The following is a 72,089-nucleotide window of genomic DNA, read 5'->3' as shown; positions in this document are numbered from 1 at the left end:
ACAGTGTCGTAGAGACATTTAATGTGATGTGCATTTATTTCTGTGCAATTTTTATTTATGTATTTATTATTAGAGTGGGAAGCGACCTTACAGGTCATCTAGTCCAATCCCCTGCTCAATCAGGAGACCCTATATCACCCCAGAACCTATAACACCCCAGTGTTGGGGCGTTCACAACCTACACTGGCAAGCCATTCCACTGGTTGATGGCTCTCACTGTCAGAATGTTCTTCCCTATTTCCAGGTTGAATCTCTCCTTGGTCAGCTTCCATCCATTGCTCCTAGCCTGGCCCTCTGGTGTCCTGGAAAATAGTGTGATTCCCTCCTCTATGTGGCAGCCCCTCAAGTATCTGAAGACTGCTATAATGTCCCCTCTTCACTTCCTCTTCACTAGACTATCCATGCCCAATTCCTGTAACCTTTCGTCGTATGTCTTGGTTTCCAGTCCCTTTATCATACTTGGATTATTAATAATAATTAATAATAATAATTTATTAGATTCGTATGCTGCCCCTCTCCAAGGACTCAGAGCGGCTCACAACAGCAATAGTAATACAATACAATACAAATTCAATATTAAGAAAACTAAATTAAAAACCCATTATTACTTTAAAAAAAACCCAATCAATTCTACACAATCACACCACTCTCAAATGTTAAAGTCAGAAGGATGGGGTAGGGGATTAGGTTAGTTCCATCCTTCTTGATGTGTTGGAAGTCCCTCAAGACTATGATTATGGCTATGTCACCAAGCCTGGGCATCCCAGAGTACCAGTGGTATGTGTAGATGACTCTATTACTTAGATGGATAGAATCATTTTCTCTCTGGTGGGAGTTAGTGTGTTTTATTCTTAACAATATTTAAATTTCAATACTGATTTTTTTTTCATTTTCATAATGAAATGTTTATACTGTATATCCATTTTATGTGATAGCTCTAAGTCATCCAGGGTTAGTTTTCAAGAGTTGGGCAAGCATATATATTTGATTAATTTAGAAAAACAAACATTTTAGCAGCCTGTTGCCTGGGTAACTCAAGATTCACTCCACTCTATGATTCAGGTCTGGAATGTTGCATGGCCCTTCTTTTATTTGTTTCTATTTCTTTTTACCTATCTTTATATTTGTTCCTGTGTTCTTGTTTTAGTATTGGAAGAGGCACATTTCCTGTAATTATAAATGTCTCATAAATAAAACTATCACTACTCCTACTCCAAACTAGAAGAAACATTCCTTGAAATCAATGTTCCTTACTTCTCTGAAAATATGTGTAGACTTGTTCAGTAAATTTTCAGATCAATGATAATTTCCCCCCTCAAAGCTGAAAGGTTAATATCTGAGGACTATCAGATGAATTTTCACAGTGATCCAATTTATCCATATTGTTCTGCTGGGCTCTCTGATAGGAGCCTCCCGAAAATTCAAGGATACAAATTTCAGACATACACACGTTTGAAAATTCAAAACAATGTTCTTTATCACAAAATGAAAATAAAAACAAAGCACTCTTTTTGTATGGCAAAGAGCACTCGTCCCAAAACAACCGGGTAGTTTGTAGAATTACCCTTAAGCAGTCATTAAGTACTTAGCTAGCAGCTGTGAAGAAACTTCACACACCTTCTTCTTCCAACGAAGTGAGACACACACACACGTTGCTCTGCTTTGTTTTCCAAGGCGTGAAAAAGCAACAAACTCCAGAAGACACAGGATTAGCAGCCCTAATTACTGGAGCCCCATCCAAACACAGGTGGTCTCACTTATTTCCTGTAATATGTTTTTACTTGGTATCTTCTATGCATAATTCTGCACTTGCGTGGGTCCAAAATGAATCAAGGGAAGATAAGGGAGATTGACTGCCTGGGCTGTGTGCCAAGCCCTCCTCTGCCGAGTCACTCCCGCCTTCTTCTTCGTCCGAGGAAACTAAACTCTGAACTGATTCTGTCGGAAATAACACAGGCCTGTGGCATGTTGAATTTTCCCCTGCATTCACCTCCCCATTCCCTGGGGCAGGAGCTGGGCCAGAGCCAACCACAACACCATATTATCATGGATAATATAATCCATTTATGTACAGTAACAGCACTATTAAAACCTATGTTTTCTATTTATTTGAACACAGATGATATTACCAGTAAGACCGAATTCTTGGTGTTTAAATTCGTGACTTAGAAGAGTTTAAATTCGTGACTTAGAAGAGAAATGCATGGGCTTTCAACTATCTTCTATATTGATGGATTATTAAAAATTGTACACATTGGAGTAGTGTCTATTTCCTGAATTAGCATTAATGGATCCATTTTAATAGTACTAACTTAGTAATAATACAATTTACATTTACAGTTTTTAATATGTTGACCAAATTTTCCATCTTAAATATTGTGCTGCGTTGTCCATTTTGGAGAAAACAAGTCCATTTTATATCTGAGTTTTAATACATTAAGAATACGAATGCACTCATGAAGACTAATAGAACCTAGTTTGACTTCTCTGAAACTTCTACCCATACTCAGAAGCTAATGAGTATACTAAAAGTTGGCAACAAAATTATATGATGTTTAGATATAGCTTCCAATAAACTCAGGACAGCAAGGTAATTTCTTTTGTATTTTATAGGAACACATTTTTAAAAATTGTATTGCTTAGAGCAAGATATACAGATACAAGTAGAATTTTTTTTCTTTAAAAAAATCAATTATGTTGAGATTAAAAATGGGCAAAGTTAATCAAAGAGAAGGAAGGAGGGAGGGAGGGAGAGAAAGAAGGAAGGAAAGAAGAAAGGAAGGAAGGAAATTACATTAATCACCCATGAGCCATGAAATCAAAATGCAAACTACTGGCAGGGCAAAAAAGAGAGATAATGTTAATGTTTTAAAGAGATTTAAATTTTCCAGAGCATTTAGTTTCAGGATACGGTAATCTCTATTTTTAAATTCTCTTCCAAGATTTAACAGGGGACACAGGGAAATCTAGTCATCTAACAGAATTAAATATTTACCCTATATCCCTGCACAAACACCAACATTCACTTCATCTAATGGGGTTCATTTCATATTAAATTAATATACCTAATTCCTGCACAAAGTGATATCAAAATAAACTTGACATAGAAAAAAGCTAATGTAAATAGAGGTAAGTATCAATTTCATCAATTTATCCTGATTTTAATATAAAGGGAAAGCAATTGGATCAATAGTACTTCTATTTTGCATGGATAATACAGAAAAAAAATCCTTCATGGATATGTCTACACAGAGTCTTGTCGATAGGTAATGTTCTTCTTCCAAGTATTTGAGATCAGACTTGGTCAATTTCTGGTATAGATTTAAATCAGTATAAATTTGAGTAAATTTCCTTTAAATACTGTAAGTGTATTTAATTAAAATAAAGTTGCTTAATAGAAGATAAGCTGATTTTATTATTTTATTGTCCATTGAAATGATGATGGCTTAAACTTCCAGAAGTACTGTAATAGTTGAAGGAAACTAACTTTTTTGTCCCAGTAATTCACTACACCTTAATAATTTGAGTTTAAAAAACCTTATAATTCTCCTAAATAGTATATAAAATCTAGATGATTCTTCCCTCCCCACTCAATTATGAAAGATCATTTTTATAATCTTTATAATTCAGAGATTGTTTGAATCAGTTAGTGGTAGAACCATGTCTCATTGTCTGACATTTTTATCAGAACAAGTAAGCCACCATACAAAGCTAATTCTGTTAAGCATTAGCTAAGTCCATATAATAAGAATATAGAAAATCACCTTAAAAATATTTTATTGCATATAGTCTGGGAAAAAAGTTGGCAAGTTGTAATCATAGCAATCTCTACAGATTTTAGCATTTTTAAAAAACATATAATGTAAATATTATTAAGTAGATTTACATTGTTTCTAGCGCTGAAGACACTACAACATTGTACCAAGCACCTTAGATGATTTTACAGAAATAAACAAAAGGAGTTGGAAACAAATACCACCAACAAAAGTAAGTTTGCAGAAGGAAGGAAATTAATTTCAAAAGTAATACGATGCCATTCCAGGCCTGGCACTTATAATAAACCATCAACTTAATTGAATTCCATAAACTCCATTGCTACAACTAAATGTTGTTTAAATCAATTCATTCTTTCATTACTCTGCTTAGGAGCACCATGGGGTGATGAGAAATTACAGAGATGACTTCCATGTATCAAAATCCTTTCAGTTTCACTTCATTTTCCATCCTGACATAGGATTAATGAACTGCATTTACATGCAAAAACACTATATTTAATTGTAAAAGTGATGTTGTTAAATTACCTTCCAATGGGTTTATTGTAAATGGTTCATTAAAATTTTTGAAATCGCACAGTGCACAATTGCCTCTCTGCACTGTCTTACATGAACCATGGTTAGCTTTGAGAGAGCAGCTTTTTGAAAGGCTACTTTATTTATTCGACAGGTTTTTAAGGAGCCACCAGTTTCCTTTTACTCAGAGATAATTAGAATAGGTTTGCACACATTTCCTTGAAATATGAACTGAAGCAAGTAAAACAAAATAGAGACTGCAGAGTTAAACAGGTTAGCAGTAATGGCAAAAACACTCAACAGCAAAATTATGTTAAGATTCAAACCACAGCATTAATCTAACTAAATAAAATGCATTATTGTCTGAAGGTGTTTTATGCAAAGATCCATAGTTGTTTACATTAACCAAAAATCAGGAGGATGGTAGTAATTTTTCTGAGGGTTCCCCCCCCAACCTTTTAGCCACCCCCCAAACCCCCAAACAAACACAACCACCCCCTAAAATGTTGTGATTCAGCCTGCGGCTCCTCAGGGACCGGCTGCGTCTCTGCTGGATCCATGCCCAGAGGAGGAGGACAATGAACAGGAGGGGGAGGACCAGGCAGACGGGGGAGAGGAAAGTCAGGAAGAGGAGGAGGTAGAGCAGCCTGAGAGCCCCGGGGGGGGGGCTCTCCCCAGCTAGTAGCCTGGACTCATTGGATGAAGACGCACAGGCTATAATTGACATGAGACAGTGACGTGCAGCTCAGAGACGGACCAATTAGAAAGGTATTTGCATCACTGAATTGGCCACAGCTGGGTTTGGGTGTGGTTCTCCTCAGCAGGGTTTAAAAGGCAGGCCCGCCCTTGCAGCCTTGTGGAGCGTTATCAACTGGAAGTTCTGTGACCCTGCTTTGCTTCTCGGCATCTCTGATCTTGGCTTGTGGCCTAGAAGTCTGGAAGACTTGGGGGAGGCATGGGTTTTGTTATCTCCAGCGTTGTTTTAACAGCAAGAATCCTGTTTTTTTTCATGGCCTTCGTGAAACCTCTGTGAAGTTCCAGCGTGTTCCTGTCTGTAAGAACAGTTTCTGTTACCTGTGTTTGCTTTGAATTATATAAACTGCCTTTGCTTTTTACCAGTGTGTCTGGATTCTCTTTTTGGTTGGTGTTGACTTCTGAAGGGACCCAGACAGAACATAAAATAAGGTACTATAGGGCTTTTGATTTTTGGCTGTAAAGAATATTACTTGTTTCCAGCATAGTGCAACATTTATCCATACAGGTGTGAGTAAATAATTTGAGATTTTATCTTATTTTCATTGATGCACTTTGGAATTATGCCTAGTAGAAATATGTTTCATTTCAGGTTTGAAAGATGGCATTATTTAAATAATGGGACCCAGAGCAATCTAACTCTGTTGGATCTTATCAGACAGGTAGAACTGAATGGTGACAGGAACTCTTACAAATAAACCAGTTCTGATTATCCATAGGGAATCTAATCTTCTGGGATAAAATTCAGTGCAACTGCAAAGAAAGGAGAGAATATCAGCCTTGCTTTAATCTTTTGCTAACTTAGATCCGGCCTGTTTGAGAACAATTAAATGTACTGGGATACCCATTCTTCTGAACAAATCCCACAGTTAATTTCACATGATTGAGACAATCAAAGGCCTTTAAATTGATTAAGCACATAGTGACTCCTTTAGATATTATTTGTCTTTCTCAATTATGCAGTACACATCAGGAATAATGTTTCATGTCCTGGCCTTTAATTAAGCTATCTGAAATATCTGGTATCATTTTCCCCCATGTAGAGTTCAAGCCTGCATTGGTTTTGATAAAAAAAAAGATTTAGATGCTAAATCTTGGCAGGCTGAACTTTTTAATCAGCAATGTATTCTATGTTAAATTGGGACATTTATTCTCTGTACAGATATGTTCTTAGGAACACTCATTTGTACATAAGGTTATCAAAAGCAATAAAAGTTGTTTATGTAGCTTTGCCATGTTTGCCTGTAAGTGTTAGCTTGGTATTCAATCTCACATTGTCAAGCATCCTTAACCAGCTAAATCAGAGTTTAAAAGTAAGGTTAGACCGTAGTCAATGGACCAATAATCTATGGGCTGGACTAGTAAACCTTGTGCCAATATTCAGAGGCCCGAATGGTCAGCTGACGCTTGAGCTATATGGGAAAAACCATTACATAAGTATTATCCCATTATCACAAGAGAAAACGATGTTAAAGCTTGTTTTTGTTCAAGACGCTGAGAGCTGAAAAGGTATATGAAGGCTGAAAAGTAGTGTTAGCCTTAGAACTCTAAAAGGAGCTCTTTAAGATAGAACATAATGAAGTGATAAGACTGATTGGCCAGTTACTACTGTTGGTGTCACTACTCAATCCATTTCAAGGTTCTTTATACATGAAAGTGAAGTTATTATTTTATTTATTTATTTATTTATTTATTTATTTATTTATTTATTTATTTATTTATTTATTTATTTATTTTGTCCAATACACAATGAGGGTTTTAGTGGGTATATATCAATATACACATAGTAAAATACATGATGAAGGTTATAGAGGAGATACTCATAGTAAAATATATCTAAGAAATAATAGAAAAAAGATATAGGAATAGAATATATCAATGAAAGAATAGAAGAATAGAGGAAAGGTATAGGAGATATAGGAGAGCAATAGGACAGGGGACGGAAGGCACTCTAGTGCACTTGTACTCGCCCCTTACTGACCTCTTAGGAATCTGGATAGGTCAACCGTACATAATCTAAGGGTAAAGTGTTGGGGGTTTGGGGATGACACTATGGAGTCCGGTAATGAGTTCCATGCTTTGACAACTCGGTTACTGAAGTCATATTTTTACAGTCAAGTTTGGAGCGGTTAATATTAAGTTTAAATCTGTTGTGTGCTCTTGTGTTGTTGTGGTTGAAGCTGAAGTAGTCGCCGACAGGCAGGACGTTGCAGCATATGATCTTGTGTGCAATACTTAGATCTTGTTTAAGGCGTCTTAGTTCTAAACTTTCTAGGCCCAGGATTGAAAGTCTAGTCTCATAGGGTATTCTATTTCGAGTGGAGGAGTGAAGGTCTCTTCTGGTGAAGTATCTTTGGACATTTTCAAGGGTGTTAATGTCTGAGATGCGATATGGGTTCCAAACAGATGAGCTGTGTTCGAGGATGGGTCTGACATGGAATTTTGCTTCTAATAACCCCATGAGCAGAAGCAAGGCAACAAATCAGCAAAATGCTCTAAATCCATCCCAATCTGATTAATAAGTGCATAGCTTTGACATAAACCAAACAGCTTCAAACAGCTAATTTACTTCGATGAGGTGATTTGATTGAAGCCTTTTTAAATAGAAGTCTTTCTTCAACGTTCTGCACAGCCCTGTTTTTCCCCTGTTGTTTCAGAATATGGTAGAACCTAATGCAGGGGTGGGTTCCGACTGGTTCGGTTGAACTGGTAGTGACCTTCTGGTGATATCAGGATGATGTCACCAAACCGATTGGTTGGTGGCAGTCTGTGGGCGCCACCATCTTTCTTTATTTTGATTTTTGATTTTTTTTCTGTACATGTGCAGAAGCCAAGATTCTGGCGCTGCGTATACAGTCACATTTTCAATGTTTTCAGCATTTTTATTTATTTATTTATTTTTCACTGCGTATGTGTGCAAATTTTGGCATGGCCACGTGGGAGGAAGTGAACTGGCAGCAAGGCAAGTTGGAATTCACTCCTGACCAATGAATCTTGGCTGATCTAAAAAAAAAACCTAAGCAGGGATAATATTTATCTATCTATCTATCTATCCATCCATCCATCCATCCATCCATCCATCCATCCATCCATCCATCTATCTATCTATCTATGTATGTATGTATTGGATTTGTATGCCGCTCCTCTCCGCAGACTCGGGGTGGCTAACAACAGTAACTTGGAGAGGAGAGACTACTGGGAAATCCCAGGTCTGTGGGCTAGACTAAGAATAATTTAAAAAGAACAACGTCCGCGAATAAGGTATGTATGGCTTCTGTAGTATTTTCAAGTTCATTCAGTTTTCAGTTTTCAAGCTAACCACAAGGGAGATTTTACCTTAAGTTAATTTGGGTTCATTTTTGAAATGAAAATATCGGTAAAAAATTGAGCGTACAATATCAATTTGCAGTACAGGGACCTCCAATTAGAATTCATCCACTCTTCAATATATTTGATTTCAATCTCCGTCCCAAAGTTTGCAGGGAAATAATTTTCAGTCAGTTTCACTGTCATATTAACCTAGTTGTGGAGATAAGAAGGGAAAAAACAACTAGGTTTCTATGATAGTGAAACTGACTGAAAAATCCCTGCAAACTTTTGATTCTAAGGGTTGGGGTTTTTTGCTTTTGCAAATCTTGTTATTTTACTTGCCTTATGGGGTTTTGTGCTGGTTTGGCATGACAAAGCTCTTCTCTGATCATTGGAAATTGAGGGAATGAGAAAAAATATTGCAATTTCATACTTTGTTGGAACTAAAGTTATTTGTTGGCATTTCTTACATCTTCATTTTCAATTTACTAGAATGAATGTCTACAATTATTTGTGAAAGGAAATCATATTGAAAGGATTTTTGTGTGTGAGAGACTATATCAACAAAGGATAACCACATTAGTTAATGAAGTGTGCATTGGTGTATATTAATCCCAGCATATACAGCCAAAAAAAGATAAAACAATTTGTTCCAGAAAACATGTATTCTGTTTATTCAATGAACACTATAAGAATAGGAAAACTATGATGTCAAAACACAATAAGAGATAAAGAATATGATTTTTGCTACAAAAGAGGGTTTTCCTATAACACATAGTTTCCATATGAACTGAAATAATAGCATTTGAAAAACAATTAAAAGTGAGAAAAGTGTAGAATGAGACTGACCAAACTTTAATGGTTAAAGCTTGTTAGAAATCTAGCAAACAAAAGGAACTAAAGTTCTTTTGAGCCATTACATAGAATATGATATGGTGCACATTGGATGTTCCATCTTAGTTCTTTTGGAACTCAACCTCTCTGGATACTTAAATGTTGACTTGGCATGGCACACACAAATGTATGAATGCATCAAAAGAAGAAGATGTCAAACTCCATGCCTGAATTTAATACTGGAGATTCTTCTGAATAGAATGTAACGGAATGGAACAGAACAGAACAGAGCAGAATAGATTTTTTAATTGGCCAAATGTGATTGGACATACAAAGAATTTGTCTTCGCGCATATGCTTTCAGTGTAGAACAAAATATATTAATAGAGTTGTAAGGGACCTTGGAGATCTTCTAGTCCAATCCCCTGCTTAGGCAGGAAACCTTATACTGCTTCCGACAAATGGTTATCCAACATCTTCTTGAAAACTTCCAGTGTAGGATTATTTACAACTTCTGGAGGCAAGCTGTTCCATGGATTAATTGTAAATATCTGCTTAATTCTAAGTTGTTTCTCTCTTTGATTAGTTTCCACCCATTGATTCTTGTTCTGCCCTCGCGTGCTTTGGATAATAGTTTGACTCCCTCTTTGTGGCAGTTCCTGAGATATTGGAACACTGTTCTCATGTCTCCCCTAGTCCTTTTTTTCATTAAACTAGACATACCCAGTTCCTCCAACTGTTCTTCATATGTTTTAGCTTCCAGTCTCCTAACATCTTTGTTACTCTTCTCTGCACTCTTTCTAGAGTCTCAACATCCTTTCTACATTGTGGTGACCAAAACTGAATGCAGTATTCCAGATGTGGCCTTACCAAAGCATTATAAAGTGGTACTAACATTTCATTGTGTGAGCTTGATTCTGTCCCTCTGTTATTGCAGCCTAGAACTGTGCTGGCTTTTTTGGCAGCTGCTGCACACTGCTTGCTCATATTTAAATGGTTGTCCACTAGGACTTTTAGATCCCTCTCAAGTTACTACTGTTGAGCAAGGTACCACATATACTGTACCTGTGCATTTTGTTTTTAATTCTTAAATGTAGAACCTTACTTTTTTCACCATTGAATTTCATTTTGTTAGAAAGCCTCCAATGTTCAAGTCTGTCAAGATTCTTCTGTATCTTGAGCCTATATTCTGGAGTGTTGGATATTCCTGCCAGTTTGGTGTAATTTGCAAATTTGATGAGTTCCCCCTCTATTGCATTATCCAACTCATTGATGAAGATGTTGAAGAGTATTGGGCCTAAATAAGAGCCTTGGGGTACATAAAAGAAAAGATACATTCGTCAAGAATCATAAGCTTACAACACTTAATGAAAGTCTGGATACTTGATCTTCAATGTGATACTTGTTCTGTTCACCTGGTATTCACACACATCCTTTCAATAAATGAAAATATAAGTATGAGCTTAGCTTGATTTCTGAAGACTGCATAGACACAGCCAAGCAATTTTCTTGACAGAGGTACTTTGCCATGACCTCAGTATTTATTTTCCTGGTAGTCTACAGATCTGGATTTTCCCAGTGGTTTCCAATCTAAGAGCTAAGTCCTGCTCTGCTTAACTTTCAAATTCGGGCCAAAGCTGCCATTTTCTGAACTGATACTTATTAGGGCTATGCAAAGCTTTGAAGGGCTGCTTTGCTTCAGGGATGCTTCGAGAGAAGCATCTCTTCAAAGCTAATTCCAAACCACTGCAGTCTCCTGCTGTTAAGCAGCAACAGGAATTGCTTTGCTGTTATACTTCATAGTACTCTGGCACTCATATCTGGCATATTGAATGATGAGAGGAAACTTCTATGCATATTGAATGTGACATAGAAGGCAGAGTGATGTGAAATGCCTCAGTGATACAAAAGATTGTCACCTTTGTGCCTCACTGAAGTGAACAACATGACAGCAAGAAGCACCTTATTAAGGCTTAATATTTATCCATTTATTGAATATTGAAAGTTTTTTCTCTCTTTAAAATGCATTATATATGCTAAAGTTTCAGATTCCATGTTCAATTTGAATGAAAGACAGAAAATATGTATTTGTCTTCGGAGAGGGGCGGCATACAAATCCAAATAATAAATAAATAAATAAATAATTTTGTGCATGTTTTTGTGTATGCGTGTTTGTATATATTGAGAAAGATATCAGCAAATTTTCTTGGCTGATTCATATACTATGGGGAAATATGGAAAGAGTGTTGTTTAATGACTTCAGCATCTTCTATTCTCCTGCCTGTTGTAATCTGTAAAGTGAGGATGAAACCCAGAAGGTCCATTTCAACTTTTATCGATGATGTGACCTAAGGAAGTGTGATTTATCTATGCATCTTTCCCAAGCAAATCCACCTGAATAATATTATCACTTTATACAGTCAGAGAGATGAATGAAACCAAATCTCTGTTCAGTGTAGGAATTCAAGCATTAAAGTAGCCCTAGAAAATGGCTCTTTGAATACTCTCATCCAAGTTGAGCTCAGTATTCTAGAGGAGAGGGCCTGGATCTTCTTTAGTTATCTTTACTCAGAATTATATATATCCAGTTTGCTTAAACTCTTGTAAGACTTTCTTGTAAAATTTAATTTATCCTCGTTGTCCTTATTTGTATCTGTTATATTTTTTCTCCTTGAATCTTTCTGAAGTTAAGATGTCTAGAACTGGCCATGGTACTCAAAGTGGGTTTACTATTACTTAGAAGTGAAATAATTTTATATAACCTAGTTGCTTTTATGGAAATGATATCACATTCTTGATGCATACTTATGATTACCTACAGTTCCATGCTCTTTTTCATGACTATAATTACCAAGCCAATGTTTCATATTTTATAGCTTTTTCTTATTTGTCTCTATTTTTTATTCTGCCTTTATTTCTAACAGCTGAACATCATCCTTATTTTATATCTGTCTGTGGGAATTTAATGCAATCTGCAAATCTGAACATTTCTGAACACAATGAAATGAAAAATGAAATGAAAAAATTAATTCTTATTTGTTTATTTTTCTCAGAAAAGCCCCCCCCCCCGCTGTGTGCATTTTTTTCAATTTATAGATAGATTAGCCTGGAAGGGGGGGGGAGGCCATTTTCTGAACAAAATAAACAAATAAGCATTTTTGATTATGCTTAGTCACCTTTCCCTATGTGGCTATTATTTATCTTTTTCAGTGGCACTCCTTGGCTCTTTAGCTTACAAATCAACTTTTGATTTTGTTAATAGGCGAACAGCTCATCCCATGCATTTCATATTGTCTCAAGCACTTTGGCAGGCACTGAATGTACTCAACTCATGCAGCACACATAGATGCAGTAAGACTATTGCATAATTGATTGAATGGAAACAGTAGCAAGAAAGCAACAGTGGAGGAGTATTGAAAATGGAGCTGTATGCACTGTGAAAACTCTCTATCGCTCATCTACCTATAAAAGATGGTCCTAGTTAATAGTTTTGAAATAAAAATGAAACTGATTAGCTTCTGAACATGAAATAGGAAAGGGTATCCCCCCCCTCAGGCAGTAAAATATATTGGATTGAAATCCTGCAATGAAATATAGGATCCATTCCAATCCATTCTAATTTATTTAATACATTTCTATGATACCTCAATCCCAAAGGAAATTCTAGGGAGTTTATATATTAAGATTAAAACACACACATACATAATGTGATAATAACATCTAAAGTCTGTATGGTCTAAACCAGAGGTCCCCAACCGCTGGTCCGCGGACCAGGACCGGGCCGTTGGGGGTTTTCAGCCGGTCCGCGGCGGCGCTGCCCTCCCGGCAGAGAACATTATGCAGGACGGGGTGGGGCGTCGGGCGGTGACGCAGCCCTCCACACTTCTCCACAGGGCGGGGAGAATCAGGAGGCTCCTTTGGCGGCTGGGGGCTGCCTGGCTTTGTGATTTTGGCTGGGGGGGGAGTTAGGAAGGTCCTACTTCTCCCCCCCCAGCCAAAAATTCAAAGCCTATCTGCTGGATACGGGCGATGAGTGGGACAGAGCGGCGCGGAAGCCTCTTGCAGCAGCTGCCACAGCCACCGGCTTCGGCGCCGTTCGTCCCGCCCATCGCCCGTATCCAGCAGAAGCTGCTGCCCGAGTGCTCTTGGCCGGCGGGATTCAAAGTGCTGGGGTGGGGGTGTCCTGACAGCCCCCCCACCCCAGTGCTTCGCCTCCCGCTGGGACACCCCCCACCCCAGCACTTTAAATCCCACCGGCCAAGAGCACTCGGGCAGCAGCTTCTGCTGGATACAGGCGATGGGCGGGACGAACGGCGCCGAAGCCGGTGGCTGTGGCAGCTGCTGCAAGAGGCTTCCGCGCCGCTCTGTCCCACTCATCGCCCGTATCCAGCAGATAGGCTTTGAATTTTTGGCTGGGGGGGGGAGAAGTAGGACCTTCCTAACTCCCCCCCCCAGCCAAAATCACAAAGCCAGGCAGCCCCCAGCCGCCAAAGGAGCCTCCTGATTCTCCCCGCCCTGTGGAGAAGTGTGGAGGGCTGCGTCACTAAGCTCCACCCCTCCATAACCCCACCCCCATATGACCAAAGCCCCCCCCCCCACCGGGCCGTGGAAAACTCGTCTAACTTAAAGCCGGTCCCTGGTGCTAAAAAGGTTGGGGACCTCTGGTCTAAACCATGCTGAACTTTCATAAATCCTTAAAGATGTGACTGTTCCCATAGGTCCCGGAACAAGGAGTTGTAATGATTTCCTTGATACTGGGTAGATATTAGACTGATACTCTGCCAGTCCTCTGTAGAGGATCTTTATAAATTTTTGTCTTATCATTTGGCTGTTTTTAGACTTGCAAGTTTGTTTCCTTGAAATAAGAAAGAGTTTGAATAAGATATTTGTAGGCAAAAAACAGTCCCTGTATTACTTTAAAAAATACAAATGCATTCAGTATTTGGTTTTTTTTTCAAATTTCAGTTATTTTTTATTTTACTAAAAATGTACTCAGTCTCCCTTCTCCCCGAAAAAACATCTCCAACCCTAAAGCAAGTAGGAAAAATAGAGATAGTGAAACTGTGCAACCAAAATAATTATCTAGAGCTGAAATAATATTTATGAAACATCAATTTAGATCATTTTAACCTTTTGAGTCAATGGACTTAACAAGATTCTAATTTCTAGTTTATGACCCCTGAAAACAAAATTAGCAGAAATTATTGAGAATGAAAAATATTACAATGTTTATCTCAAAGAAAGCTCCAGTGATGTACACGAGGAAAATATCAAACAATTCTTGCTTCAACAAAGGCACTCCCAGAGGAATATTATGAATGATCCTGAACACAGCTCCGGGTCACTATGTTTCCATGAAGTGAACTGTGTAGAAGATTGGAGCTGATTTATTTCCAGTGTGTATGCTGTAGCGGAAACATGCAAGAGGCAATAATTTTGTTTTGCTTTCTTTTAGCTCCTCTAGGAAAGCTTTGTTTTTAAAAAGCAAATTCAAGTAATTTACTACATAACTAAGTAGATTTTGTGTTTCTTTTAAATTTCCACTGGAAATACGGAGAGGTTTATGTCCGCCACAGGGGTCAGCCAGTAAGTACTGTGCACATTAGTCTTTAGATGTAAATTAAAAGATTTTAGAGGGAGTTCATAACTGAACTAATTGTATATTATTCCATTTTTTATTCGACCCCTGCAAAATCAGTTCTTCACAAAAACTAATCATTGAAATTATGTCCTTCAGCATTCTTCAACCTATTGGTCAGATGATGACTTCAATAAGATTGTGGAATTGACATCCAACATCTGGCAGTCACCAAGAAGGAGCAAGCTGGCTAAAATGCACTCTTAATTCATTGTCTATAGTTTGGGGCAAGAAAGATAGAACCCTAACACAGGGCAATATTTGTCTGCTGCCTGTGTTGTTTATTAAGTGGATTCTTTTACTCCAAATATAAAACAAGGTTCACTTTTCATATCACTTTTAATATTGACAAGTGTATGCAATCAGGATTGTCAGTAGTTGATGGCAATGTGGAACAGAACTACTGTTAGTATGGATTATTTGATTTGATGAGTACTTGCATTAATGTAGCCAGATGTCACCCTTGGAATGCAAACTGAATGGAAATACACAGTGGCATGATTTCATATGCAGTCTTTGCTCTTTTGTGAAGATCTCAACAGCAAAAGAATAGCTGTTCCTTCCATGTCCATGTAATGTTCTTGTTACCCTTTATGCTAAATCAGTTTTGGTTTAGCATGAATAAATGGATTATAAAATTACACAGTTAGTTGCTGGATTATAGGTGTAGACACCTTCTCAGTTCTTACGCACCTTTTTTGCCAGTTGATGATACTTAATGGATTCTAAAATTCTGTAAGTGAATAATGGAGCTAATTATCTCAGCTGGGATTAAGGCGGACAGTTAACTTTAAAAGGGCCATTGCACAAGGATCCTGCCAAGAAATTCAGAAATCTCTTGTGAAAATTAAGTTTACACATGGTAAAGTCTGTGTGCTTTGTTTCAAATTAAGTGAAACAAAGGACACGGACATTATCATATGTATTATGCTGACCAAAGTGTGTTAGGAGATTTTCTGGAATAAGTGATGTTGGCATGGGAAGATATGGCAAAACATGTACAAATGTAAGTTTTTGTCTATGAACAATTGTGTCACAAAAGTCACAATGCAAGCAGATGGTCTCATTGTTTAATTTTGTGCCTGCCGTGGTTGACTGTATCCTATAAAGTACCACCACAAAGTGGAGAGATTAGGATTTCACATGATGCAACACCAATATGCATTATAGATGGTGAGGTCATTGGTGGTGATGCTGTACTTCTCCTAGGGATGTTGAATTCCCAGAAAAGGAGAGATACAGTATACCTGAAGATTATCATCATTTTATAAATGATGACAATGTTCTTATAAATCTTATAACTCATCCTTCTAGTTAGTTTCCTGGAAGAAACAAGATGTCAAATAACATGGCATCCACCATTTTGATATCCATGGGACAGAAGGTTGAAGTCCACAAGATAATTCCGAGAGATAGTTTCAGAGTACCATTTTCTGACAACACTGGGTAAAGTAGGAATCAATAGTACTATAAACCCACAAAATAGAACTTCAACCACTAATTCCTCAAGCACAAGCACTAGAACACTATTCCAAAATGGCGAAACCATCACAAGAAGCAAGCAAGCAAACAAACAAACAAACAAAAATCCCCCTTGAAAAATATTGGAAGAAAAATACCTTTTTCAAAAGAGGCAGAGCCTGAAAGTGAGGCAAAATGCTTGCATTGAAAATCTGAAGCAGATGAAACTCAGATTCATTTTTCAAAGGAAAGAGGAAACTCCCCAGCCTACACTGAAGGAAGACAGATGAGATCTATTCTGTGATGAAAATATAATTGTTCACTTCTCCAAAAAATCTTTAATGTCCCAAATGTCAACTTTTATGCCTGTTCTTGCCTTTTGTTTAACTAAAAGTAATTACATTTGTATCAGATTAAGCATTGAATTTTATTCTTCTGCAGTATGGTAAAACTTTCCCCATCTCTTCTTTAAGTACCATTTGTATCACTTAGATTATGTAATGTGCTCAGACGGATTTCTTTTAAACATAGAGTTTAAATTAGTGAAAGTTAAAAATTCCAGTAAGATAGCTCCAATAATGACACACATTTTTACCCCTAATTAAAAGATGTGGCAAATAAATGCTAGCCATTAACTAGACACTTGACTTCTTTGAAAATGCTCTCGTACCTCTCCTTTCATTTTTGTCACTATTTTCTTTAATCCAATTATAAAGGCTTTTTCCCTAGGTAGCCTACAAAGTAAAACCCTTTTAAAAATCTTATTAAATGTATGCAATTTCAAATAAAAGCTATTGTATCCAATATTATAACATTAAGTTAAAAGCCAAGAATATCATATTAAAAAAGTTACTTATGGGATACTTGTAGGCCTTGTGGGAAAGAATGCACAAATTAGCAGTTATCGCAAGGAAGTCCTTCTGTCTAGGATCATGGTGGTTATTGATCGTGGTGGCAGGTTAATATGTTGGCCCTCTGACATTTATTTGTAGTCAAGAACATATCTATATAGACAATCTATATAGACATATATATATAGACAATCTGAAGTTAGTTGGGGGAAAGATCAAAGGCAACATGAGAAAGTATTATTTTACTGAAAGAGTAGTAGATCCTTGGAACAAACTTCCAGCAGACGTGGTTGGTAAATCCACAGTAACCGAATTTAAACATGCCTGGGATAAACATATATCCATTGTAAGATAAAATACAGGAAATAGTAAAAGGGCAGACTAGGTGGACCATGGGGTCTTTTTCTGCCGTCAGTCTTCTATGTTTCTATGTTTCTATATAGATATGTTCTATATAGATATATAGATATATAGTCCTTGGAGAGGGCGGCATACAAACCTAATAAATAATAATAATAATAATAATAATAATAATAATAATAATAATAATAAATTATTATTTATTTTATTTATTTTTTATTATTATTATTATTATTATTATTATTATTATTATTATTATTATTATTATGCTTCAGCTAATTCAAATCCCCAATCATTTAGGATTTTAATAAGCACTTTGAACCATGTTCCCAGAAATGCACTAAATAGTGTACAGCTTTTGTACAATACAATCTTTTAAAACAATTTCTATAAGATCCAGATTGACATGTTAGATCTGTCTTCAAGACACTCTTAACTCTAACTTTTGAAACTCACACAGAATGAACTAGAATAGCATGGCTGGATTTAACCAGTGCATAACTGAGAGCTATTCCACTTTGCTAAAATCGAGTAAAGTTGATGAATTATTTATTATTTTAGTTTTTAGTTTTTCATTCAAATATTTAAATGACCATGGCTATTAATGAAAATATTTCAAAAGCCATCCATATTATTCTGCAACTGTACTTCACTTGATACCATTGAAATCAGGAGGACTTTGCTCTTGGTTATTTAGGTGGGAAGTGGAATCTTGTCCATGTATGTGTGTATGTATTGGATTTATATGCCACCTCTCTCTGAGGACTCAGGGCGGTTTACAACATATAAAACAACAGATTCAAATCCAATTAATTAAAAACAAACAAACAATCTAAAATCCCCAGTTATGCTAAACAACCAATCATATCCATTCAAACAAGAGCCATACAAACATTCATCAGCCACGGGGCTAGGATCTAATCACCCCAAGCCTGGTGGCATAAATGAGTCTTAAGACTCTTATGGAAAGGGAAGAGGATGTAAATCTTTGGGGGGAGCTGATTCCAGAAAGCCGGGGCCCCCACAGAGAAGGCTCTTCCCCTAGGCTCCACCAAGTGGAGTTGACAGGACCTGGACAAGGCCAACTCTGTGGGACATAACCAGTCGCTGGGATTCATACAGCAGAAGGTGGTCCCATAAGTAATCTGGTCCGATGCCATGTAGGACTTTATAGGTCATTACCAACAATTTGAATTGTGTCCAGAAACCAATTGACAGCCAATGCAGTCCGCAGAGTGCTGGAGAAACATGAGCATACCTAGGGAGGCCCATGACCTCTTGCACAGCTGCATTTTGCACAATTTGTAGTTTCTGAATGCTCTTCAAAGGTAGCCCCATGTAGAGAGCATTGCAGTAGTCAAACCTCGAGGTGATAAGGGCATGAATGACTGTGAGTAGAGACTCTCTCTATCCAAATAGGGCTATAACTGGTGCACCAGGCGAACCTTGGCAAACACCTCCCTTGCCACAGCTTGTGCATTTTTGCCAAAAATGTGCCTGTTTTTGGCTTGCAGAGTTCTTGTAGGAGCCAGGAAGGGTGAAAACATGACACAGAGGATTCAGGAGCCCAATAACGGCCCATTTTTGGCAAAAGTAGGACATGCAGAGCACTGCAGAGTGATTCTGGGGTCCAGGGATGGTGAAAACACAATGCGTGCAGGGTTCAGGGGACCAAAAACTGGCCTGTATTTGGTCTATAAGACACACAAAAATTTTCACCCACTTTTTTGGGGGGGGAGGGAGTGCATCTTACACCTTTAAAAAATATGGTATTCTTTGCATAATATCATGCAAACTAGACTTCCAGAGGACACAGTTCAGAGAAGTGAACTGTTTTCAAAACAAATGAATGAGTCACAATTGGACAATGTGACCAAGCTGGAGTGGGGAGAAGGAGAAGCCTTATTTTAACTATAGAAGCATTGTGCGGGGGAAAAAACAGAGTTGATTTTGATTCGTCAGTGCCAAAATGATGTATCCAGTAAATATTTGCTTTTTGTTTTTAAAAGTTCCTGAGAGTGTCTACTTTGCATATTGGACTATTCACATATTGTTTATCCTTGAGTGCCAAGAATAATGTATATATTGTGGAGTCTTAATGATGGGTTTTTATCATGCAAACAAACAAGCAAAAACAATGAGTAATACCTCTGTTCAATATCAAAAGGCTGTTATTAATCCTTACAATAACAATAAGAGCACACTGATTATTATAACAGTTACATATAGTAACGTAATTACTGCAATAGCAACAATAAGGCAGTATAAATTATAATTTATTGAAATCCAGATCCTCAGCCCAAGGGGATAAAGGACTACATGGCATACTTTGACATCAAAGAATAAGATTCAGAGGTTCAAGTTCCACAAGCCAAAACATACAGTAACTGTAACAATAGGAGGAGATGCCAATTATAGCCTTTTCTGATTCCATTACAAATGTATCATATACTTACAGAAGTGGTAATTTTAATCATTATGCACTACAAATTGATCACAGCAAGATGACAGAGTGTTCTTTCTTCAAATTTACATTTAGTAGGTCCTTCATTATTCAGAATTACTCTGCTGGTTGACATTATGCTGATATAATAATAGTGGATAAGCTACTTCTCCACATACTTCCTATTGTGTTCAGTCATATTAACTATTAAAACATTTGCATGCCACACTTAACAAGGTTGTGAGCAGAGTATCATAAAAACATCTAAACTCAACCAATTTGTGGTTTGTTCATGCGTGTTTGTGAATACCACAACCTGGTCAAGTAGGGCAACTGCCCATCCTGCTTGTCAGCATCCCCAAACTGAACCACTAAATAGAAATAGAACAAACAACAACAAAAAAAATATCTCAATTTTCTACTTTAAAATGAACTATCAGAGTCCTGGCAGCCACTGAACATGACTTCCTGACTGACTTCAGGGACCAGACTCGCTATTGACATCCTGTGGGTTATTCCTATTTAGCAATTACAACCAGACATGTCCCAAATGGAAAGAAACATCCAGAAGACTAGTGATATAATGAAATTTACTAGTAATGCCCTCTGGCTATTAGTACTTCCTAGAAGAAAGTTGTTAAGAGAATCTGCATCCATAAAAAAGAGTTTCTTGCTATAATTAGCAAAACTGTGTGGTGCCAAAACCTTTTCTATAGAGATCTGATTAAGTTTGGAAATAACTAAGTAAATGAGTTGTTTGGACATGGTCTGTGAATTCTCCACCACTCACATTCTCATTCCAGAGCTAGTTCTTCAGAATGACAAAAGAAAAAAAGAAAGAAAAGGATCCATCTCTGCAATTTAATCATGGTTCATACCAATAGTCCCAGTTATCAAATAATTCTGAGCAATGGAAAGTGCTTGGATAGACTGTTAACTTAAAGTACAGGGACACTCCCTTGCAAATCAGTAAACATTTGTTTTCATCATTCTCTAAGAGCAAGCCATACAAACTTGTCCTTCATTTTACAATAGTTACAGGTAACTTCCTGTTACAAGCTGGTAACTGTCTGTTCATGACTGATTAAAGACCCTATTCTAATTATGTCCCCTATTCTATTGCAGAATTCTGAGCTCAAATTAGTCTGTATGTTGAGATCATATATATGTTATATGTTGTGTGTGTGTTTTATATTATAAAAATCAATACAATTTTTTTTTAAAAAAAAGAGATCAACATAATTTTAATAAACCTATGGCTTTCAAGAAGCCATATGAAAAGCTACAGAATGAAACACGGAATGAGCCAACTAGGCAACTACAGTATTGTGAATATTTTCATCTTCCATGATGACCAGCCTTAAATCCTCTAACTCTTCCAGTAATTTGGAAGATGGTGCAATTTTTTATGCCGCCCTTCTCCTTAGACTCAGGGTGGCTATAGCAATAGCACTTTTTAACAGAGCCAGCATATTGCCACCACAATCCGGGTCCTCATTTTACCCACCTGGGAAGGAGGGAATGCTGAGTCAACCTTCACCGGTGATGAGATTTGAACCGCTGACCTGCAGATCTACAGTCAGCTTTAGTGGCCTGCAGTACTGCACTCTACCTGCTGCACCACCTCAACTCTTTTACTATATTGTCTCCAATAAATGGAATAGACGCAGACGTTTGAAACTGGTATTTGGCAAAGGGCACGATATAGATCAAAACTATCTGCTATCTGCATTCTTGCCCCTTAAATCAGACATATTGCATCCAATTACTTCAAAGACATGATGCAATACTTTTACTTCAATAAAAAAGGACATCATTCATATTTACAGAAACTTGGTGTGAGATAGTAGCCAAATCACACGGAATACAATAATGACTATCTTTAGTCATTTTCAGGCTTTTTCTTTGCTCATAAACCTCCTGTTATTGCTGCCAATGTTGACTGATTTCCTGTTTTGACATTGATCACTTAGTTCTTTGAAAGTCCTTACTTATTATGCATTCTTATTATATACTTTGGCCACTAGTGTTAAATAAACTAGCTCTAGATTCTGGCTGGATTAGTAAAAGTAATTTCAAGGCTACATACTCCATATCCTGTTACCCTTTTGCAACCAGTCCCTCAGCTGTTAGTCTTTTAAAGAAAAGACATTTGGGAACCCAAAATGGGAATTTGTTATCTTAATAGATGTTATGGTTAGCTCTGGCCCAACTCCTGCCCCAAGGAATGTGGAGACCGAGGTGGGGGAAACATCCACACGTCACAGGCTTGTTTTGCTCCTGCCAGCGTCTGCCAGCAAAGTATCCTCTGATGAAGGAAATGTGGGTGACATGGAAGAGGGGGGTTTGGCAGACAACTCAGGAGGAGATCAATCATCTTTATCTTCGCTGGATTCAGATCAGGAATGTATGACAGACCCACGCATGCATAGAGTTATACATAGGAGAGAACAACTTAAGAAATATTACAGGAGATAAGAGAGTCCACCTGTGTTTGGGTGGGGCTCCAGTAATTAGAGCTGCTGATAAAAATAGCAGCGTGCTGGCTTGGCCGTTGTGGAAGATTATCTGATTGTAGTTTGTCAAGGTGAATTGTTGTTTCCTGATTGTATTCAAAACTGTGTTTGGATTCCTGGATTCCTGGACTTTGGATTATACTTCATTGTGAGTGTTTATCACTGTTTGGACAACAGTAGCTATGACCCAATTTCACAGTTACTGAGTTTATAATTGGACTTCGTTCTTGTATTGTATTCCAACTGTGCCTTGTTGCTACAAGAAATCCCTTTGAAGTTTAAAAGGGAGTTTTTTCTTCTCTTCTGTTGATAAAGAACATTTATTTGCCTTATATTGTGTGTGTGTGTGTGTGTGTGTGTGTGTGTGTGTGATTGGACTAATTAACCTGAAATTAAGGGCGGTTGGCACACACCGGCAGAACAAATAGATATGTATCCTTGATAGATAGAGCATTGCAGTTAATATGTGGAACTGTTTCTGTTAAAGGTAGCCTGGAATAATCCTGACAATAATTTTATGCCATAGAAGTGGATGCAATTATTTTCATTGATGTAAAGCAGGGTATGTGTGTGTCAAACCGGCAGCTCGCTGGCCAGATGCATCATGTGCTGGCCACCCCACACCCATTTTAGCAAAGGCATTAGGGCTAGGGTTAGGATCACAATACATCATGTCATGAAAATGTGATATCATGAATTTGACACCCCTGATGTGAAGCAAATTTGCCATGACAAAATGTTTTGTATCACGTCAACCAGCACTCACAACTTTTGGAAGAGACTTTGCATATGAGCTGCATGCTCACAAAAGTCCCAATTAGTTGTGGAGCTAATTGTAATAAGAAAAAAAAAACATTTGTGCACAGTGCAAGCAAAACATGTGGGAAGCCAACAATCTTTAGTTGGTGAACATTGCATTTCCATAACCTACCTTTGATCGAGCTTGATCCATAGGGAGAGCATTTTCAGTATCAATGAGCCATGAATAACTTTGCCTACTGAATAAAATAATGTGTCTGGCTTTTGCATAAACATGATGGTTACAACAGGTCATGGTTGATAAACATTTTGCTAAATTCAAAGGCAAAACAGAGCAATGCTCACTTTCTTCATTGTTTTAAAGGCTGCAAAAATGCCTTGAAACTCAGAGACTTCATTTGTATATTAAATATCCTTCTTTTGAAGATGGAATCCAAGCTGGATTACTAGCTCCATAAAGAGTTAATATTCATACATTCAAGCTGAAAAGTCCATTTTTGTTTTTTGTTTTTTTAAAGCAGAACACCATTTTTTGTTCAATGAAAGTCACCTTCTTGAATTCCCCAAAGCAAAGAATTCTGAAAGACATTTACCTCATGGAAAAATGTATACTGTTTGCTAAGGCCTAACATTCAACTCTTTTCATTAAACTTTTTAAAAAATATATAACTCTGGTTTATTTATCATTTAGAAGATTCAGTTTTTAAATTAAATTCAGTTGTGGTGAGACTTAGCTGACTTTCTTCCATATATTTATGTGTCAATGCTATAGTATTGTGTGCTCAGAAACCCATTCATGTTTATTTTGAAATATATTGTGGACTTATATTTCTGAATAGGACTAGTTTTAGAGTTAAAAGAATATGATTCCTATATAACAAGCTTAATCCATTCATGGATCCTTACTTGCGGATCGGGTAACACAAACTAATGACTTCAAGAGGCATCTTTTGCTGTGTTATCAAATTGTAATCCATTTTCTCCAGTTTTTGCAATGAGTTCTCATACTAGGAGTAAGATTGTTTTTAAGGTATAATTGGATTGTTATTATTGTTTCCTGTTTTTTTCTGTACACGCTATGAGCCGCCCCAAGTCCTCGGAGAGGGGCGGCATACAAATCCAATTAAAATTAAAAAAATCAAATTTCATGACATCATTTATTTATTTATTTATTCATTCATTCATTCATTCATTCATTCATTCATTCATTCATTCATTCATTCATTTATTTATTTATTTATTTATTTATTTATTTTGTATGCCGCCCCTCTCCGCAGACTTTACCATGGTTCAGGTCAGAAATATGGGATTTGGATTGCATATTGCACACATTCTGCATTTGAGAAGCACAGTCCACACTACCAGGCCCTAAATATTCATTTTGGAATGGAACATGTGGTCAGCAAAGAACTGAATAGGATGCTGAAGGACACACAATTGACTTACCTTTGGATTTTAAACAAAACCTCAGGAGAAGGGTTAAACAGTCATATAGCATGTTGGACCCTTTATTAACCGCCACATTGGAGGTTCTTATTTTGATAAAGAGATAGCTTTGAAGGCTGCTGGATAAGTGGGAGAAGAAATCTGACACTATAATTTCTTCTCTGAGATGAAGCACCTGCTACTATCCTTGACCTGAGCCAGAGAAATATGACTAATTCTAAAGTCTCTGGAATGCTGCCTTAGGTGTATAGGAATACTTATTATTTTCAAATCCATAAAAATCTTCCTTTTCAAAATGGCAATATCTGCACTTTGCTCTCAGTGCTGGAAGCAGTGATTAAATTCATACTCTGAGGTAAGTCACTGGATAATGACAGACAATTCTAAATCTATACAATTATAAGAAAAATAGAAGTGTGCTTTGGATAGGCCTGTCTCCCTAAGACTTCTGTAAATCTTCTGGGATTGCATTGGAGATGGCTTCTTGCAGGTGGTGATTGTAATATGATATATTGTTTTGATGGTGTTTTTGAAATTGTATTATTATTGTTGTGTATTGTTTAAATCTTTCTTACAAAAATAGAGTGTTTGCCTCTTAGAACTGGCTGGGATGTCCTGAAGGCTAAATAATGAATAAACTGCAATTATGTATCTGATTGGTTGAGTGTTTATAAAGCAACATTGTAGTTTCACTTTGCATTACTTTACATACTTTGCACTATGAATTTTCCAAACATTTTTTGTTCACATAAAAATAATACAGAGTAATTTCAGCCCTATGAAATTTTAGAAATACAAAATAAAATGGGAAGGACTAAACACTGAACGACAATGTTGCTATTTAATACACCTGTAGGTGAAATTGTGAAAAAGCAGAAGCTGAATAGAACTATTCAACTATAGAGAAATCAAATTGCAATACAGTTGGGGAAAAATTTGATTCATATCTAGTAACATATTTAATCAGTTATGCCAAATGCCAAATGTTTAATTATAACTGTACTTTGCTACTTGGATGTTTTATTGGTAATGAGCATATTGGGTTTTCGGGGAATTTGACATCCAAAAAGAATATCTCGCCCTGCCCCCCAAAAAGCATAGAGGTCTCAAGTTATCCATGACTATGTACAGAACAAAGAGGGGCAATCATTATGCAAAGACCTATTTTGAGACATTTATAATGCTGATAAATATTGAAGGAAAGTGAAGAAGGTGAATGGGGTCAATTACAGTCAATTATTGATGTGGATAATAGATTGCAATCAGATCATCTGGAAAGGGTCAATTTATGTGGTTTCTGATACCTAATTGATAGCAAATCATCATCATCTTCTTCTTCTTCTTCTTCTTCTTCTTCTTCTTCTTCTTCTCCTTCTCCTTCTCCTTCTCCTTCTTCTTCTTCTTCTTCTTCTTCTTCTTCTTCCCCCACCTCTTCCTCCCTCTTCCTCCTCTTCCTTCCCAACTTTAAGAAGATAATATAAAGTATAAATGGAAGCTAGCCTATTTGCTCAGAAGTAGAAAAGGCAGCTTTGGAAACAGAAAGTTACAGTACAGACAAATAAATAATATTATTATGCAGTCTGTCTAGCTATTAAATAAAAGGAAAAAATAAAAAGCAAGTAAGGGAAGAAAAAGTGGTGCCACTGTACAAACCTTCCCAATGTAATTGCTGACATTACTGAACAGCTCTTGAACCTCAGACTATTAGCAAGTTTTGAGTAACTTGTATTTCATCATTCTGTCCTCCCTTAATTTGTATTTAATTAATGTACTTATCTATACTTAATAATTACATAATGAACCTGCAAACTGTAGTTCACTATATCTTTGTTGCACAAACATCCTTTTGACAAGTGAGTCTGTTGTTCAATAAATTATGGCGTGTCCTTTAACATGCATTGGGCATGCCAAAACACGGTGTGTGTGAGCTAAATCAGAGTAATGGAGTAAACAAAGATAATTTCACTTTCCTGACATGTTCCTATTACCCACTCGTACAGATTGTAATTTCTTCAGTGTATAATTGCAGACTTTGGAAATAGGGATAATTGCAAGACAGATAACTGGGATCAAGATCCACATTTTGAAAAGTCATATCTGATTGATGCACTTGACTTGCTGGTGATAAAATTGAGTTCTTGCAAAATTTGGGATAATTAACTTCCTACTGACTCTAACCATAATATAAGCTTATTCAATGTTGTCGCATTTTACACTAGGAGGAAAAAAAATGTGAATTTAAGTTCCGTTAGGAAAAGAGTACATTTTTGGGAGAAGTTGAAACATAATTTATTCTACTAACTTTATAAATGGTATATTTTACTATTCTGGATCACATTTCACTTCATGCAATTATAATTAACACACTGTTACAATACTCACTGTAGCAATATCAATAGCATTTTGATGTATATATTAGTTCACAGTACTTTACTGCCTTCTCTAAGCAGTTTAACAATCTGGGTCCTTATTTTACTATCTCAGAAGGATGGAAGACTGAGCCAGTGAGAATTTAATTGAACTGCAAATTGCAGTCAGCTGGCAGTCAGCAGAATAGCCTACTATGCTACCTTCTAACCACTGCACCACCATGGCCCTTTTAGGGTAGTTGTAGGTTAAGTTAGATTAGGATAGGTTAGGTTAGGTTGAAGATGTAGTAGATCCAACTTCTTTTCCATATCAGCAAGAATGCAGAAGAACACTCTCCACACACAATTTCCCTCCATATATGCATTAACATATCAGGTTGACTTTAGAGAAATGCATGGATATACAAAATAGCTGAGAAATCTATGAAGAATGTGATGTGTATGAAAGCTACCACTAACAAAGAGCTGACAGCTTTGATTTCACCATATGTGTATAATACTGAAAGACAAAAAAAAAATCCTGATAGTAGATATTGTAGAAAATAACAAAAATGCATAGATTTATGACTAGAACTAAGTGAATTGGAGTAAAAAGCAGTGAAGCAGCTGTAATAATAGATGGATTCACTTCCAAGACAGCTGGAGCATCACTTGAACACCATTGTCATTTATAAAATCACAGTCAGTTCCAAAAGCCAGCTTTACTTGGAATAGTTTATATCCTGTAATGATACCTTAAACATCATCAAACAACATCTGACCTATCCCAGATCCTTGGGAAAGACTTAAGTGGTTAAAAATGCCAAATCCAGATTGAACATTTGGCTTGATGTGCAATCAGCCATAAAGCAGAAATTAGCAAGCTTTTGCACTGTTTTTAATTGTATAGCCAAGTAAAGCAGTTATCAGAAACATTGGTATATAGCCATGGTGGAGAATCTATTGCACGCATACCACAGGTGGCACGCAGAGCCATGTCTCGGGTACACAAGCCATTTATTTATTCATTCATTCATTCATTCATTCAATTTTTATGCAGCCCTTCTCCTTAGACTCAGGGTGCAAAAATCCACTAGACAGGAATAAAGATTTAGATGTCTGAGTTACTTCCCCATCATCTGTATTTATTTATAGCTGGAGCTGTAGATCACATAATGAAGGATTCCATTGCTGCATTATATATAAAAGTCACTTAGGAGATGGACCTAATTAGTATGTCTGCTTTGACAGTATAAAGTCATTTCCCCCAACCATTTGGGTCTCAGGGATGGGTTCTGTAAAGAATATTTTTTCCATGGAGACGGGGTGTGATTTCGTCTACTGCCCGAATTCTGTTCATGCATGGATGGGGCTTTGCTCATTGCGTGGCTTGGTTCCTGGCAACCCTGGGCTGGTACTGGTCCAAAGCTGGAAGTTGGGAACCTCTACTGTACAGCAACCAGGTGATGCTAGAAAGTCCTTCCTGGGCTTCATCTATAAATTGCTCACAACTGGTCCCCTTTGTCTAGTCTTTCATACAGTTTTATTTGAAAGTAATTTCTATTGGTTTGAATTAATTTAGACTTTTACTATCAACCGTAATAATTCCTGAACTATGGTTAAGAAGAGTCACTGGTTGTCTATGAAGTCACCAGAAGTAGTTGTTACATTGCAAATAAAGTTTGGAGGGGGGGGGTGTTTTTTTTTTGTAAAGATGAAATTTTGCAAGATTCCCAAACTTAAATATTTTTGTGGTTTTCTTGTCTAAAATCTCACAACATTTAAGATGGGAATACTACAAGCTCCTGAGATTTGACAATCCTTCCTGATTTCTACCACTTTCAATATTTCTTATTAATTTTAAAAATCTGATAAAAATCTGATATTTATGAAAAGCAAAAGTAACCTTGGGCATTTGCAATTTGGACAGTTCTTCCCTCTTGGTTGACGGAAGAACTGTCCAAATTGCAAATGCCCAGGGTTACTTTTGCTTTTCATAAATACTTCAAGATAATAATTTAATAATTTATTAAATTTATATGCCACTGAACTCTTAGCAACATTGGGCACTTTAAAATCTTTTAAAACAACAACAACAAATGAATAAAGATGGCAGAAACATCAACATTGGATGGGAACAAAAAGGAAAAGCAAAGCAAAAGAGCTTTAGTTTCCTTTGCCCCTGTAAAGTGTTTGGACCTATGTCAAATGAATTTTGAACAAAAAATATGATAATTCTGGGTAATTAGTCATAGTTAGGTATTTAATATCCATCATGCAGTATAGCCAAGGCTTCAGAAAACCTTGAAATCCCACCCCTTTTGTACATGCATTGAAATACAAAGGTTGTTGCTTTTGTTTTGTAGTTTTGAAACTCAAAGGATGCTACCACAGGTAGTCTTTGACTTATGATCACTATTGAGCCCCAAATTTACACTGCTAAGAAAGACAATTGTTACATGGGTTTTGCCCCATTTTACAACCTTTCTTGACATAGCTAACTGCAGTTATGTTAGTAACACAGACTTCTCCATTGACTTCACTTATCAAAAGGTTGCAAAAGATGATCATGTGTGACCCCAGGGACACTGCAGCAATCATAAATTTTATTTTATTTTATTTTATTCATTTGTCCAATACACAAATACATAGGAAGAAAAATAGACATGTGATAATATAAAAGAGGTGAAAGTGAACTTAGAGGAGAGGATATATGAAAGGAAGAGAATATATAAGATAGGTGAAAGAAAGGAAAGACAATTGGACAGGGGACGAAAGGCACACCAGTGCACTTATGTACGCCCCTTACTGGCCTCTTAGGAAGCTGGAGAGGTCAATCGTGGAGAGTCTAAGGGAGAAGTGTTGGGGGTTAGGGGTTGACACAATTGAGTCCGGTAATGAGTTCCACGCTTCTATAACTCGATTGTTGAAATCATATTTTTTACAGTCAAGTTTGGAGCGTTTTGTATTAAGTTTGAATCTGTTGCGTGCTCATGTGTTATTGCGGTTGAAGCTGAAGTAGTCATTGACCGGTAGGACATTGCAGCATATGATGTTGTGGGCAATACTCAAATACATGCCAAAGACGTGTCCAAATTTTGATCACATGACTATAGGGATGCTACAATGGTTAAAGTGTTACAAATTGTCATAGGCTAAATGTGGGTTCTAAATCCTGTTGCTACCGGTTCACTCGTGTATGCAAAGAAGGGTCCCAGGCAGATGGGCATAGTCTCCTATCACCGTTGCTCCCGGTTCACTGAAGTAGGCTGAACCAGGAGCAACCCCCCACTTTTTTCAGTGCCATGGTAACTTCAAATGGTTTCTAAATGAACGGTTTGTAAGTTGAAAACTATTTGTAGGAGAAAATGTATTCTGTTGTATGAAAGAATCTGTAACTGAATTGTGAACTTTGCCGTATCTATCAAAATAAAATAACTAGTCTTGGGCCACCCATCTCCCTGTCTTTTTATTCCACTGCAGTGCGTGGAAAAAAGATATTGGATTAGCAATTTTGTGTGCCAGCAAGTTCTGCTCGAGAAAGCTTATGATTTATTTTGTATAAACATTTGGAAAGTAATAGATGTTGTGAAATATTGTTTTTCACAGGTAGACACCTGGTTTTGTTTCATTTAATTGAGTATCAATAAATAGCCACTTTTTAAAAACAGAACATCTTTCACCTGTCACCTACCAAACATTCATTAAGGAATATATTTATTTATTTTTGCCTCATTGACAGGATGAAGAATTAGTATTTTTGTTGAAATCTTAAATCAAGGAATATGAACTGTATGTGTCATAATGCATTTTTACACACACACACACACACACACACACACACACACACACACACACGGAAAGGTGAATGCAACAGTCTTTAAATTATGCATTTTTGTATTCAATCTTGGAAATGTTTAAATAAATATGCTTAGGTCTGCACCTTTAGAAACCTTTCAAATTAATATTATAGTGACTGACGTTAACAGCACTGTAATATATGCAAAAGAACAATTGCCATAGTCTTGATATTCTTTTAAATATTTAAATATTTAGAAATGGTTGTTCTTTCAGATTTCAGATTTCCTTCATGGATTTTTAAAAGGACCATTTACCATCTTTTAAATGATTTCTTGCTTTTTAGTAATTTCTCTTCCTATTTTTCCTAGACTTTTAATACTGCAATATGTTCCATTAACATCACTCATTTGAATAGTCATGAAAAACTCCTTACCTTAAGTATACTTTTAGCAAAGCTCTCATTGCAATTTTGGCTTCAGATTAGGCTCTATTACTTAATTCTATAGGGAAAAAAGGTAAAAGGAGTCCCTGCAGATTTTACTCTGCTAGCTGTATTCTGACTATAAGGGGTGATACCCGTGAAGGGCTACCAAAATTTTTACTACCCCACTGTGGGCATGGCTTATGCAGGACGCTCTGCAATTTTTTTCAACATCTTTCATTACAAATTGGGTGCTCTGGGATGGAGCTCCATTTTCGCTATCCCACTGTGCCCCCCCTCCCATCCAGGCAGCAGCTCACCCCTGGGTGATACTCACCTCCACTTCAAGGCCAGTGCTGTCTGAAGAAATGGTGATGACATCATGAAACACTGTTATCTTTCCACCAAAGTAGTATCTATTTATCTACTCACATTTGAATGCTTTTGAACTGCTTGGCTGGCAAGAGCTGGGGTGAGGATGAGAGTTCACCCCATCACATAGCACAGGTCTCAAATCTGGACTGTCCACTTTATAGCCAACAAGCCCAACATTCTAACTGCTAAGCCACTGTGTTACCCTGAATCTATAGAACAGGGATGACAAACCCATGGCATCTGTGCCACAGGTGACATCTGGAGACACATCTGAGGCCACGTGAGGCTCTCTGTCAGCTCCAGCGTGCATGTGTGCACTGGCCAGCTGATTTTTGGGCTTCTTTTTGGCTGTTTTCTCTCTCCCAAGGCTTCAGGAAAGCTTCATGAAACCTGGGAATGGTGAAAATTGACCCAACGAACCAACCAGAAGTTTGTTTTCAAACTTCCGGTTGGCCCTTTTGCCCGTTTTTCACCATCCTCAGGTTTCAGGAGGCTTTCCTAAAACGTAGGGAGAGCAAAAAACAGCCTAACCGGACTACCGGGAGTCCAGAGGCTTCAAGGAGGTCTATGCATATGCATGGAGGGGGGAAGAGTATGGAGGGTTGTGCACATGCATGGAGGCAGCATGTGTGCATGTGCAGGTGGAGAGCATAGTGTTCTGGTTTCTGGTAGAAGTTTAGTAATTACAAATAACTCTCATTAAGTGCATCATTTCATGAATAAAGCAATTCCATTTATTTCTCTGCTTTCTTGTACTTCAACACATTTCCGACATCAATCGGTCCGTTATCTCTCTTCTAGCCGCATTCCTCACATTCCTTTTCCTGCTTAACTTAGACAAGATTTATTTCCTAACTACATAGCTATAAAAAAACAGCCACACTGACTAAATACAATACAAAATACTTTGCCTTACTTTAGTGTGGTGAAAAAACACCTCCATTTTTCTTTTCGGCAACGTTGAAACTCTACCCTTCTTCTCCACCAGCCCCCTGATGTGCCAATTACCTCACTACAATATTTAACCCATTCCTCTCCTTAATATCTTCTTCCAGACCTTTGCTCTCTACGTTTCTGAATTCTTCTGAATTTAGGATTAACCCAGCGGGCATCTGATTCTCCCTCGCTAGATCATGAACTCATAGCCCCATCCTGTGGCTGGCCTCCCACCTGTTCTACTACCTGTAACACCAGGGCCCCCGCTACTTCATAAACACTATCTGAATCTGAGTCCTCATTATCTTCATCATCCTCCAACTGATCAAGAGTATGTACAACACCTAGCATGATGGGTATGCGCACACACATGCGCTATTGCACTCATGTGTGCCCACCACTTTTGGCTCCCAAACCCAAAAAGCTTCTCCACCACTGCTATAAGATATAGCTTTGAATTAAAATGCTATCTTCCTGTTTCTGAGTTAGTTTAATTATAATAGAATGACAATAATTTCCATCCTTGCAGCTTGTTCTCTATTTATGACTGTAATGGAGCTCAGAATTTCTATCATAAGTAATGGCAGTTGTATGATAGGGCACCCATCAGACTGACCCAATTTTGCAATCTTTTTAAAAACAGTTGTTAAGTAAATGTTTGGTGATTGTGACAAATATTCATGCATTCTTAGGAGGTTTTGTTTTTTTTTACCAGAAACTAGTGCAGTCAAATTGGGTAGCTGGAAAAGAATTATCATAAAACACATCACATGATTGCAGAATACTGCACTGGCCCTAAAGGTCATTGAGGGACCATAGGTGGGATAGAGTGCTACCATCAGAAATCTGGATATCTTTTTGGGAGGTCTGTGAATGGTTTGACTGGTTGCTAAGTTTTCTTATGCTACATGTTTCCATTATAATGAACTCTATTCAATTTATTAGATACAAATCTAATAAATTGAATTGAATTGAATAATGAACTCTTTGATGCTCTGGTTTCTCTTTCTTTGTATGGCAATTAGACTTCCTGAAATCTTTAATCTAGACACATCATAAACACCACTACTACTCTGAAAGTCCTTCAGCTCTTTCTAAGTAGTCTATTGGGTCTCTCAGGCCATCCAACCTGATGGATCCTTGAGGCCATCCAACCTGAGGGACCCATCATCCAGAAAGGATCCTAGACTTTTTCAGGTCAAGAACAATGAAGACTTAACCCTGCTGTTCTGTTCGAAAAAAGTTCCTAATGTTATGTTCCCGGGTCACCCTGACCCGGACCGAAAACTCTTCATTTGCAGTGCTTATGTTTGGTCAATTTGAAAACTTTTTTACCTTGGAAAGTAGTCTGAACATTTCTTCACACAATGGAATGAAAATTGAACTGAAAAAATTAATCCTTATTGGTTTATTTTGCACATAAATGTGCCTCCCCCCCGTTTTTGTGAATGTTTTTTCAATTTATGGATAGTTTTGCTTGCAAAATCCATTCTATTTTACTAAAGTTGGTGTGGGATTGGTAGCTTGAACATTTCTGCACACAATGATATGAAAATTGAACTGAGAAAATTAATCCTTATTGGTTTATTTTGCACATAAATGTGCCTCCCCCCCGTTTTTGTGAATGTTTTTTCAATTTATGGATAGTTTTGCTTGCAAAATCCATTCTATTTTACTAAAGTTGGTGTGGGATTGGTAGCTTGAACATTTCTGCACACAATGATATGAAAATTGAACTGAGAAAATTAATCCTTATTGGTTTATTTTGCACATAAATGTGCCTCCCCCCCCCGTTTTTGTGAAAGTTTTTTCAATTTATGGATAGTTTTGCTTGCAAAATCCATTCTATTTTACTAAAGTTGGTGTGGGATTTGTAGCTTGAACATTTCTGAACATAATGATATGAAAATTGAAGTGGAAAAATTGATGCATATTGGTTTATTTTGCATATAAAGTGATTTCAATTTATATAAAAATTATGCTGTTAATTTCAAACTTACATACTTTTTTTTAGTAAAATGGATTTCTTTCATAAAATTAGTTATCTGGCTACAATGTGCTTGATTTTCAAAAGGATATTCCAAATATTTCTAGACAAATATGTATAAACAGTGACAATAATGGCACACAGCAAGGCCGGGTGTGTGTGTCCCTTTTGTGGCAAAAATAAACCAATAAGAACCATTTTTTTCAGTTCATTTATATTTTTCTTATATTCAGAAATGTTCAATTTAGTATATCAAACCTTTTGGGGGAAAATTCCTTAGGGATTTGTAGCCTTAAAAAGTAGAAATTGACACGAAATTCAGAAAGGATGGGGGGAGGGGCTTTTTGATCAAAATAAAAATATAAGTCTCAATTTTTCCAGTTCAATTTTTATATCATTATGTTCATAAATGTTCAAAGTAGTTTTCCAGTTGAAAAAGTGTTCAAAAAGATCAAATTCAAGTACCTAAAAAAAATTCTTTTTGGTCCGGTCACATACGAACAGAAACAGATTTGAAGTGATGATTTTTTTTTGCCCAGAAAACAATTAGCCACCACCCTAAAAATATTTCTTGATGATCAGCATTGTTAAATTGAGTAAATGAATGCCTAATATTTTAAAGAATATTTCGGATTTGGAGCATTAAAAAATAAAAAGTGAAAATGGTTTCAAGCAGCCGAGGGGGGGGGGAGGCCTTATTTCTGATGTTAAAAAACCAATAAGAATCATTTTTTTCAGTTCCTTTATATTTTTCTTATATTCAGAAATGTTCAAGGTACCATTCCCACACCAACTCCAGTAAAATAGACTGCATTTTGCAAGCAAAACTATCCATAAATTGAAAAAACTTTCACAAAAACGGGGGGGAGGCACATTTATGGGCAAAATAAACCAATAAGGATTAATTTTTTCAGTTCAATTTTCATTCCATTGTGTGAAGAAATGTTCAGACTACTTTCCAAGTGAAAAAAGCTTTCAAAAAGACCAAACATAAGCACTGCAAATGAAGAGTTTTCGGTCCGGGTTAGGGTGACCCGGGAACATAACATTAGGGAGGGTTTTTTTTCAGCAAGAAAGAAACCTCCCACCCCCCCAAAAAAATTCTCATAGAGAGAACCCCTGAAATGATGAAAAGCCATGAAATTTCAAGTTTCAGATATGCAGGGAAAATTTTTTACAGGGTCTCAAACTTTGATTTCGGGTCTCACAGACCCGAACAGAACAGCAATTAATGGGGAGGAGGGGGAGAGAAGAAGCAAGTATTTTCCTGGCATTAAACATATTGGAGGCTAACAGACAGCCATCAACACCCCAATCAATATATAAAAAGCCACACACAAGATACTACACACAGAATAGTCCAAAGCACACACTTTGCTAGAGATAATTCCCTCAACACTGTCAGACTTTCTACTAAATCTGCACTTCTATTCTACTAGTTTTTCTCATCATTCCTATCACCCATTTCCTCCCATGTTGACTGTATGACTGTAACTTGTTGCTTATATCCTAAGATTTTTATTAATATTGCTTCTTCATTGCTTATTTGACCCCTATGACAGTCATTAAGTGTTGTACCACATGATTCTTGACAAATGTATATCTTATTTTATGGACGCTGAGAGCATATGCACCAAGAAAATTCCTTGTGTGTCCAATCACACTTGGCCAATAAAAATTCTATTCTATTCTATTCTATAGAATAGAAATTACCTGAGGATGAGATCCAGCACAAGTCCGAAAGCCTAGAAGACTAAATTTCTGGTCCAATTGAAACCTGCAACATAATCCTGGGACATGTGTATTTGCCATTATTCAAATTGGAGATTACTTAGATCTAGTTTTTGCTGACACTGAAATGACATTTCTAGGATGATTAAAATTTGTTTGAGGGATTCTGTGCTTTGTCTCCTCTGCTGCAGATTTTTCTTTCTTCCTTTTGACTTTTCTTCTGATTTATTTCTCTTCTTTTGGTGGACATGAGCAATTTTAAAGCTCTTTTAACTGATAGCTGCAGTTTTTGACTCTATCTAATTCCCTTAATTCACTTGGGATTACATCAAACATCCCATTGAAAATTACAGATTTGCTTCTGTATAATATGTACTGGATTACCGGTTTATTGAATGGCTTACTAACCAACAAATTTAAATTTTGTCTTAAATCAAGTTGTGGCATGCCTTAGCCAAAACTACCTCTGAGAATCATATAAATCTCAGAATATGTACAAAACAATTCAAAGGATTTCTTATGCTCCCAGACAGTAATATTAGTTGAAAGTCAATTTCTTTAGTAATTCAGACAGCTTTTTCTACACTCTTTATCATTCTTACAGCTTTTTAAAAATCAACTACTCTTAAACTTCTTAGTTTCAATGAAATCAAGGACTAATTCATGAAATTTATAGTTTTCCCAGTTTATAAAAATTGAAACAGCACCACTTCCTGAATGGTACTGGTGTCAGCCTTTTTAAAAAGTGTAAACGACATCTGTCTACTATGTACAACATTTATGTACACTGGTACATTTATTCCAATGGAAAATTATTTATTTATGAAATATAAATTGCTCTCTTGGAATTATAAATAATACTCAAGGCACCTTATGGCAGAAAGATTACAATAGAGACAGACATAATAATGAAGATGAACAGATAATCTTATTGTATGCATTTATGGCAATTATTTATATTTTGTTTTTCATGATAACAATCCACCAAAAAGAGTTTTTGAGCAAAGTCATATATAAAAATCAAGTAAATATCATATACAACAATTTGTATTATATAACAATGTTATATTTCTTCCTATAGGTTAGTAGAAGATAATAGGCCTGTAAGAGAATGGGAGGGGATAAAAGAAAAGTACATGGAAAACATATGTATGTGTTTAAAGGTCACCATTTAATGCCATGATCCAGAAGGCCATGCTCATTTTTGTTGTTGTCTTAAGGCAGGAAAACAAGCAAAGCACAATGATGAAGTAATAGACCAAGAATGAATGGGGTTATCATGTCCACTTTCATATAGAAATAGATTGCAGAAAGATTCAGTGAATGGAGAAATAGGGACATTTGGAAAATATAAATCCATAAGCAAAGCAATCGACTTGGTGGCTGAGGGGATTTAATCATATTCAATAATTTGAATCAGATTTATTTAAAGCTTAGAAAAAAGGTGACTTTTAAAAGTGGCTTTTAAAAGTTACTAGTACAACAAAACTGGCCATCAGGTCGCCATCTAAAGAAGTGGTTCAGAAAGCAACAAAAATGCGACAGAGCAGGGGTGGGCCTCACCCGGAACGAGGGGGTTGCCATTCCAGTAGGAAAAATGGAGCTGCACATCATGCTCCAGCAAAAATGGATCTGACCGGTGGCCATTCATGGTGCAAACGGCAAGATACCAGTGATTTTCGCTGGTTTAAAAACAAACAAACATACAAATCGCTGAAATCTTGCTCACGCAAGGATGCTTGATGCAAGATTTTGGTTGCTGCGAATGCACAGCTGAGAGCTTGAGCCAACAGAAACAGTGGCTATGGCGCTGCCGGGCTCTGACCGCCTAGTCTGCTCCCCATGCTGCAGAAGAGGGCGAAGAAGCATTATCAAGCAAGTGGCGGTAAAGGTTGGGGAAAAAAATGGGATGGAGGGGAACACACAGGAATGAGTGGTGGGCATGCAGAGGAGAATGGGCAGGTGTGGCCAGAATGAGCAGCTGGGACACAGAGTGTAATGGGTGGGGGTAGGGGTGGCTGGAACAAGTGGCAGGGGTGCAGAGGGAACCTTTCACATTGAGGGGTGGCCAGGGTTCTCTTACCTTTACAGGTGAGGGGGGCGGGAGGAAGGAGAAGGCTCTTCTGCCCCCCTCTTGTCCTCTGTGCTGCAGCAGCAGCAGCTGTTTTTCACTGATTTTCAGTTACCGTTATTTTTTGCTTCTGTGCATGCACAGAAGCAAAAAAAGTGCCAAAAATTGCCAAAATATCATGCATGCAGGTGTCCAAATCCCATTTTGGGAGCCTGGGAATACATGCATGTGCTCTCTCGAGACATTCTGGTAGCTCTGGGAATGGTAGCCCTTCACTGGGATAGAGGTATCCATAATCAGTCACAAAACAACAAAGATGGAGACAGAAATTACCATAGCAGGTAACCAAATAACAAAATTGTTGTCATGATGTCAGTATATAACCTGGGCCCTTGAAGCATGTGACATGCAAGTGGAGTTTATGTTGCAACATTGTGAAGCAGTTTTTGTCACGTATACCTCACCAAGCACCTATTCAATCTGTCTAATGAGGAAAGGGGAATAAACACTCTAAAAAAAACAGCTATAGGAGAAGAATGATCCATATAATCTGTTTTCTCAAAGCATAGAAGAGCTGCAGGTCATTTCTAGAGGGCAAAATACACTTCCATCCAATCCACCCAAAAGGCAAACACTAATTTTCTGTTTCTGTGATATGTAAAAAATAGTATTTCTTTTCATTTGGTGTACCTGATCAGCTTCATTTCGTTCTATGAAATAATTCTACACCAATTGGTTGTTCTGTTCTGTGACAGGAATGCCCCCTCCCCACTGATCACTAGTTCTTGTCACGCATCCTCTTTTTAAAAAAAAGTTAAATAATGAAAGGGTGGTTTTGCCTCTTTCTCCTTTTTAAAAAGTTCAAGTGCATTCTTCCCCCCCCCCTCCTCATCTTCCACCAATCTGGAAAGGATTTTCTTAAGTTGCTTTCATTTCCAGCAGATTCAAACAGACAATCATCTTAAGACTGATATGTGGAAAAACTTAGTCAAAGAAACCAGCTTGTGTGAAGAGATGCTGGTGCCTCTGGCAGATATCTAATTAAAGTCACCTTATTGATTTTTTAGGTTTAGTTTTATTAGATTTATAGGCTCCCCTTCTCCTTGTGACTTCAAATTGGTCCCAGTGTGATATTATCACACTGGTATGTTTGGGATCTGTATGTTATGTTTGATATGTGTTATGTTTGATAAATGTTTCTATGATATATATCATGTGGTTAATAAAAGATTTTTAGCTTTTATTCTCATGGTCTGGGGATTTTTTCATACAATTGGCAGGGCAGCTTACAAGAATAAAACAGAGACAATTACAATAAATAGAATATTCATCCATAAATAGATTTCGGGCCGTGGAATGAAAATCAATCAAGAATCAGGTGAACTTCACTCCTTTCTGTGAATCTGCGCAACATGAGACTTTGAACACCTGCCCCCCACCCCCATTTAACTAAGTCCTGTAAGAGGAGAAGTGGAAGTTGGCCAAAGGGTGGGGGGGTCGCCTGGTTGGTGTGGTGATGTGGGCAGGGCATCCTCATAGGCTGGTTTAATGGCTTTGGCAGGCTAGATCTGTCCCACGGACCATAGTTTGAGGATGCCTGGTCAACATGATTAAAGCTATGGCTGATCATTGTCCTTGGAAATGATACACTGGGGATTGGTCTGACATTTTTCACCAGAATGAATATGAATGTAAAGCAAAAACAAAAAACAAAAACCCCCAAACAAACCCAAAAAGCAAAAAAGCACACTGGTTGCCTTTCAAAATGTAAAGCATTACAGTATGCAATTCTCTAGTATTAGATTCTAGCAGTGCAACAGATTACAATAATAAAATGACAAAGAAAAATACGCTTTCCATTTTGCAAGCATAAAAGAGGCATCAATCAAATATAATACTGAGAGTAGAAAGAAGCAGGGCCTCTTTTTTAAAAAAGAAAACATAAAAGCTGGCTGAAAATATTTAAAATGCTCTACTCATAACATACACATGAAAAAACATATGCACCAGGTAGGCATTCTAAATACATATTCAATAGATAGGGACAAAGCAATATAAGTCTTTATGAAGGATGACTCCTTACTTTTCAGCATGGATTAAATGAACCTTAAGAAATAATCCACAAGGTAAACTTGTATCGTTCAAATCTGAAAAATGTCTCTGTTTGAGCTATCAATATTAACACTACAAGAAGAGAAATAGCTGATTTACACATTTTATTACTCTGCTGACTTTGAAAAATGAAGATAGAATATTACAGAAGGCTGCTTTACATCAAGTATGATCCAAAGTGTTCCATGGTACAACTGGGAAGAAATTTTAGTGGCCTGGGTCTAGAAGCAGCTTTCTCCAGGTGTACAGGGAATGCCAGTCCAGGAATTTCTCTTGTTCTTGCTATCCTGACACATCTGGAATTTTGGAGAGGCTATGTGGATGTTCCATGCAGTATTTCTTCCAGTTTGGCTAGCTTGAATTATTTAAGAATGAAATGAGAACCTGCAATGGCTTAGATGTTATGTTGGTCATATCTGTTGGACCAGATGTTGGTCACATAGGCTGAAAGCTGAAGTTCAGGAGCATCGGAAGGCAGAGCCGTACACCTACACCGTAAGAATCTTTCTTAAAATTAAAAATAAAATAAAATAAGGGTAGGCATGTGAATTTTATCAATGGCTTAAACAAATATACAATAATTATTAATGAAAATTTAGAGGAACTACAGAACAGAGGTTCTTAATCTGGAGTCCAGATTAAGTCTGTTTTTCAAATGCTGTCCCCTCTTATTTAAAATTAATAGTGTATGATTTTAAGTATAGCTTAAAGCCCTCATTATTTCATAATTTCAGTGCACTTGTAAGGCATTATTGTTGGCCATTTTCATGGTGTTATTTCTTCCTTTTATTGAAGAGCTAAAGTAATTTATAGCTTTGTCAAGAAAGCATACCATAAACCTGTTTGAATTGTTTCAGTGGAATTTACATTTTTCCTCCGTTCAACTTATCTAATTTCAGATTTGTTTGCATTGGGACAAGCTCCTTAAACTCAAACAAGAACCTCATCATTTAAGGCATATTTTCTGACATTACACTGTATAGCAAATCAGACAACGGAACACAAATAGTTCTCCTTTTATAAACTAGTCGGAGAATCAACAGAATATCATGATCTATCACAATTCCTATTCCCCTTGACTTTCTCAGTGAGATGACAGTTGACTTTTTGATTTTACTTTGAAAAAGTTCTCACACAAAGTTATGACATATTTTTGTCTGAGCACAACAAACTGTTCGGTGAGATGGTTGTCACAGTCAGGGGCATCCATTCTCATCAAAATCCGTTGTTTTTATAATGGACTATAGCCCCAGAGACCATTCAGACATCTTTGGTACCAGATGGCATTTATTTATCAGGTAAACTTGTCAATTCCTTACGAGGGGAAAATCTGTAAATCTCAGTTGTTTATACATACAACCTAGAGAGTTCACTAAAGTTTAAGAATAACTAAGGGGATTAAAGTCTGGTGCAAACTTTGCTAGGAGAAGTAAGGAAGTTAACTTGGATGCAAAGGCTCTCACACACAATGTCTATAGCCCAAGCCAGAACTGGAGGAAATAGGATTGTTAGTGATGTTAAAAAGAGGGGTGGGAGAAGGTGGAAATTTAGGGAAGTAATAAGCAGCTGGTAGATTAGATTAGATTAGATTTATTGGATTTATATGCCGCCCCTCTCCGCAGACTTGGGCGGCTTACAACAATGGCAAAAACAGTACATAGTAACAAATCTAATATTTAGCAATCTAAATTACAGTTTTAGGTTAAAAAATTCATAAAAACAACCCCAATATATATAAAAAACAAGCACACAATCAATCATACACCAAAACAACATGGGCAAGGGAGAGATGTTTCAATTCCCCCATACCTGACGGCAGAGGTGGGTTTTAAGGAGTTTACGAAAGGCAATTGCTATCTCTTGGTAGACAGTTGAGAGTCTGGGAAGGAAGTCAGAGAGATCTCCAGCAAGGAAGAAACTTTCTTGCAAGGAGCAGAGAAGCAGGAGCTAACTTTAGGAAAGACATAAAAAGCTGTGGAGGTGTGCATGCACAGAAAGACTAAAATGCACACTGAGGAATGAGGGAACAGAAAGCACAAGATGATTGCCTGATGTTATGGCCAGGCAAAAGTAAATAAAAAGAGTATCTTCTTAGCAAGAGGCAATCTAAGAAGATAAAGGGAATAAGGCACAAATCTTTAAAGTGAACAAGAAAGCCTACACATGAATAAACAAAAAAGTAAAAGGGAGAAAACATAAAGCCCCCCCCCCCCCCCGTTCTGTTTCTCTTTGCTCAGAAGATTCTACTCCCTGCAACTAACAAGGGGAGAGACCAGAGGGAAAAAGAGCAGTGGATCAATGCCCCCACCCTGCTGGCCTTTCATAAGGCCATGAAGACCTGGATGTGTCAGCAGGCCTGGGGGTCATATATTTTACATCCTAGATGGCCAATTTTATGAATGGTGTGCATGTGTATGAGTGTGACTGTCTTTTATTTTTTATGGGGTTTTTCATTTCATAACGTTTTAGTTTTAGAAGTGTTCAACTTCTTTTATCTTTTGTATCTATTTTATTGTATTTTTATCATTGTTGTAAGCCTCCCTGAGTCCTTTGGGATTGGGCGGCATAGAAGTCGAGTAAACTAACTAACTAACTAACTAACTAACTAACTAACTAACTAACTAACTAACTAACTAACTAACTAACTAACTAACCAACCAACCAACCAACCAACCAACCAACCAACCAACCAACCAACCAACCAACCAACCAACCAACCAACCAACCAACCAACCAACTAACTGAAGATTGAGATTTAAAGAATCAAGAAGAAAAATGGATTGATTGAGGCAGGCCAAGTTGAATGAAGTCCAACCCACTAGGACAGATCAAGCAACCGGACAGAGCAGAGAAAGAACCCCCCCCCCCCTGCTTTTTAAATCTTTGGTAAGGACAAAAATTGTTCCTTTGAACATTTTTGTGGAATGTACTAACCTTTGAAGGAGATTGTCCCATCAGCAAAAGTGACAGGGAAATTCATTCATTGACTTCAAATAGGTTATTGTCTTTAAAGTTGTTTTGTACCTGTAGAATAGTGTCCATTTATATGCATGACCATTTTTCTAATACAAATAGTAAATTTGCTTTCATAATCAGAAAAGAATATTTAAAGACATTCAGAGAGATACTGAAAGTAGTCCTTGCTTAGAGGATCACACAAAGTAGATTCAAATCCAGTGTAAACTGCTTGAAATTCGATGGCAGAAAATATGACTTTGGCAACAGAATGATCAATGGAATGCTCTCCCTGACTCTGTGGTTTCTTCCCCAAACCCCAAAAACGTTAACCTTAGACTGTCTACAGTAGACTTCACCTCATTCCTAAGAGGTCTTTAAGGGGCGTGCACACTGTCATGTCTACCATCCCTGCCCTACTGTCCTATTGTTCAAATTTACCTATACCTACTTGCTTTTGTTTATATTTATACCATGCCTATGAACTTGTACACATTTTGACAAGTAAATAAATAATAATAAAATATTAAAAAAAGACAAGAAAAGATTTTAACATTCTCAGTAGGACTTTCTGACCAAAGTGAATAAATGGTTCCTGGTTCTTAACTTTGCCTGAATTATAACTCATTTTGTCCCTTCCTACTTGCTGATTAATAGATTCCATATGCAAAGCACTTGGACCTCCAGATTTGTTTTTGAAGCAGATTTACAATTAGCATGACAAAAAACATATCTAAAGGCCAAATTTAGTAGGAGGATAAGATTTTAACAGAAGCCAACACAATAACTAATTACATATTAAAAAGCATATGCTGTTTTTTAAGAAACAATATTTTTAATGCTGTCATAGCCTTTTGTTCCAAAATGTTGGGTTATCCAAATGCAATGTGATGGAAACCGTGATATGTTTCATGCTGCTAATACTTAAACTGTTGCCATCCATTTTCAAAGGAAATTAATTGATTTAGAGTCATTGCCCTGCTCTAATAATCTTTGTATTCTGGCAGTATTCTCTTCTCTTTATTATACTAAGAGAAAAACCAAAACTACATGGAAATAGATATCATTGTTACAAAGTGAATTGTTGGAAACTGAACAAATACTTTTATGAAAATAAATTTTAACATTTTCTCCCGTATTCATTTTATAGATTTCTAGATTTAAGGGAAAAGATTGAAATTTCTACTGCTATAGTACTACTCATACAAATTTGTGGGATGTCTATCTTTGGAATACTAATGAAATGCTGCTATAACAGCAGATTTGTAGATAGATATGAATATGGATATAGATATATTTTCTAATTCCTCCGCTGTTATCGTCTGATCTAAATATTCCCTATTTGATTATGATAATGTTACTAAATCTCTTTTTTGTATGTATTCTTTAACATCTTTTAACTCTACTTCCTCTTCACTATAGAACTTTTGAAAATACTTTACTGCAACCTCCCCCCCCAGTAGCAGGTTGCTGCCAGTACAGGCCACACCATAGCTCCTGTAGCGAATATGGAGCTGAGTGCACAGCTCACTCAGTCTGAGTGAGATTTTTCTTCTGTGCATGTGCAGGGAGCAAAGTTTCATGAGGGGACACGTGTGCGAGAGAGATTTTGATGATTTTTTTGCTTCCGTGCATGTGCAGAAACAAAAAAAAGAAAACACTGACATCGCTCTGACATGTCCGCTTGTGAGATTTTGCTTCCTGTGCATGCACAGAAGCAAAAATCTCACTCGTATGCATGCACCCACTGGTCATCCGGAGCTGTGCGCCAAGTGCACCAGTAGCCATAAGTAGGAACCCCCGCCTGGTATGTTCCCATTTTTGTCTTCTAATTGTTAAATATATTTCTTTTCTTTAACTTATATGCTAGCCATCTATCCGGCTAATTTGCATGCTCGAAATAATTTTGCTTGGCTGCTTTAATTTGTAAAGCAACAACTTTTTAAGTTGTTGCAGAGAGGGGCGGCATATAAATCTAATAAATTATGTCAATACAACACAGCAAACAAGATCACTATGCTGGATTTTGTATTTCATCACCAGTTGGGCGCTTCCCAAGCACCTAGGACTGCGTGATGTAGCAGCAAATTATGTTTGCCGATCCCAGTAAAGCCACCTTTTGCAATTGACAGATGGAGATTTTGTCAATTCCGATGGTTTTCAAATGTCCGCTGAGATCCTTTGGTACTGTGCCCAGCGTGCCAAGTACCACTGGGACCACTTTCACGGGCTTATGCCAGAGTCGTTGCAGCTTGATTTTTAGATCTTCATATTTCACTAATTTCTCTAACTGCTTCACCTCAATTCTGCTGTCTCCTGGGATTGCGATGTCGATGATCCATACTTTCATTTTCTCCACAATCAGGATGTCTGGTGTGTTATGCTTTAGTATTCGGATAGTCTGAAGTCGGAAGTCTCACAGTAGTTTTGTTTGCTCATTTTTGACCACTTTTTCAGGCTTATGACCCCACCAGTTCTTTGCCACTGGTAAATGGTAGTTCCAGTGGATCATCTGTGCCATAGCATCATGTCTATGCTTGTAGTCAGTCTGTGCAATCTTTTTGCAGCAGCTGAGTATGTGATCGATTGTTTCTTCTGTTTCTTTATAGAGTCTGCACTTTGGATCGTCTGTTGATTTTTTAATTCTGGCTTTGACAACATTTGTTCTATTGGCCTGCTCTTGTGCCGCCAGTATCAGTCCTTCTGTCTCCTTTTTGAGTGTTCCACTTGTAAGCCATGACCAGGTCTTTTCTTTATCCACTTTGTCTTCAATCTTCTCCAAGAACTGGCCATGCAATGCTTTGTTCCGCCAACTGTCCAAATGACATTGAGTTACAGTTTTTCTGTACTGGTCCTTAGTTTGCTTCACCTTGAGAAGCTTCCTATTGTTGACCTCCATCAACGCTGACTCTTTGCTCTCCTTCACATAGTCAGCTAATGCATACTTCTCTTCTTCCACTGTCTGCTTCACTTGCAAAAGTCTTCTGCCGCCTATTTTTCTTGGTAAATACAGCTTGTCAACATCACTGCGGGGGTGTAGTGCATGATGGATTGTCATTAATTTTCTGGTTTTCCTGTCCAAGTTGTCCAGCTCTGCTTGAGTCCAGTTCACTAAGCCAGCTGTGTATCTAATGACAGGTATGGCCCAAGTATTTATAGCATCATCATCATCATTATTATTATTATTATTATTATTATTATTATTTGTTGTTGTGATTCAGCCTGAGGCTCCTCAGGGACCGGCTGCGTCTCTGCTGGATCCATGCCCAGAGGAGGAGGACAGTGAACAGGAGGGGGAGGAACAGGCAGACGGGGGAGAGGAAAGTCAGGAAGAGGAGGAGGGAGAGCAGCCTGAGAGCCCCGGGGAGGGGGCCTCTCCCCAGCCAGTAGTTTGGAGTCAGTAGGGGATCACGCCCAAGCTGTCATTGATATGAGACAGCGACATGCAGAGCAATGAAAAGAGCAGTTAAAGAGATATTTTCACCATTGAATGAGAAACAGCTGGGGTTGGGTGTGGTCCTCATCAGCAGGGTTTAAGAGGCAGGCAAGCCCTTGCAGCCATGTGGAGTATTATCATCTTGGTGTGGCATTATCCTGTCTTGTTTCTCAGCGTCTCCGTTCCTGGCTTGTGGCCCAGCAGCTTTGGAAGATCCGTGGGAGGTGTAGGCCTGCTATCTCCAGCCTTGGTTTGGCAGCAAGAATTCTGTATTGCTGCATGGACTTTTGGCCTTCGTGAATATATCTGAAGATACAGCATTTTCCTGTTTGTAAGGACATTTTCTGTTACCTGTGTTTTTCTTGCATTTTATAAAACTGCCTTTGCCTTTTACCAGTGTATCTGCTTCTCTTTTTGGTTTGGTATTGGCTTCTGGAGTGACCCAGACAGAACAGTATAATACTCCACCAACCACCAGACACCTGGTTCACAGTTTGGGAGTGGTTTGTTTGTTTTTTCTTCCTGCTCTCTGCTGCTGTTTCCTTGTTTGGCATTTTTCCTTTTTGGGTTCCTGTTTTTGCCTTCCACCATGGCAGTTTCTGCAGCTGACATGCAGGCTGTGTTTGATGAATTGCGCAGGGACATTGCGCAGTTGACCCAGATGGTCCTGATGTTACAACACCAGGTGGAGGATTTGTCCCATCAGCCGGCCCCACCCCAGGCGCCACCTGTGGTACCTCCTCCAGCGTCTTTGCCGAGGAGGAAATGTTTTGTGGCGATGCCGGAAAAGTTCTGGGGGGACCGGCGGCTGTTTTCTGCATTCCTGAGCCAAGTGCAGCTGTTCATAAACGCCCAGATTATGCACTTTCCTGGAGATGACCACAAGGTGGTGTTTCTTTGTAGCTTGTTGACTGGCCCTGCAGCGTCGTGGGTGGCACCTTACCTGGCTCGAGATGACCCTCTACTCCAGAACTTTGCTGCTTTCTGTGACCAGATGCATCACCAATTCGCGGACCCAGTGCAAGAGCAGACGGCCACGCGGGCGCTGAAGCAACTGCGCCAGGGTTCGTGCCCCCTGGCGGACTACATGGCTGACTTTCGGTCCCTGGCTGGGCAGGTCCAATGGAATGAGGCTGCCCTGCTCGAGGCCTTTCAGGATGGCTTATCGGACACTATGTTGGATGAGCTGGTGCATGAGGTGCTGCCCGGCTCTCTGGACGCTTTGGAGCGGCATTGCCTGGCAATATCTCCGAGACCGCCTGCTGCCGCACGAATCCCAGTGACCGATTAGGTCCCACAGAGTGGGCCTTCTCTGGGTCCCGTCAACTAAACAATGTCGGTTGGTGGGCCCCAGGGGAAGAGCCTTCTCTGTGGCAGCCCCGACCCTCTGGAACCAACTCCCCCCGGAGATTAGAACTGCCCCTACTCTCCTTGCCTTTCGTAAGCTCCTTAAGACCCACCCAGACAGAACAATTATTATTATTATTATTATTATTATTATTATTATTATTATTATTATTATTATTAATAAAATTATTAAGTTATCAAATTCATCCTATGTTTTAATCTTTGTTTTTATCTCCAATTTTATCATTTTGTGGATCTATTTGCATTTTATTTTCTAATGTTTTAATTTCATTTGAATCTCTTCCATTTGTTTATTTTTATTCTTTCTTTTTCTAATCGTATATACTATGGTCAATTCTCATTGTCCATTGTTTATTGAAGATTTCAATATAATTTATAATGGGTGGTGGTCTGCCCATACTTTAGATTCAATTTCAATTTCATTATCAATTCTATTTTATTATATCAATTTGCTGTTTCCCATGTCTTCATTATCATGTTCAGACATTGCAAGCTTTCAATCCAGGATTTATAATGAATTTGCACTATAGTAACATTTAGTGTATAGTAGAAGCTGGTTGAAGATTTCATCAAATTCTGGTGTTTAGAATAATGGATTATAAAGGAATTGGCAGTTAATGAAATTTAAAGTCATCCCTGAATTTCACGTTTCAAACAAATTTTTGCATGTTGCCACACAGGTCTGATAGATAGTGTCACTGACACAATGAACATGAATTTGGGAAAATTCTGGGCGACAGTGGAAAACAGAAGGCCTGGTGTGCTATGGTCTATAAGATAGCAAAGTGTTGGACACAACTTAGTAATTGAACAACAACATAGATCTGAAGAAAGCCTTTAATGCTTTCTAGTGGAACAAGGAATATATGGGAATTATGGTAGTAGATGAATCACAAATGATATTAGAATACCTTAAATTATTAAATCTTAAATTATTAAAGGAAAAGGAGAAGTCACAGGATAAGGGAGGGCTGGCTATACAAATCAAATACATAAATAAGACAACAATTTTTCTAAGCCAAGCTCATTTTCTGATAATTTCAGCAGCAGTCTTGTGTAATAGCAACAGTATCTAAGTGACTTGTCATTGCTTTCTTGCATGATATATTTTCAACTTTCCAGCTGAGCCCACCGTCTGGTATTTCTAATAATCTTCAATCAATGTACTAACCCATATGTAAGTTGTTTTTGCAGTCCAAGAACATTGGTTAAATGTTGCTCTCTACACTAAAGAGGCAAACTAGGTGCAAACTATCTTTGTTTCTGGCTCTGTCATATGAGTTCTTGCCACATAACTTTGCATGAATGAAGTACATGTTATATGTATAGAAAATGTCTCCTGCCTAGGGTCAGTTGTAAGAGTTAGTTGAGGTAGGTAGAAAATTGAGTTAGACTAAAGTGACCAGATTTTAAGATTGGGAAAGAGGGACACCATCGGTGGAGGAGGGGAGGCTAAAAGAAATTTGCAAAAAAACCAACTTTTTATCTCTCTCTCTCTCTCTCCCTTCCTCTCTTTTTTCTCTCTCTTCCCTCCTCCCTTTCTCTCTTTCTCTTCCTCCCCACTCTTTTCCTGTCTCCCCCCTCTCTCTGTCTCTCTCTCTCTTTCTCTCTCTTGCTATCTCTCTCTTGCTATCTCTCATTCTTTGTCTCTCGTACACCATGTACAGGGGTTGAAATAGGAGTGGGAGGGCGGCGGCAGCGGCGGCACTGGGCAGTAGCCATGGGGCGGCGGCGGGACAGTCAGCTGCAAGTGGGAGCTCCAGGGCAGAGGCACCAATGGTGGCAGCTAGACATGTTACTGGACACCATACATGCTGGCACCGCACTGGGCACTGGCCCACTGGCTGGGCCAGGACAGAGGTGCCATCCCTGTGCCCACGCTGAGCACAGTACCAGCATGTATGGTCTCTAGCAACATGTAAAGCCATGGCTGTTGGTGACTCTGCTCTGGAGCTGCCACTTGCAGCTGACCGCCCTGTGCCACCCCACAGCTACTGCCCGGTGCCGCTGCTACCCGCACCCTCCTGCTCCTACTTTGACCTCTGTTTGGCGGCAGTGCCTTCGCTGCCCTGCCCGCTGCCCTGTACCTGCCAAAACCTGCTGGCCCTGCTCTTCCTGCTGCCCGAGAGCTGCAAATCTCATCGGCCACTGCCGGGCTCCAAAGCTCACCTGCCGCCACTGCCAGGGAAGCCTGCTGGGGCGCTGCAGCTGCGGGAGAGGTCACCTCCATAGCTGAAGGGAGGAAGCTCAGTGCATTACTGGAAGGGCTATGTGCGCATTTGCTCCAAACTCTTTACAAACTTTGCCAGGCTTCAGGCCTGGGAGGGGGAACCAGCTCCAAAATTGGGACATTTTTGAACCGCCGCAGGATGTAGGAGAAATCATTCAAAAGTGGGGCTGTCCCGCTGAAGGCGGGACATCTGGTCACTTTAAGTTAGACACAGCTAGAAATGGGAACACTGAATTCTAGCCCTACCTTAGATATGGAATAGAGTTTGTTACTTTGGAACAGTCCCTTTCTTTCAACTCTAAGTAAGAAGAAAGCAGTGGCAAATCACATCTGAAAACATTGTTTAAAAAACCAATAACCTGAATACATTTGTTCATGTATTTTCAGAAGTCAAAACTGACTAAAAGACATAAAGGAAAGAGAATGCAATTTATTTAGGCATATTCTGCATTTTAACAAATTGTTGTCTTACCTGAAGATTAATAGGAAAAGCCATCATTTAATTATAAATTAATCCAATTAATTGATAGATAAATATTGCATTATTATTTTACCTTTCAGATTAAGCATTGAACTTGCTTGGACACTTTTTGTTTAGCAATCAAATGACTAATGATTTGTAGATTTGTGTAAGTCTCTATTTATTCTGGATATTATTTTTAAAAATTTGAAACCAAATAGTTTATTGGTATAGAATTCTGCTCATCATGACAGATGAGCTGTTGTGCCTTGCATTGTGTTGCATTTCAAGGCAATTAAAACTATATCACCTCTCAATGTTGCATCTCCTTTCAAATATGAAATCAATTAAGAAGTGTAAAATTAAATAGTCAACATTGAATTATATAGATCCCACAAGTTAATAAATACAGGTGCTGTTCCCACTGTGTTCAGTATGTTGGTAATTAACAGTGGACTTAGGATAATTGGAGACTCCCAATACATTTCAAGATGACTTATCCTTTAAGCATGATTTAAGAAAACGGCAATCACAGTACATTCTGTGCCCTATACTGATATTCATAGCAGACAATCGTATTTTGCCATGAACTGAGGCCTTTTCTGACAAGCACCTTTTGAAGACCAAGTCCAATGGCACAAATTCCTTATGACTTACTGATCATAATGGAATATGAAAGTGTAATTATACACTGTCACCCCCTTGGAGGATTCCTCCAACCGAGTGCATGCTTGCCCAGGGGTGAATCCAGCATCCAGATCCGGGCTGACTCCAACTGACCACCTGACACTTGGGTGGCTCACTCTGAGGCATTGCCAGTCCCCAAGGACATAATCCAAATTATGTTGGCCTCTAGGAGGCCGTCCATGGAGCATATATATTCAGCCATTTGGAAGGCCTCCCTCGTTGACTTGTCTATTATTAATGTATCTCAGGGACCTCCTTCTGCTGCACGAATCCCAGCGACCGGTTAGGTCCCACAGAGTGGGTCTTCTCCGGGTCCCGTCAATTAACAATGCCGCTTGGCGGGACCCAGGGGAAGAGCCTTCTCTGTGGTGGCCCCGGCCCTCTGGAACCAACTCCCCCCAAAGATTAGAATTGCCCCCACCCTCCTTGTCTTTCGTAAGCTCTTTAAAACTCACCTCTGCCGCCAGGCATGGGGGAATTGAGATGCTCTTTCCCCCTGGGCCTTTACAATTTCATGTGTGGTATGTCTGTATGTATGTTTAGTTTTTTATATTAATGGGTTTTTTAATCATTTTTAGTATTTATTGGATTATTATTGAACATTGTTTTATTACTGTTGTTAGCCGCCCCGAGTCTTCGGAGAAGGGCGGCATACAAATCCAATAAATAAATAAAATAAATAAATAAATTCCAGTTATCAAATCAATCACCTGGCTTTTATAATAAACATATTTTTTATTATTTCACATTAAAATGTGGTTCATTTAGATCAATTGATGTATAATTGTGCAATTCACAATCAAACCAAACTTCTGTGTTATAAGCCAAATGCGGTCAAGGTACTGGAAAATGTGGTGATTTTTTTTTTTTAGAAGCAATGAGTAATTTCTTAATCAGTGAACACTTGTATTTTGCATTTGTGTTCTTGACATTCAATAGAACATATTGTTAGCACACAATACATTGTGTGATATACAGTACAACACTCCAATTCTGTTATTCTGTTATTGATCAGAATGAACTTTAACTGAAGTACAGTACATCTATTGTCATGAAATCTTTAACTCTGATTGTGTTAAAGAACTACAGAATGAATTTAACAGGCAGGCAAGCAACTCAGCATTGTCTTCTTTCTGACTACATGCTTTGTTTCTTCTAAAAGCTGTATTTATAGAATAGAATAGAATAGAATAGAATAACAGAATTATTTATTGGCCAAGTGTGATGGGACATACAAGGAAATTGTCTTTGGTGCAAATGCTCTAAGTGTCCATAAAAGAAAAGGTACATTTGTCAAGCATCATGAGATACAACACTTAATGGTTGTCATTGATTGCAAATAAGCAGTCAGAAAACTATCAATATTAATATAAATCATAAGAATACAAGCTACAAGTTACAGTCATACAGTCATAAGTGAGGGGAGATGGGTGACAGGAACAAAGAGAACACTAATAGTAATAGTAATGCAGCCTTAGTGAATAGTTTGACAGTGGTGAAGGAATCATTTATTTAGCAGAGTGATGGTATTCTTATTTATTTGTTTATTATTTATTATTAATTAATTTATTTATTTATTTATTCAATTTTTATGCCGCCCTTCACCTTAGACTCAGGGCTGCTTACAACATGTTAGCAATAGCACTTTTTAAACAGAGCTAGGCTATTGCCCCCACAATCCGGGTCCTCATTTTACCCACCTCGGAAGGATGGAAGGCTGAGTCAACCATGAGCCGGTGATGAGATTTGAACTGGTGACCTTCAGATTTACAAGTCGGCTTCAGTGGCCTGCAGTACAGCACGCTACCTGCTGCGCCACCCCGGCTCGTTGTCTAGTTGTCTTGGTGTGCAGTGCTCTATAGCACCATTTTGAGGATACGAGTGGGAACAATTTATGTCCAGGATGTGAGGGGTCAATACATATTTTCATGGCCCTCTTTTTGACTCGTGCACTATATAGGTCTTCCGTGGAAGTCAGGTTAAGTTGTAATTGTTTTTTCTGCAGTTCCGCTTATCCTCTGAAATCTGTATCTGTCTTATTGGGTTGCAGAACTGAACCAGATGGTTACAGACGTATCGATGACAGACAGAAGAATATTATGTGAAAATAGCATTTTCATGTCACCCAATCTGATCCAAACCAATAACAGTAATGAAGAGAATTGAAGAGCCAGTTTGGGGTAATAGGTAAGGTGCTGGCTGAAAAACCAGGAGATTGTGAGTTCTACTTCCACTATGAAAGCCAACTGGGTGACTTTCAACCAATTACTCTCTCTAGCCTAACTTATCTTACAGGGCTGCTGTTGTGGAGAAAATAAAAGGAGGATGGAATATAGGTATGTTTGTCGCATTGAATTGTATTTGTCGCATTGAGTTGAATACAAATAAAAATGATAAAAATCAAATAAATAAATAAATAAATAAATATTCAAAAATCAGCAAAATTAAAGTGATGCACACTCATATATGGAAGAATGTATGGATAGAATGGGAAGTTTAAAAAATACTTGCTAGAAGAAATCCATAGCGGACCATTTCAATGTCATACCAAAAACCCCTGCATAAATGTTTTAGTATAAAGTCACCAGGACTTCAACTTGAATTAAATAAAGCTTTTCTTTAATCACCAATAATTTTATAGTTGTGAGCTTTTAGCTGTCTGACTAATCTGATGTAATTAACAATTGCTTTTTCAAATGGATTTTTATTTTTTTTAATTCTATTTCCTTTATTGGCTTAGTTGATGCATTTTTACTTGTTGATTAAATTATCAAATGCTTTTTGTTTTATTCACTTTTCTTTTTTTACACTCTAAGTTCTTTTGAAGAAAGTATAATAATAAAAAGAATAGATGATCAGAGCAATATAACTAACCAAATTACTGAATAATTGTACACTGCATAGTGTTGAATACGTCAACAGTCCCAGGTACCAGATCTCTGTTCACATAGTTTATCTCATCCCATTAGTAAATGGCATGGTTGAGAATAGTTTCCAACATAGTAAAATCTAAATTAACAAAATGCAGAACAGTAAGAAAACAATGTAAAAATTATATTCAATGTTCGTTAAGAAAGGGAATATTGAACACACCACATTTTTGTTTCATTGTTATATTTCAAATAATAATATGCTCTTTCTCAGAAAATGATTGTACATATATAGATTTTTAATTCATTGGTAAAATATTGGGGAGTGGAAGAAGCTAACAAAGCTGGAAGAATATGACAAATTAACTTTAAAATACATACATATTCACCTAGATTTTTTTTTTCCAATGGTGTTCCATAGGGAAATAACACAGAATGTCTCCCAAAGCATCTATAAAAAGCAACACAACTAGAAATTTTAGATTTCTACTGAAATATAAGTTTAACTTCTGGAGGAAGCATTTTAATAGCAATGTAAAGGGCTGAAAGTGCTTGTCCTTCTCATATACATCACTGAATTTAACAGACCCTGTTTCTGAAAAGAAATGAATAGAATTCATTGATTGATTATTTGCCATCAAATTGTTTTTAATTCCATATCCCATGTTTTGCCAAATACACAACCTACCTGAAAGTAAGCCCTAGCTTGATTTTACACTTGTGCCCAATATAAGCCTTACTGCCCCCCAAATAAGCCCTAATTAAGACCACACTCATTCCAGGGTGCACAAGTAAAAATTAACCTAGTATGGGAATGGTGGGGTGGAACTGTCATACTACAGTTCTTAGCCGCCCCGAGTCTGCGGAGAGGGGCGGCATACAAATCTAATTAATACTATTATTATTATTATTATTATTATTATTATTATTATTATTATTAATAATAATAATAATAATAATAATACTTACCTTCGGACAGTTGCAGCCAGGTTTCACACACCCTGATACCTATCTTGCTGGCCCATTTCTTCTGTAGCAGGCAAGACAGCAAGGCTTTCCTGAAGGCCTCCAGATCAATCATCTCTGACATGAAAAGGAGGCTGGGGTGATGAGTACAAGATAATTTACAATGTGATTAACTATCTTTCCCCCCTCTAGAATGCATTTGATCCGGGAGGGAAGATGGTTGCAACCCTAAATAGACAAAATTAATGAAATCTATAATTTTCCATTGTTATTGCAATTTGTGTTGTGAAGATATATCAAAACAAGGCAAAATGCTTTACAGTTATCCAGGAAAACTTCAAGTAATCCCCCTCAAGACTTGTGATTCCTATTTACCTACAGTGTATATCAAATATCTGGCACTTGAAGTTAATTTAATTGATATGTGTGCACTTAAAAAAAATAACAATAAGCTGCTGTATTCTGCCACTAAGCCTGTTATTAAGAATATATTTTACACTGTCAAGTTGCTTCAAGGTAGGGATATGATGAGAGATGAAGCTTTATGTTTACAGACTGTGGCTCAAGAGGGAAAGGATTAATTTGGATGATATATTCTAACCAAATAGAAATCACGGGAGGAAGCACCACTGGACTTTTAGTGGATATGCAAAGTTGGAGAGTCAGAGTGGATATGCAAAGTTGGAGAGTCAGTAGGTGGACAGGAGACCACAGGGGCAGCATCAGTCAATCAGACACACATGAAGAGCAGGCATAGGTCAACTTCAACCACTCAGCATTTCTTCTCTTTCTTCCAAATATTCCATGGTTTAAAAGCCTTTTTAAAAAGTCACTCTTGTATAAACCGTAGGATTCGGGATAAAGATAAATATGCATTCAAACCAGGGGTGGTATTCACTTACCTTCCCTGCCAGTTTGCAAATGTGACCACATGTGTGCATGTGCATGCTATGCTTGCATGCCCTTCATGTTTACATGCACAAAGCCTTCTGCATATACACAGCACATCAAAACTGCAATGTGCTTACATCAGGGCAGGTGGGCGGCACCACCCATAGTCAGAGCTGCTGGTTCAACCGATCCAGATAGAACTGGATGAATATCATCACAGATTCAAACATATGCCTATAACATACACACAAACATATATACATTCAGAACCATCCCTGAACGTCCAAGGCATATCAATGGTAGAAGTATAGACAGCAATATATAGATAGATAAATGGGTATAGCTAGAGAAGCCATATAGATATACAATATTTTGTATATTTATTTATTTTACATATCGCAAAGATCAGGGCCTACATGTATGGGGCCCTGATCAATTATTTGGTAGACTGAGAATCCACAGTTGAAGGTCAGTCATGACACTTGAAAACTAAGCTGTAAAGAAGGAATGAGACATTGGAGAATGAAAGTTTGATTAAATGTTGCTTTCCTATTTTTCTTTTCTTGAGTTGATGCATGAAAATGTCAATATTTTTAGATAATCATACTAAAAATGAGTAGAAATTGTTAAGTTATCATACTAAATAAGACATAGTCCTCGGAAAGGGGCGGCATAAATGTCAAACAAACAAACAAACAAACAAACAAACAAACAAACAAACATGCATAGTATGTCAACAGCAATCAAAAGCTTATGCCAGTTGGGCTGGCATAAGAATCTTTGGAGTAAAGGCAACAAAATCCACAACTACTTTCAAAGACATCATGTAAGAGGGGCGCTGATAGAGGATTGGTTGGAAATTAGAAGGAAATTTTATACTCAAATTCCAAAGTGGTCATGTCTGATGGAAGCTATGATCTATCCTAATTCACTAAATTTAGACTATTCTGGCGACGTTTCGACGAGGTCTCACTCGTCATCTTCAGGCTGGTGTTTCTGTCCTTGTTCTAGGGCAAACACAGCGAGACCTGAGCTGCCTTCCTTCTATAAATACTGGTGGCTGGGTGTGGTTTGATGGCTCAGCAATTGCCTGCTGTGTAGAAACTTCCTGGTGAGTCAGTGGGGTAACAATTGGGGTGAAACCCGAATATATCAAGACCGTCATACCTGTACCCGTGAAAATCTACGAAAACATATATATATATATCTATGTAGATTGTTCTGAGTTCGGGTTTTGCCCTGTGTAATATTTTGCATGTTTATGCGACGTTTCGGTGAAATCACATTCACCATCATCAGGCTGAAGTTTCCAAGCTTCGTGCTGTTGTAAACATAGATATACCCGTGAAAATTTACGAAAACAAATATATATATATATATATATATATATATATATATATATATATACACACACACACACACACACACACACACACACACACATATATACACACACAAACAATTGATAGATGACCATAATAAATTAAAAACAAGAGAACATTTGGCATTAATTGGCATAAACATTGACTGATGGCCTCACTTTCAGATACAAAATAAATATAAATCAATTTTAGCTCAATTTGGTTTTCAGAAAAATTACCAGGAATTGGATAAAATTTTATTAGGCTCTGACAGAAAGTGATTTCAAAATTGTACAATGGCCTATTAAATTACAAAATGGAGGATGAAAAGTCAAGGAGGTAATGATAACATGGACTCAGAATATTGGACACACGATCAACAGACGACTGGGAAGAATATGGGATTAGAACCTCAAGCTAATGATGTCTGTGCATACAAACATAATACTTATAAAATGTTTTATCATTGGCATCTCTCTCTGACATGGTTGGCAAAAATCTCCCCTAAATTATCCGCAAATTATTGGAAATGTACAACAGAACTGGGCACGCACTACCCGGTAGTCAGGACCTATTAGAAGCGAATACAAATATGGCTAACCAAAATCACGTTAGTTAAATTAGACCTAAAAACCGAAATGTTCCTCATAGGCATCATGGACCAAAGCATAAACAAAAATAAGCAATATTTAATGATACACGTAATGACGGCAGCAAGAATTTCATATGTGCAACTATGGAAAAAATAAATAGCTCCCACTAGCTTAATTGTCATAAACAAGATGAATAGGCTAACTATGCAAATAAAGGAGAAGGAAGAAATAGATTTCTACAAAATCTGGGAGAAACTGTACAATTGTTTGGATAAAAAAAATAAAATAAAGCAAGATAACTGGTATAGAGGTAATCTAAATGAGAATTTATAGACAATGGTAATATATTGGAGAAAAGATTGAGCAATAGGAAGTGAAGGGAGGATTATAATCGATAATCAACAATTATTATTACTATAAGGAATGAGACTTGTTAAATTTTTGAAGTATAAGAAGAAATTGATATGTATAACTGCATAAGTTAGACAATGAGTATTGATGTATTCAATTCAAATGTATTACAGTCATAGACCAAAACAAATAAAGTATGAAAGGAAGATATGATAGAACTGTGATGTTTTTCTCTTTCTGGTTTAAGAATGCAGAGTTGTAAGATGCTCTAGCTATGTGTGTGTGTGTGTGTGTGTGTGTGTGTGTGTGTGTGCATTTGCATTTTTTCTTTTTGTTATTCTGGTTTTTTTGTTTTCTATGTATTGTTTTCTTTTTTGTAAATGTCATAAGAATCAGCTTTTTTAAAATTTTGAAATTATTTTTAAAACAAGCTTTGACATCTTATTTATTTATTATTTATTTATGTATTGGACTTATATGCCACCCCTCTCTGTGGACTCAGGGCGGCTTACAACATTTTGATAAAATGATACAATATATAAATATTTCTAAGTCAATTAATAGAATAGTTAATTTAAAAATTATCTTAAAAACTAAATATTTAAAATCAAACTGTCACATACATACTATCACATCAAATACATTCATTGGGCAGCCTGACGACATAAGTGCATTTTCAAATTCTTACGGAAGGCAAGGAGAGTGGGGGCAGTGTGAATCTATGGGGGGAGTTGATTTCAGAGGGCTGGGGCTCCCACAGAAAATGCTCTTCCCCTAGGCCCCGCCAACCAGCATTATCTGGCTGATGGGACCCTGAGGAGGCCAACTCTGTGGGACCTAACCGGATGCTGGGATTCGTGCGGCAGAAGGCAGTCTCGGAAATAATCTGGTCCTATGCCATGTAGGGTTTGAATTGTGTCCAGAAACCAATCGGCACCCAATGCAATCTTAAAATTAAGAGAAGTGGAATAATAGAACAATTGCTTCCCATGCTTAGTTTCTACTTCTGAGGTTCTTTGTTAAGTCCTACATTTTCTGCTCAGTAGAAATTCAGATTATTCATTATTAAGAGCTTATTTTAGATCACAACATAGAAACATAGAAACATAGAAGACTGACGGCAGAAAAAGACCCCATGGTCCATCTAGTCTGCCCTTTTACTATTTCCTGTATTTTATCTTACAATGGATATATGTTTATCCCAGGCATGTTTAAATTCAGTTACTGTGGATTTACCAACCACGTCTGCTGGAAGTTTGTTCCAAGGATCTACTACTCTTTCAGTAAAATAATAAGTAAAATAATAAGTAAAAATAAGTAAAACAACCTGGATTTCAGTAGGATTAGGACTATAGTGATGGAAATAAGTTCTTTATCTTATTGTTACTATGGACTTTCATGGCTTTTTATTGTAATTATTAATTCTGCCAGTAGACTTTTCCATGAGGATTAAAATGTAGTTTCATTTAAATAACATAATGAAGCTGAAAGTAGAGTTTAGTGATGGGCAAATCCTATTTTATTTTAGTTAATTTGCTTTTTGGAGCTTTGAAAATACTATTTTGTTTCTTCTTTGAAAGAAACAAACCAAAACTTGATTCTCAAAGGCAAATGAAAAAAATTGTATAATTCTCCACCCCATCATATCCTGATTTGTGAAAATAAAACATAACACTCTGCAAAGAATCTATCAGCTCTGTGGCACATACTGCTAAGTAAATATGCATGGAATCAAAACAAATGTAATGGTACAGTAGTTTGCTATTAGTAGAAACCAAGCATATAGGGGAAGGATTTCTAGTTGAATTCTAATTAATTGCTTTATTTCTCTCTCTCTCTCTCTTCTTTTCTATTTTCCCCTGATCTTTATCCTCTTCTTGATTTTCAATAGATTTCTGTATTTGAAAACAAAACTAGGTCCTGAAGCTTGACACATTGAAAATTCCAAATTAAATGAAGTAATTTATGTTGGCTCTTCTCTCTCTTTGTAATTAATTGTGCATCATTTGTGATTTATACTGTTTTCAGAACAAATGCTTTTAGATGATGTTTACAGATAAGAGATGAAAAATCAGATCTATAGGGGGTAAACATTTGACTTTGAACTAAAAAAAATGAGAACAACCTTTGAAAACAAAATATGTACTCAAATCCATGGATTGGTTGGTAGGTAGGCAGGCCAATTTCTATATATATTTGCTTTTTGGAGATATCTAAAATTTGGATAGTCCTTCTAAAGTCAAATAATTTTCTGTAGTGTGAAATACTGTGTAAGTTCTTTTAAAAAAGTAAAGATTATCCTAAATGTATTTCTTCTTCCATTCCAAGTTCCCCAGACAAGTCTCATTCTTAAAGGCAGGTAGGAAATATGGTGGGGTTTTTTTTAAGTTTTAAGAAGTTTACAGTATTGGATTAATGGATTTGGAGATCTCTTCATTCAAATTGATAACTTTTATTTTTCAGCTTTCCAGTCTGTTGCTGAGAAAGACTGATCCAAAATTACACAGCTGTCTTCTACACTAAGTGAGGACTAGAACATACAGTACATATCACTTCCCCTAGTTTAACAATTTAACTATTACAAACAGCGATGGTTAATTCTGTAAAAACTATCATCTGCATCTACATTTATATAGCCGATACGTCATACAAACTCATTTGTGTAGGAAGTGGTCATACCTGTGGGGTTCCTTCTGAAACAGACATTTGAATTTTATGTGATTAGCTTTAGAATATTACCTTGAGAACAGATAATAGCTCTATTCAAAGAAGACCTCCTCTATGGAAATCATTACAAAAAAGATTCTCCCTTCCTCAGATCTTACTTTCAGTTTTTCTTAGGCTTTGATTCCAGCTAGAATAGTCTTCCTTTCTTTCCCTCTTATTTTTCAACCAATGCCAGTGGCATTCTTTAAACATCCCAACTCTTATGACAATTTAGTACAGCTCCGAAGAAGCGGTATTGCAATATATTTCACTGTAGAGCTTGGAACTTCTTTGTAATACTGAACTATTTGTTTTTCATCTTGCTTTATGCCTTGCAGCCATTACACAACAGATAATTGAAGAACTACTACTTAGTAAATATAGTATTTGTTGCCAGGAATTACTTTAAATTTCTTCGGTGCCTGTTTAAGAGATAATAGAAGAGCAAGAAGCTAAAAACAAAACTCATTAAAAAAAAACAGAGGAATCTTACCGATCTATTTAAATGATGAAACATGGACAAGAAATGATTCAGTTTGTATGTTTAAGTTATAGTTGGATCTATGGAATGCAATAAAAATGAATTAAAAAAGCCTTTATACAGATGGTATTATAGCTTCCAATTTAGAAAATTTTGAGAATGAAGTAGATACATTCAGGTAAAATTAAAATTAAAGCACCATTCATCTAGAATTAGAAGCTGCTTTCCTTTGAAATCTAGTTGCTGGGAACCAAGAATAGGAAAGAATTGTGGTTGTAATATTAATTTAAATTGGAACTGGATGGGTGGGCATTGGATTTGGTATTGTGTACTGTACTGTTTTTTTATTATTGTTGTGAGCCGCCCCGAGTTTGCGGAGAGGGGCGGCATATAAATCCAATAAACCTAAACCTAACCTAATATCCCCCATTCTGATTAGTTAACATTAAAGTGGTGACTATTTGCTCTGACCCAGCTTGGTTCTTACACTGCACATATGACTATTATTCTCTCATAACAGATACATGCTGCTTTGATACAGTTGCTGTAGCAAGCCTATCTTTTTAGGTATGTTATTTTCAAGACACTACTGTATACAAACTGTTAATCTGTTTGAAAGAGTCTTTTGGGAGGAAGACAAAATAATTATAATAACTTAGAATAGGATCCACAGCTCTGAACAGTGTACAATTATCACAAAATGAGTAAAAGAAATAAAAATATTCCAATAATATGACCTTTGAAAGAATAATGACTCTCACATACTCTGTCAACCATGTTTTAATAATCCTGCAGAAATGCAACAGGAAGTTGATGTAAACGCTATATATTTTCTAAGATAAATTGGCATCCGTAATTCCGTATTCATTCCTAGTTTCCACTGTCTATTTTCCTTAATGGAGTTTAGGATTTCTGCTGTGTTCTGGGTCTGCTGTTCTGATCTAGGCTTCCTGATTAAATAAATCGGCCCAAAAGGCATCCCACAAACCTTTTTATTTGTAACGGCAGATAATTATTTTCATTATCAGCTGTAATAAGTCCAAACAAAGTAAAACACGTTTTCCAGAGAATGTCAGATAACACACACGAAAATTGCTCTTCTTTGGCAAACTGCCAAGGACCAATTTGCAGGAAAAACTTGGCAAGTTCAAACAAGAACAAAAACTGAATCCGAGTTGCAATGACAAGAGCTATAGATGAACTGAGTTGCTTCCTGCAATGAATCCTTTCGTGTTCTCCACATATAGCCTATGGGAGAGACCAATTATTTCCAAGCCTTACTCCCAAATAGTCCTTCTCCTCTGTAACTGTTCTTGCCTTCTGGCAGCTCTGCGCATGCGCACATTGAGAACAGGCTCCCCCTATCCCTCTGCCTTGCTCATGTCAGCCTCTGGAGATTCTGGAGTCAGGACAGACTTTCCAAATGGCCCTAGCTGGATCCCTGCCTCTGGCACCAAGACTCCCCAGGCTCCTCACTATTTAGCTCTGTTGCCAGCTCCACAGGAGGCTGGTGGACCACAACATATGCTTTCAAACATGCTTGAACTGGATGACTTCATGAACAACATATATATAGTTTGGCAATACTCCCGATAATCAAAATAACAATAGCAGCACACAATAGAAACATATCATGCCCCAAGAATCAACACTCCATATTCAGAAGGGAAGTTAATGTAGTCTATATAGTGTTAGTATTAGAGTTAGGATCAAATTTAAATGATTCTACAATGGGATTTATTTGTTTGTTTGTTTATTTATTTGATTCAACTTTTATGCCTCCCAATCCCATGGGACTCAGGGCGGCTTACAACAATATAAAAATGCAATACGATAATAAAAAGAAATAAAATATAAATACCAAACAATTAAAAAAAGAACCATTATCTTGCTTCTACATCTTCATTTGATGTCCAATGAATCTTGTCCAAAATTCAGAATAAACAAATAACTTTCCAGCATCATTGCTTAACTTTTTTTTATAGGAAGCTAACCATCCAGACTGAGTTTCAGTACCCTTCACACATGGAAGTATGCTATTGCCGAAGCTCTATTTGAACTGTCTGGGGCCCATTTGTAAGTCTCTATTTCAGCTTTATAGTTCTCCTTGCAACTGAATTTGTGTTTGGATCTGTATTTCTGGAGTAATTCTACTATCTGTTATGCCGGGCCAATGGCAATTAGCCCCCAGTGAGTTCAGGATAAGTTTCTAACACACAACCAGTAGAAATAAATCCAGTTTATAGACAGTCTTGAAAAACAATCCCCAAGAGGAGTCCAATTACTCTCACCCAAAAGTCTTTGATGCTGGAGCATGCCAAAACAAAGAAGTAAGTAGTACAGCTATAAAATTTGCACACACGCCAAAATCCTAAAAGCTCCTTGACACTGAAATATGCAAAGTTCCCCAGAGTCCTTGAACAACAGAAAACACTTTACGCTGCTTCAATGGGTCCTCCAAAAAAGCATCCCCTTCAGAATCTGATGACTCCTTAAGTGTAGAACTGCCTGGTGGGCTGGCTGCACCCATCCCCCTGTCTGTCTCCTCTCCCCCACTGTCTGCATCTGCTTGTGAGCCAGCCTCACTGTCTGATTCAGCTGGCAACCAAACATTTCTCAGATAAACCGAGGATTTCCATAAATCTACATCAAAATCTCCAGCTGCAGGAGCTGGCCCAGAGCCAACCACAACACCATTCCCCCCGGAAGGCCCCTCCCCTGAACCCTGCACAAGGGACCGGGCTTCTTTGGAAACTGTAAATGAAAATCCCGAATGAGATCAGGGGAATCCACCAGGGGAGCCTGCACCCAAGAACAACTATCCGGACCCTCCTCAGTCCACTGCACCAAATATTGGAAACAATTCTCCACCCATTGCGAAAGTTCAAATTAGTAAACCAATGCAAAAAGTTTTCCCCAAAAAATTAAGTAGCTAAAATCAACCTTGTTTAGTCCGGGTCAAATAGACCTGGGAACAGTACAAGTGTGAGGTTTTTTGCCCAGCAAAAATTAAGCAACCCTCCAAAAAAAATACTCATAGAAAGAACCCCTCGAATGATGCAAAGTCATGTAATTTCAAGTTTCAGATATCCAGGGAAAATTTTTTACAGGGCCTCAAACTTCGCTTTGGGTCACATATGATCCGAACAGAACAGCAGGATTAATTAAAAGAAAATGTGTGCAACTGGATGACAAAATTAGAAAAAAACTTTTGCAACTTTTTTGGTGATTGATATTAGTTACTAACAAAATACTGCATTTTATTCATGGAAAATTAGATGTAAATTACTGTATTGTTTGAATGTATGTTGAGAGAAAAATAAAAACAATTTTACCCCGCTCCCAAAGTCCTTCCTTCCTCCTTCCCTCCATTCATTTCATTCCTCCTCCTTCCTTCCTTCCTTCCTTGTTCCCTCCATTTCCCCTTCCTTCCTTCCTTCCTTCCTTCCTTCCCTCCCTCCTTCCTTCCTCTCCACTTCTCTCTTTCCCCTTTCTTTCTCTCTACTTCTCTCTTTCTCTTTTCTCTGTTTTTACTCTCTCCCATTCTCTCCCTCCAAGTTTCTCTCATTTCTGTGTACCTCTCCCTCTCTCCCCCTTCTCTCTCTCATTTGTTTCTCCTTCCTTTTTGCTCTTATTTCTATCACTTTCATTTCTATTTTTTTCTCTTTCCTCTCCCTCTCCCTTTTTCCTTTCTCTCCCTTCTTTCTCTCATTTGTTTCCCTCTTCTCCTTCTCTCATTCTCTCTCACCCCTGCCAAAAAGAAACAGTGAACGGAGGAGCCGGGCAGTGCGGGGCTCTGACCTATGGGGGTTTCTCCCTGCCCGACAGCTTGGTTGCAGGGAGAAACGGCATTCTGAGAGGAGGCAGAGACAAAAGCAGAGCAAGGAAGAGGGGTTGGCGAGGGATGCTGCTGCTCCTGGTTGGGGTTTTTTTCTCATTAAGTCGCTGGACCCCTTGCAGAACCCTTGGGTTCCGCGGACCCCGGTTGAAAAACACTGGTCTAGACAGTGTTTGAGAATTGGACATGATTGAATGGACAAAATAGAAACAGCATCTTTTCAGAAAATATTGGGCTGTACTTCTTATGCAAATCTCATAATACAAATTCATGGACTAGTAATATGACTTGCACTCTTACATTTGTTCTAGACAGCATTGAAAATAATTAAATCTGAAAATTTAGGGGGGGAAATGAACTTAATATATTGAGTAGACATGCATATAGACTTATATAAAACTTCACAGTGTTTTGTAGTCCCTTTTAAGTGGTTTACAGCAAACTGCCCCCAACAATCTGGGTCCTCCTCTCAGAAGGATGGAAATCTGAGTCAACCTTCACCCACTCAGAATCGAACTCCTGGAGTGAGCAGTGAGTTAGCCTGCAGTACTATTCATATCTCTCTCTCTCTCTCCCCTCTCTCTCAAGTAAATTACAATTTAATAAACAAACGCATTAGATGATGAAACTAGAAGGACAGGAAACATAGTGCAAGGAGTGAATCAGCTGCAATGATAAAGAGTAAATATGCTGAAAGTTATAAAATAGACCAAAGTAAAATACAGTGAGATTACTGTAATCTTATAGTGATAGAATCAAATATGGCATGTACAATATGAAGTGGGCACCCTATAAATTTACTATATAAATAAAATCTACTAAACAAACTGGATAGCTTGGAGAAGCTGACTCTATCAGTCTTCCTGTAGCTTTGTGGCTGCCTGTTACCATGTGACAGTGATATGAATAAGAATGTCAGATGAGATAGAAGAGCACCGAGCATAAAACAAACAGAAGGACCAGATAAGGGGAACAGAAAAATAAGTAATTGAAAAAACGATAAGAGGATGCTAAGGGGAAGAAATAGACTGAGATCCTTTAAGGAATTAGCACAATTCATTGTAAATATTTTGTATTTTAAGTTTTTGAAGTATTTTTCTTTATTTCTAATGGCATAAATCTACTTTTTTCTTTTGTACTGCTGGAAAGATACCCAATTACTGGCACCCTATCCTTTTACAGTAATTAAGAAAAAGAAAAGACAACAAATTTTGCTAGATGCATTATTCTATTTAGTAATTAGACTGAGTTCTCTGTTTAATAACCTATCAGGTTCAATGTTAACAGCATGATCATCCACTGAGCCCAGTATCTTGTTTTCAACCGTATAATTCTTCAAAATTAGCATTCACCAAAGGCCAAGAAAGTCAATTCGATCTACATCATTTTAATAGGCTCAAAGAGTGTATAAAGACATTTATTATGACACAGGAGAAACATTACAATAATATTGCTTGGCAAAAGTTACATGTCTGCATTGAAGAGAATATCGCAAAAAAAATATAAACACAATATACAATCTGCAAAAGAAAATTCTGTCACCATGAATGCCTTCTTCTTTTTCATACAGCCAGCTTAATAAAGAATGGGATGTGCTCATTTTTTCATTTGATCAAATAAATATTACACCCGAGAAAAGATGTACACCCAGGTCACCTTAGTATTAACATAGTGGGATTGTCTGTCAGCAAGAAAAATCTGAAATTACTTGGTAGTATAAATCTCTGCTTATACTACCAACAGCCTTCTTGCTACAGTCTTTGACATGCCACTAATCCTTCCTTCACCTCATTAATATAATTTTAGGAATCTGTCCATGTCATTTATTTTCCATAAAGAAATCTGGTTACAGATCTTATGAGCCGTGGTTGCGCAGTGGTTAGAATACAGTACTGCAAGCTACTTCTGCTGACTGCTGGCTTCAGCTTGGTGATTCAGTTCTCACTAGCTCAATGTTGAATCAGCTTTCCATCCTTCTGAGGTGGGCAAAATGAGGACCCAGATTGTTGGGGGAATTATACTGACTCTTTAAACCAATTAGAGAGGGCTGTAAAGCATTGTGAGATGGTATATTAGTCTAAGTGCTATTGCTATTGTTCAAGAAAACTGTCTGGCATGAGATGGCATCTAATGATATTTTCCAATTTTTCTGCCTTTATACCCACAATCAATTTAGATTATTGATTCAGAATTTTAAGGCTCTAAACAATAGGGTTTAATACTGGCCTCTAAACAGTATTGTAAAAGTGATTTTAACCCATACAATCCTCCCCAATTCTTGAAAGTAATCCTTCCTCCTTATGTCTCTGCCACCACAGCCAAATTTCATCTCAGTTTGGATCGATAGCCAAAGAATACTTTTGTCAATGCAAACTTTATTTGATCTTTTTCCTTTCTTTTTCTCTCTCTCTTTCTTTTTCTTTCTTTCTTTCTTTTTTCTTTCTCTCTCTCTTTCTCACTCTCTCTCTATCTCTCTTTACATACATACATACATACATACATACATACACACACACACACACACACACACATACATACATACTTATGTATATAAAGGGAACACTCAAATAACACGTCCTAGATCTGAATGAATGAAATATTCTCATTGAATACTTTGTTCTGTATAAAGTTGAATGTGCACAACAGCATGTGAAATTGATTGTTAATCAGTGTTGCTTCCTAAGTGGACAGTTTGATTTTACAGAAGTTTGATTTACTTGGAGTTATATTGTGTTGTTTAAGTGTTTCCTTTATTGTTTTGAGTAGTGTATATATGGAGGTCTTGGAAAGAAGGAAAAGGGGGGACATGATCGAAACATTTAAATATGTTAAAGGGTTAAATAAGGTCCAGGAGGGAAGTGTTTTTAATAGGAAAGTGAACACAAGAACACGGGGACACAATCTGAAGTTAGTTGGGGGAAAGATAAAAGGCAACGTGAGAAAATATTATTTTACTGAAAGAGTAGTAGATCCTTGGAACAAACTTCCAGCAGACGTGGTTGGTAAATCCCCAGTAACTGAATTTAAACATGCCTGGGATAAACATATATCCATTGTAAGATAAAATACAGGAAATAGTATAAGGGCAGACTAGATGGACCATGAGGTCTTTTTCTGCCGTCAGTCTTCTATGTTTCTATGTTTCTATATTTGGGTTTCTTCCCAAGTAAGTTTCAGAGATTCCTGGCTGGTGCTTTCAGCTTTGTGCTAGGGAAGGTTCAAGATTTCTTTAAAATATATATTATATATTTTGTACACACACACGCACACACACACACACACTCACAAAGGAGTTCCAGATTGTTAGCAAGCAGCAAGAGCTGGTATGAAAGAAATATTTGTTAGATATGTGTCTGACTTATTCATTAGGGAGAAAATGTATAGTTTCTTCTACAGAAAAAATAATTAAAAAGTTGTTAAAAAAATCCCTGAACCAGCAGTAATCTAGGTGATAACAGTTACTTTAATTTCATTACTGACAGATCAGGGTCACAACAACAGCAATTACCTGTAATTTCCCATTCTGGCAATTATATTATTATGAAAATGATCACTTGCTAACTGCACTAAAGCTTCTTGGGATGCTAAAGTGAATTCTTTTTGCTTTAGCATTCTTGCTAATTGTGTCAGGTCTTTAGGGTAATGTGATTACTGTAGCTTTTGTTTCCCCCTCAGAGATAGAGAGGAAGAGAGAAAGAAGCACTAAGTAAAAGACTAATGTTGCTTTTCATGTGAATATTGTTTCATAGTAAATCCACAGGGAAAAATTCAGATATGTACCCTTATAGGAACACCTAATACAGTATTGAACTGGGTACTGTTGCAGTCAGTACAATGTAGCTACAGAAATGACATCAAGAAAGGAAGCAAGGAGAAAACTTTAAAAGGATCAAAGAATGTACTCTTTTAAAGACATAAAACTTTGGGCTATATGACCTCTCTATTGTTATTATTGTCCCTTGAAGCTTTCTTTAGAGGAATACTTCAGATCCAGATAAGATGATTGTGTCTAGATGATTATATCTGAATTCCCTCCAGATGTTTTTTTAGACTTAAGTCCCTAGTAGATCTGAGATAACAACCAATGACAAGGACTTGTGAGAGTTACCAACAGATATTACTTATCTGAAGGCTGGTAAGCAAGTCTCTTCCCTGCATTAAAGGCATCTTGGAATATACCAGTAACTATTCAGAATTATCATCATACACAAACCCGTAAAGTCCTACGAAATATACTAGCACTATACCCCCAGAGATAAGAAGATCAATCAGGAATCTTCTATAAAATAAAATGCAGGAACTGTGAACATCAAAGTTCACCTTCGCATAGGACAAAGGAACAAAGGAAATAGTGCAACGCACACAGTAATAGCAACAGCTGTCAGAAAATGCAACAAAATTTCACTAATGTCCCTCTGCATAGATAACTTCAGTTAGAAAACAATCAAAGTCTTAGAACATGCAAACCAAGAAATGCATATTTTTTAGAAAAATGACACTCTAACCAAACTTTATATATACTTTGTATATATGTATCAAGTGACACAATTCCAACCAGAACTACTTCATTACTTGATATATAACAATGGGAAGGACACAAGGAGGTAGTGGTATGTTCTGTCCTAAAGGGGTCATCACTCAATCCAATCAAGCTGGACAGCTTTTGTCCAGTCTCCAGTTCTCTGTTCAGGGGAAGATTGTGGCATAGGTGGTTACATGGCAGTTGCAGAAGAATCTGCATGAAGTGGGTTATCTCGACCCTTTTCAGGTAGGTTTCAGACTGGATTACAGAATTTAGATGGCATTGATCATGGGAATGGAAATAATGTGTTCAATCTTGCTCTTCTTGACTGCCCCTATATTATGAGGTGCCCAAAAGCTCACTTATATCTCCTATTTAACATCTACATTAGGCTACTAGAGAAGGTGATCTGATAATTTGGTAGTCTGGGATGAGATATCATCAATGTTGATGGCACTCAACTTTATATTTCCATCCCAAAATGCTTAAATCAGGGGTGTCAAACTGGATTTCTTCAAGGGCTAAATCAGCATCGTGGTTCTCCTCCACAGACCGGCAGGGGGAGGGGGAAGCAAGACAGATGCCTCCTGCAGCACTTTGCTGGCCAAAATAGGGGGGGCAAACACAGCCTAGTTTTAGCCTGGACAGCAATACTTTGTTGGCCAAATTGGAGTGGGGGGCACATGTGGCCTCTGTGCATCCCCCCTGTGCCCTGCTTTGGCCGGTGAAGTTGCAGGCCAAAAATGGAGCCAGGCATGACCACCTGCACCCCATTTTGGTTTCCAGAGGCACCGTGGGTTTTGCTATTTTCAGGCTGGCCCTGCAGGTCAGATTTAAGCATACTATAGGCTGGATCTGGCCTGTGGGCCTTCAATTTGACACTGTTGGACTTATATTATATTGTGGATACCATGTGGTGACATATACTGTAGGCAGAAAGCTATCATAATATAACTTTCTGGATACTATTGATTAGTGGGCATATAATCACTATTATTAATAGGAAACCAACTGATCAACCACTATATATACCTATTCATAACTACCACAACATTCATCACTTATAGCCATGCTGTATGAGGCAATCTTAACAAAACTTTAAATAATGGGTTTAAATTAGGTACTTTTCCAAAACAATGGATATCCAATAAACTTAAAAATAAAAGCAAAAACCAAACTATTTTGAGGAATAATTTATTTCAAGACAGAGTTGGAAGAGATGCCAATTTCATTGTTGCTTACATTCTTCAGCTATCCTAATAATGTAGAGACTATATCAGATAGTCATTCTTTTAGGTATGTCTTGGATTAAAGGCATTTACTTGTTTACAGAAAGTCACCTGTGGCAGCTACTACCTGATGATTTTTAAAATTTAAAATGTATTTACTAATTTGTGATTCACCATACAAATACAATTGTGATTCAGTTAATTATTGCAGGACACTCAGCCACTACTCTTGCTTGTTTTACAATATTGTGTCTGACATAATTTGCTACTTATATTCCACTGGATATCTGTTTAAAAGATAACTGGAGACCAGGGGAGGTTTCCTTCTGGTTCAGACTGATTGGCCCAAACCAGTGGCCACCCACTGGTGACATCATGATGATGTCACCAGCTGCATTGGTTGGTGGCTGGCTGTGGGTGCCGCCATCTTTTTTTAAATGTTAACTTATTATTTTATTTTTCCCCTTCTGAGCATGCTCAGTATTGAGATATGGCGCAGTGCATGCCGTCGCTATATTTTTTCTGCTTAGGTTTTTCCCCCCAGATTTTTCATTACTATGCATGCACACACCCATGAGGCACACCCACATGGTCAGCAAGGAAGGGTAGTGAACCAGCAATGAAGCAAGTTGGAATTCACTCCTGATTTGGGATGGAAAAGACTCTCACACCCACACCTTTATCGACTGAAGTTGTCCTTCTGCT

This window comes from Erythrolamprus reginae, unplaced genomic scaffold, assembly GCF_031021105.1.
Source record: "Erythrolamprus reginae isolate rEryReg1 unplaced genomic scaffold, rEryReg1.hap1 H_10, whole genome shotgun sequence".
NCBI lineage: Eukaryota > Metazoa > Chordata > Lepidosauria > Squamata > Dipsadidae > Erythrolamprus > Erythrolamprus reginae.
This window is presented reverse-complemented; position numbering follows the sequence as displayed.